The 72,089-nt window shown below is 40.1% G+C and overlaps 3 protein-coding genes and 1 long non-coding RNA gene across 7 annotated transcripts; 2 read left to right on the forward strand and 2 right to left on the reverse strand.

Moving 5' to 3' along the window:
- Nucleotides 1–1,066: 1,066 nt before the first annotated feature.
- On the reverse strand, nt 1,067–4,274 carry LOC308084051. The gene is made up of 4 exons (XR_013933037.1): nt 4,074–4,274; nt 2,918–2,987; nt 2,667–2,821; nt 1,067–1,494 (listed from the first exon to the last, which is right to left on the reverse strand). It is a non-coding gene; the product is annotated as an uncharacterized lncRNA (long non-coding RNA).
- Nucleotides 4,275–5,609: 1,335 nt separating this feature from the next.
- LOC308084360 (nucleoporin SEH1-like) lies at nt 5,610–13,495 on the reverse strand. 2 transcript variants are annotated; one of them, XM_080426979.1, is made up of 10 exons: nt 13,290–13,495; nt 12,737–12,787; nt 12,446–12,592; nt 11,924–12,135; nt 11,057–11,155; nt 10,820–10,960; nt 10,278–10,420; nt 9,518–9,671; nt 7,760–7,871; nt 5,610–5,855 (listed from the first exon to the last, which is right to left on the reverse strand). In XM_080426979.1, exons 1-10 carry the CDS (start codon nt 13,398–13,400, stop codon nt 5,790–5,792), a joined length of 1,236 nt encoding a protein of 411 aa, XP_080283105.1. In that variant the 5' UTR covers nt 13,401–13,495; the 3' UTR covers nt 5,610–5,789. The 2 variants fall into 2 exon arrangements, with proteins under 2 accessions (XP_080283105.1, XP_080283104.1); XM_080426978.1 differs by lacking the exons at nt 5,610–5,855; nt 7,760–7,871 and adding an exon at nt 7,903–8,431.
- A 9,576-nt stretch (nt 13,496–23,071) lies between these two features.
- ptpn2a (protein tyrosine phosphatase non-receptor type 2a) lies at nt 23,072–34,332 on the forward strand. 3 transcript variants are annotated; one of them, XM_080427397.1, is made up of 9 exons: nt 23,072–23,270; nt 26,771–26,861; nt 26,973–27,073; nt 27,566–27,664; nt 29,591–29,728; nt 30,189–30,398; nt 30,920–31,081; nt 31,615–31,832; nt 32,204–34,332. In XM_080427397.1, the coding sequence occupies exons 1-9, from the start codon at nt 23,214–23,216 to the stop codon at nt 32,391–32,393; spliced, it is 1,266 nt and encodes a 421-aa protein (XP_080283523.1). In that variant the 5' UTR covers nt 23,072–23,213; the 3' UTR covers nt 32,394–34,332. The 3 variants fall into 3 exon arrangements, with proteins under 3 accessions (XP_080283523.1, XP_080283524.1, XP_080283525.1); XM_080427398.1 differs by having other exon boundaries at nt 31,618–31,832; XM_080427399.1 differs by having other exon boundaries at nt 31,627–31,832.
- Nucleotides 34,333–36,405: 2,073 nt separating this feature from the next.
- On the forward strand, nt 36,406–48,468 carry cep76 (centrosomal protein 76). The gene is made up of 13 exons (XM_080426490.1): nt 36,406–36,477; nt 38,383–38,538; nt 38,651–38,735; nt 38,834–39,058; nt 39,581–39,766; nt 40,017–40,114; nt 40,691–40,819; nt 41,502–41,687; nt 43,947–44,113; nt 45,312–45,471; nt 46,443–46,616; nt 47,003–47,220; nt 47,606–48,468. Exons 1-13 carry the CDS (start codon nt 36,415–36,417, stop codon nt 47,742–47,744), a joined length of 1,986 nt encoding a protein of 661 aa, XP_080282616.1. The 5' UTR covers nt 36,406–36,414; the 3' UTR covers nt 47,745–48,468.
- The last annotated feature ends 23,621 nt before the right edge of the window (nt 48,469–72,089 follow it).

A 72,089-nucleotide genomic window follows, 5' to 3' on the forward strand; every position in this document is an offset into this window, starting at 1 on the left:
GAATTACTCAAACTACTGTACATGCTGTTATGTGTTCTCTCCTGTATTGTAGAATATGTGACAGAGCTTACAGACCTCCTCTTTAATGAGGTCTTCCCCAACCCTGCACCTTTTGTGGCCAAGATGAAAGAGTTGCCTGTCCCTGGATTCCTGTGCTCACAGTACGAGCATCCTGAAAAGGCTGCTGCAGTTGCTGCCCATCTGTCCCGGTTCATCCGCCCAGAGCCAGAGTCAATAGAGCCAACGCCTGGTGGTGACCCAACGCCTGGTGGTGACCCAACACCCGTCTAATCCCTTCCCCAATCACTTGCCACCATGTAAGTCACCATCTGTACCCTTGTTCCCTTACTCAAAATGTTTGTTTAGAAAAAGCAGTGGCATGATTCTCTTCATTTTTTTTTCAGGGTTGTCCAGATTTCACACCAGTGCAGCTGTCACTTTTACACATTCAATCTTCGCTGTTTTGGCGCAAATAAATCTGTGCTATTGAACACTATTTACGTGTGTGTGTGTGAACCAATGAAAAGTATTAAAAGTGCTTCAGACTAAACCTCCTGAGGATCCATTGGAAACTGTCGGTCAAACCACCCAACTCAGGTTTTTCTCTTTGTCATTCTAATCAATGATGGTCAAAAACCTCCTAACTCCGCTTGAGCTGTATTTGGGTAAAGCGATGATAAATATAAGGACACATGCAAGTATCTGACAATGTATAAAGTCACCATACCAACTTTGAGACAGTATTTGTGTTAAAATGTTTTTTTCATTTCCTGAAATATACATTTTGGACATTAAGTTGGCTTCTGCCCGACAGCAGAGATATTCTGCCTGCTTCTGTGCTCCGGAGCCTTCCTTCCTGCCTCAGTCCATCACTGCTATAGCGCCTCCATTACAAAAGGGTGTGTGCAAAAATGTCATCACAAAAAAAATGATTGTAAGCTGTCCAACACTTCTATGAAATATATTATAGTTGTATGAAATGACAGAATAACTGTACATAACAAACGTCCAGAACATTGTAATGAAAATATTGTTTATTTAACCCATTAAAACTGGGAAAGCATCTGTCATTTTATACTTTAGCTATATATAGCAACATAAGTTTTCTCAGAAAACTTTTAGAACAGTGGTTGTCAAAAATAGATCTACAAGCTCACAGCGTGTCACTTAGAGCCAAGCTGCGAGCTTGTACATCTGCTATTTTTGAATATCTTTGAACATTTTTTCATAAATATTCTCCTCTGAGGGTCCCTGGCACAAAACATTTTCAAATGGGGGATCCGCGGCCAAATACATATCATTTTGGGGTTCTTGTAGCCTCAGGTCTTAATGGATTAAATGGCAGGCCTAAATCCAGTGTATTCCGAATCTTCATCAGGGTATTCTTCGTGTATCCGTAGCACAATACAGGAAGGCAACATTCTCCGGTCCTTCGGTCTCAGGCGTCCCCAGACCCAGGACACAAAAGATCTGTAGGCCAGGTAGCGAGCACGCCTGTAATGACAAAATAACCCAATGAATGCAATGAAATGTGACCTTTTGTGCTGTTTTCTCTCCCTGCCTGAGGGTGGTGCTATTAACCCTGTTTGGTGATTGAACTGGAGAGTCATGGCGCCAACTTCAAAGTGAACATCTGCTAATGCCAGTTTCACCTCTCTTCTTCCTGGTTGTCAATCAGACTGTTGTCCTGCCATTTGATCACCAACTTTAGTGTTAATTTACTAGTCTCTGTTGTTCTTGAGTATATCTTCTGTCACCTATACTGTACTGGTTGCAGGACCATCATCCTCATGGTATCTGCCTCTTGTGCCCCTTTATCAATGATTGCGTTGCTGTGCTCCCCCACAATCGCACAAGTATCCAATCAGTTTAGTCAGTGTAGACTAACTTCATTTTGGCATACAGTCATTCACACTATTAACTCCTTTATGTGCAAGGTAATTATTTCTGCTTACACAATCACATGGAAAAGTATGGAATTTGATTTGATTAATTTCCAGGTCTGGATAAGCATGGAAAAAAGAAAATTTTGAATTTCTAAGGATAGTTTGATTATAGAGACTGTTTTTCATGGTGTTTGGAGCAGGCAACCAATATGTTTACCACTGTGTGAGAGCAGGCCAGAGTGAGCTTGCCTTGATATCGCCAAAAGCATGGCGTGTGACTGAGCGCACACTCCGTCCTATGTAGAGCTGCTTCTATGCCTGTGCCCAAAGTGACTTATAATAACACCTAATGAATGTGTAAGAAAATACTGCAATATCTTTGAATTGCATATGCAGTATATACTGGTCAGACAAGTACACATTTGTACAGAGATAAACACTTGACGATTTTATTGAATCAAATGGTGGTCTGTGGCCTAATGCATATACAAATGGAGGTCCTTGAAATAACAAAGGGGTATATGGATGGAATGGTCAATGCAATGCAATATAAAGCAGGACTGGACAGCATTTTCATTGAATGTCTATGACCATACAGCTAATCCTTGAGTGATACTGTAACATTGTGAATCCTTCCATAGTTTAATCCTTTAATAGTGATTATATATAATATGTGGTTCTTGTCCTAAATCTTACCAGTTTTTGAAGGGCATGTGTGCCATTTGATAAACAAATGCAATTTATGTACATTCCAAATAAAGAAATATTGGTCTAACTTACTGAAATCTCTCCTTCTGCGGCAGTGGGCCATGGTCTGCCTCGTAAATGTTGATGGCATTCTGCAGGGAGTATGGGTTCAGGCAGACAGGCTCAATTCCTGGATGGAGAGTCATGCACTCCAGCTCTTCTGGCTCTTCACTTAATTTATTCAGAACCTGTTGGGAGTATGTACAGTATTGGTGTTTTAGTACTTTACTAGTTGTGAATTTTCACAGTGATGATCATTGTGGAAGATGTTTTTCTTTACATACCACATTAATAGCTTTGCAGCAGATATTGTGTTCCACATTAGGCATTGGCCTGCATTTTCCACAGGTGCACCTGTACGATTACAATTCACAGTGTGACGTATAATTTACAATGTAGGCATTTAGCAGACGCTCTTATCCAGAGTGACTTACAATAAGCAAGGTAATCACATACTGTACATAGAAAGCAGAGAGACAGTGTAGTGCCTAAAGAAACTAGTATCCCATGTAAATCAAGAACCTAGCGTCAGTCAATATGCTATAAAAATAATCTGTACATTGAAAACTACAGGATAACAGGTAAAAAAATTAATAATCTGTCAACATGCAATCTAAGTCACAGTGTTACTAAATATGTTGTCAACCATTGGAATATTAATTATATGAAGTCGTAAAGTTATCTGAACAGCTCAGAGCACAACGTTTTGTTGCAATGTTTTCTGCTAGGCAACAATGCATAGATAGTCTATTTTCAAAAGATTTGTATACATTTGAAAACTTGTGAAAAGGTACATTCTGCATAATTAGTACTTTCTACTTTTACTCAAGTACATTTAGAAATCCGGACTTCCACTTGTAACAGCGTATTTCTACATTGCAGTATTGATACTTTTGTTTCAGTAAAAAAAATGGAATACCATTTCCACCACTGAGAGTAGGATGGTACAACATAACAAAATACGTTTCAACGACACACACACAGATAATGTAAAACCAGTGTCTCTTAGGTGTGAGTTTGTTTGACAGTGACTGCTTATGCATAGACAGAAAGTATAAGTGTTGAAAGAATTTGTGATAACACTTTACACAGCATTATGGTGTCAACCTTGACAAAAAAAAACTCAATGATGTTCGTCATGATTTCACATATTATTCAAGTATATTATGTACCCTGCTGCCTGGGAGACTGACAAACTGAAAGCTAGCTAACAGCTCAAAACAATTGATCTTGCCAAACACACAAAGCAAATTCGTGACGCCCCATAATCAACTCAACTTAGTGAACTAGAGTACAACAATGAGCTACAGACACAAGGGGTTCGGGATTTAAAAAGGCAGCTTGCAAACCTTCAGTAATGATCAAAGACAACGACAACAACATTGCTCCAGTCCACCAATAATAACAACATGTAAAAGTCGTGCGTAGAGTTCAACTCACTCAATCTTAAGAGTTGAGATGGAGGCACGGGACTACGGTTCAGTCATCTTCGATCCAGAGTTTAGCGGCTAATTTAGTTAACGCAGAAAAACCAGACAGTTTGCGTTACTTCTCGTTCATTCTAATGCTGCTACATTCTTTCTTGTCCTTAAAACCGTAGCTTAGTACGCTCGCTACAAACGATGCAACAGTTTAGATGAATCTCACGCAGTGTTCAAGACATCCCTTAGGACAGGAAGCCCGCGCGAGCGTCACTTCACGTAGCCGCCTAGGCGGGACTCTGGTAGCATTACGCTGCCCTGATTGGACAAACGCACTGAAGGGATGGCAGCTATTGGACGGCGTTGCTGTCACTCTGCTGCAGTGTGCCCGCTGGGGTACGCCCTGGACCAATTTGAAAACATTCTTTGATAATCAAAGAGGGACACACGACACACACCACAACACACCACATGAATGGATGGGTGACAGGATAGGGTTTTAAGTAAAGTATAAATGAATTGAACATGCTTTAAAAAAATCGACAACTAAGGTCTAATATTTCTATGATTGCATATCCAGTCATTTTGGGGCATAAACAAGAAGTTGAAGGATAAAATTAAGTCTGATAATGATGTACCATGCATATTCACATCATGTATTGTATACTTTACATTACTTAGGACAATTTTTTATAAGATTTTGTTCTTTAATTGAGTCTGGGGTGTGATGGATGCATGTGTTCTGCTGGGCAGCTGCAAGAATAGCTTGAAGGACTGTCATGCATTTTTAATTTTGCCCAGGAGGTAAAATGAGGGCAATGGGTGGAAGTGGAAATACAAATACAAGTAGCATGATTGTTTATCTTGTTTGAACAAATGTCAATGTAGTTAACTTAAAAGTAATACAAAGAGAAAACCAATGTCCTCCCTAGAGTATGGTGGTTAAATTGAATCAAAATGACCCCTACATATGATTCCATGCATGAAGTATAACTAAGGCTACTGTATTATGTGGTGCTTACTTTCTTCCACCCAGGTAGAAAGCATCTATGGCATTTTGGCTTAAAGCTATCTTCAAATACGTCAGTGTGTGATTCTGAATCAGATGCTATTATTGGACATTGGACAACAGTAGCTGCTTCACATGGTTAGTCACAGTCATTCACAAATGCTTAGTCAGAAGATATCATGTGAGCTTTATTATTAGTTCATTGTTCATGTGCACTGATAATAGTGAGACATGTGGAGTCTCTCCCATTATATAGAACATCTTTCATGACCTCTCTAACCTAGCCAGAATATTGAGATGCATTGTAAAATGTAACTAACATTACACACACACTGACAAATCAACCATCATTTCTGGATATCCAATGATCCTGTCATTTTTTAAATTAAAATGAAACAATCACTGATACACACAGAGCATTGGTATACAAGGCTTTAATATACGGCGCAGTCTGTTCTCTCTCAAGCCTGTATTAAAATACTTTATATAGATATTGTGCATGTAGTGTACATATAAGGGTTCTCCCATCTAAATATTATACATTGTATTTCAATTGCTTGTTTTCCCTGGTGCACCAAACAGCATTCTCTATCAGGGTTGTGCAATAGACAACACAAAATGGAATTGGAATATTCACTAAAACATGAGTTGAATGTCCCCCCCCCCCCCCCCAAGATAAAGTTAAAACATTGGGGAAAAGAAAATGACATCACACAACATCAAGCGTCACTGCCCTTCAGCCTCTGGTAAGGGTAACAATGCTCTAGAATAGAGTTTGTGCAGAGGTGCCTGCTGCTTTTGATTGATTGATGTAGTTTATTTAGAAAGACATGAGAATAGTACATGACAGTACATAACAGTACATGGAAGTACAAATTCACAATACAAGGTCTACTAAACTGGAAACCCTCATTAAGCATTACGCTTGTTTAAGATGAGGACCCCATGCACACAAATCATGATGAAATATAAGAGGCAGGCAGATATACACACTACTATACAGAATGTCATACAATCAGCTTTCAGGTTACTGGTATGACGAGAGAAAAAAAATATATATATATATATACAAAAGAGGAAAATGAAAGAGAGGGGGGGGGGGGTAGGGAGGGGTAGGTTAAGACTTAGACAGGGGCCATTTTCGAATTGCAGCCTCCTGAAGGTGTATCTTTAGGGCAGTTTTGAAAGTGAGTAGGGTTTTACACTCCTTTACTCCTTTTGGTAGGGCATTCCACATTTTTGATGAATAGCATGAGAATGAGTTCATACCCTTAGTTGAGCCAAATCTGGGTTGAACATGATCAGTGGAGCTGCCTCTGGTGTTATGATCATGGACTTCATTAACATTTTTGAAGTATTTTGACAAATACAGGGGGATCCCAATGTTGTGGTGTATCTTGAAGACCAGGCCCATAGCAAGTTGCTGTACTCTGTCCTCAACCCTAAGCCATCCAATCCTAGCAAAATGAGCAGGGGTTAGATGGGTTCTGTGATTGAGGCCAAGAAGTAGCCTTACAAGTTTGTTTTGGGATGTTTGGAGCCTTGTTTTTAAGGCCTTGGAGGTGTTGTGATACCATGAAGTGCATGCATAATCATAATGACCTTGAATGAGGGCCCCTGCAAGAATCTTCAGAGTATTCTTACTGACTAGGCGATCAATCCTCCACAAATAGCGTGTTGTTCGGTTGACATTTTTGATCACTTTTTCGGCGTTTTTGTTACCGGAGAGGTTTGCCTCCAAGATGGAGCCCAGGTAGGTAATTTCATCCTTTCTTTTGATGACATTATCACCCACTTTGATCGTGAAACTCTCTGCCTTGCTAAGGTTAGGACTGGACCCAAAGAGGATGGATTCAGTTTTACCCAGGTGTAATGAAAGTTTGTTGTCAGAGAGCCAGATGCAGATCTTGTTGAGTTCGGAGCTGAGAGTTTTCTCAACCTGCAGCCTGTCCCTGTCCGAGACTAGCAGGGCCGAGTCATCTGCGAACAGGAACAGCTTGCAGTCGCAGGCCGATGACATGTCATTCACATATATCAGGAACAGTAAAGGTCCTAGTATACTTCCTTGTGGGACACCACAAGTCACAGGGAGGGGGGGAGACTGGGTGCCGTTTACTTCCACCACTTGCTCCCTCCCTTCCAGGTAGGATCTCATCCAGTTCACTGACGTATCATCAAAACCTATTGCTTTGAGCTTATTGATCATAATTGGGTGATTGACGGTGTCAAAGGCCTTTTGGAGGTCCAGCATGACCATGCCGCAATATTTGCCCTTGTCGACATCTTGTTTGATAGAGTCGTTCAAATAGAGAAGGCATGTGTCAGTGGAGTGGTTTGTTCTGAAACCAGATTGGAATTTGTAAATTAGATTTTTTTCGGCAAGATACTTATCGACCTGTTCATAGACTATTTTTTCCATGACTTTCGAGATGGAGCTAAGAATAGAAATAGGGCGGTAGTTGCCAGGGTCTAATTTGTTTCCTTTTTTGTACAGAGGGGTCACCCTTGCTTTTTTGAAATCGTTAGGGACCCGTCCCTGTATGATGGAGAGATTTATTATGTGGGTAATGATTGGAGCAATGGAGGCGGCCGAGTCTTTTAGAAATTTGGCGGGGATATTGTCGAGGCCTGTGGCTTTGTGTTGATGAAGAGCACTCAATTTTTTAAACACCTCTTCTGTTTTCACAGGGGAGAGTTTGCTGAGGTTGCATGGGCTCAGTGTCACAGTGCTCTATGAGGGAAGAGGGAGGCAGTAGGTGACCATACCTGGACCCAGCTCTGGGTGGATCCAGTGGTGGAAAGAAATACCTGGAGGTACAGTAACAGCGGGAGGAATGACAAGAAAGAACAAAAACACATGGACAGGGGGAAAAAGCCATCATAGTAATACAGAGGGAAGGTGGAAAACATGTAAAATATAGAATAAATATAGGGGAATTATAAATTGAAAGAGGAGTGTTTTATGATAAATGTATGTTCCAAGAACAGGAAATAAAGACTTGATGCATGTTGAACAGAGAGCAGATAATGTGACATAAGGGAGATTTATTTTCAAAGGGGTCAAGTGGTGTTTATATTAAGAACTGTTACTGTTATCAAATCCAGGGTAATGTAAAGAAAAGTCATAGCTGTAAAGAACAGAACCATGCCGTAATCATGCCAAGATATCCTCTCCTCCCAAAAACAAAGAAATATTCAGGTAGAAATTGTGCATCACCCATGGTCTTGCATTTCTAACGCATGGACACAATGACAAATGGCACATGCTGATACAGAGAAGGCATTAGTAGTAAGATGCAGAATGCTGGTATATCTTCGGAGGTGTCAGGTGTCGCAGGGGAGGGGCATAGGGATTTCTCTTGCCAATCCTGTGTGCATGCAACAAGCAGTAAAATAACACATTATTCCAATCAACACCACTTCACACACATATTATTCAAGAACACCTTTATACAAAGTCATTTTACATTTGTTTTACATTTACAGTACATTTCTTCCAAATGTATATTTAGTTGCAATGTTGATATCAATCAGATAAAGCAATCAATTTAACCTAAACAAAACAAAAAATAAACAATGCCCAGTCCTTAGTTATCCTGCTTAGCAGAGAGCACTCTGTGTAAATTCCAAACAACACAAGCAAGGGAATGTGAGATGCATTCATACTTATTAAGTCACAAGGGTTTTTAGCTTGAATATAAAAACAGCCACCAACTTCAGCTTAATGCTCACTGTCTGAAGGATAAATCCTGTCTACATACCATTATTTTATACAAATTGTGAGCAATCTACAATTTATTTTAACATCTGTCAATTCTCAATTACATTTTCAGACATCAGCACTAATAAGTGACCGTTTATACATTCATAATTTGCGCACTGCATTCATACCCTCCCAGTCTGTTATTGCAGTAGGTTAATAGGATTCCATTTACACTCTTCCACTCGGCAAAGAGTTTGGCAATGGTTGGTTGAGGAGATGCCCATTTACGTTTAGTCAATATGTAAATGAAAGCAAAGTAGTTTATATGTGATGTAAATATTTTACCATTGGCTAGATACTCTAGTAATTTCTATATTCACATCTACAAAAATAATGTTCATCATCCTTACAAGTGTGTTCCATTTTCCAATGGTTATAGAACCAAAATTGATAGTCCTGAACAATGACATTCAAATGACCAAATGGATTGAACCTTACGCTGTAACATGCATTGGTAGAAAAACATAAAAAAGGAGAGTGAGATTAGAGAACATAGGCTCTTGTGGTGACAGCCTGTTTTTGGTGGAAGTCAGAAGCCAAGCTCTTTGCATGAGTGCAGCCGTGGGTCAGTTTGGGCCCAGTAGTTGTCAGTGAGCGGCTGTATCAAGTCCCAGTCAGTGTGAGGCATTGTGAGAGATCAGCTCTGCTGGTAGAGTTGGGCGAGTGGCGTCAGGCGTACCACACCACCTACCTTCCTGCAGACGTCCCATTCAGAACATTCTGGGAGGTCTGAACGGAAGAGCCCAGTACGGTGCTCATGGCGGTTGGCTGACCAGAGGAACCACTCAGGGGACTGCCATCTCCCTTCAGGATGCCTGTGCACTTCCAGTTGTCCATGTAGTTTGCTGCAGAATGAGAGAAGAGACAACAGTGGTAGTCTGAATGGCACAACACCTTAATTAAACATATTGGCCAAATGAAAGTTGACGATTAATTGTCACTCAAGTAATTTCGATTATCGATTTAATTGTGTGTTTGGCATTGAACATTGAAACATATGAAGACTTTTAGGCTTCGTAATCAAAAACTGCACAGGTCAGATACGACAAATAACTGAAATATACAAAGAAATGATTTTCATATTTATTGTCAAAAAACATTTTTTTTATATTTGAAAATGTGTGAAAATCTTTCAACATGGAAATGATTATAATGATTATGCAAAAATAATTATTTCAAATAATTGCGATTATTTCAAATAATTGCGCTTAGACGATTATGTAATAATTGTGACAGGCCTACCTGTCGCTTTGCCCAATAAGTGTGTTGGGCAAAAGTAATAAAAACAATAGCTCTAGGTAATATTACTGTGATCACCTCTACTACCTTTAGTTTGTTTGAATGGGGAAAAGATGCTCTCAATGCTATAGTTGCATAATCCTCACCCATTTTCTTTTTTATATGAAAATAAAAATGAATCATCAGCCACAATGAACAGTGCTAATGCTCACCTTTCCAGAGGCGTACACAGCCGTCATCACCAGAGGAGGCCAATAGGGTGCTGGTGATGTTCCAGCTAACGCGCCACACCTGGGAGTTATGGTTGTCAAACTGAGCCACAATCTGCACCTCAAACTTTGTAGGGCTCTCCTTTCTGTCAGGTGGGTTCAGGAATCGGATATACAAGACAATTAACACAGGAGCATTAAAGTCATATACTGTAAATTAATTGCTTGGCTATAATACACATCACAATTATTTGACACTTACTTACAATGACAGAAAGTTTGACAGTTTAAACTATTATTCAGTTGCTAGCGCTTAAAATGTATCTTCAGAAATGAAGGAAACACAATTAGTTCTTTACATCAGAGCATAGGTTTTTGTTAGATCTTTCCAGGTTGTGAAGCACAACTGCCAATGCCATAGAGCAGTAAGTTTATGACATTTGAGTTTCTAGAGACGGCAGATGGTGGATTTTTAAATCAGGAAGTCAACACACATAACTGATCCCTGGCCACCAGACACAAGTCAGCCAAATGACTAAGCCTACCTCAGAGGCACCAGCTTGAAGATTCTGACATCTTTGGTTGCGATGGCGAGCACGTGAAAAGATCTTCCCAGGTTTGGAGCAAATGCAATGTCATGCACGGCATCAGTAACAGTCACCAGTGTCTCTGCTCTAGCATATTTCCTTTTTAAAGATGGTGGGAGAAAAACAAAACAATAAACAGATTGGTAGTATTTACATCATTGTGCTCAACACTTGTATAACTTGAGTGAAACTCACCTTGTGTTTTCATTGTACTCATAGATTTGAACCTTCCCACCATATGTCACATTGCTGTCATCACTCCCCACTGCAATCATTGGTGCATGGGCACGAGAGCTGTGTGGTGGTGTAATGAAATACAGGAAAAAAACAACATTCATCTAAATTCCCCAGAGCCATCACTCATTGTATTACTTAATACTTAACAGGTCTTCAGGAATAAAGAGTTTAAAATGTCATGGTTCATTGTTTAGTCACTCAGTACACATTACACAATATATACTGCAGATCCATGGTTAGGCTACAGTATTGTATAACAATTAATTCAAGACCTTGCATTCAGTGCAATTAATATGTGATGAGTATAAATGTGCTGCCTGCAAACAATATTTAGTTTGCAGGCAGCTAGAGTCAAAACTACTGCTGGCCAGTGTCCACCATAGTTATTGGACCGAAAATATACCAGTCACTGGTGTGATTTTACCTCACATTGATAGAAAATATAATCCATCCTCTCAATGCTGATTGAACACTAGAACTAGGGCTGGGAAATAGAGAAGAAGCAGGCCTGTTGTGTTTCCATAATGAATCAGCTGCATGTGGAGGAACATTAATCTATGAGTATCACTCAGAAGTAATCACACATTACATTTTTGTTAGACAGGAAGTCAAAGATTTGACTTTTAGGGACTTTTGTAATGAAAATACAGATGGCTTTGGCATCCATATATTGTTAATTATATCTCCATTTTATGCCCAACTTAAGAATATGCTCTAAAAGTCTGAAAATCATATTTTTCAGACTTCAGCTCATCTTTAACATCTCAACACTATCCAATACATGGGTTCTAATACTAAACTGTACGTATATAAAAAAGGGCTAACCTAGAGGGGTTCCAGGAGATGCAGCTGCAGCTCAGTTTGCAGGAGATCTCATGCTGCAGGGACCACTGGCTCAGGTTCATCACATCAGGAGCCTCATAGACCCTCACAACCCCATCTGCAGAGCATGTGGTCAACATGAGGCCCATGTGCTTGGGGGCAAACTTCACATCAGTCACTGATGTTCTACTGTCCACCAATGTGGTCCTTTTTATCTGAAATCAAAAGGGTGTGAGGGTTTTGGATCATACCACGAAAATATGAATGTAAAAGACTATGGCAAATACAATAAGAACATGTTGTACATGGACTCATCATATCAACCCTGATTTTATCAATATGTTATACAGTCATGAGTGTTTGCTGGATGTGAATGACAGTTGAATCTGATCACCTTTTAATTTAGAAACTAACATAGCAAAACATGTAGCAAAACGGAATTCAGTATAATTTTGCTGCTAAGGTAAATGACCTGCTGTGACCAATGCAGCGTTAAGACTAAGAGGCTACAGGAGTCATACTAACCCAGTGGCTCTGTCCTCGTTGTTTGTCATTGGACTCTCCTACTATCTCCTCCCAGACGGCAGCTGTCCTGTCGAAGGAGCAGGATGCCAGCACCTGTCCAAACTCTGGATGTGCCCACGTCACTCTCCACACAGACCCACTATGCGTCTGGATGGAAATATTAAGGACTACTGTCAGTGTCAAATCAGTCAATTCTAAAAGCCTGATCGAGGCAAAGAACAGGGCAAGACATTATGTCTCCAAAACGATACAGACACTTGAGTAATTACAAACTAGCAGCAAGTAGTTTACCTTCCAGCTAGCTGTGCAGTGCCACTCTCCATTCTCACTTTTGTCCCATACCTGGATGTAATCAGATGACAATGTTAAGTTAAAAGTGACTGTCATCCACATCTGACATCTGTGCTCTACTATTACACTGCCAACAAAAACATCTCTAACAGCGCTTCTCTTTCACAAATCGTGTTGAATGAAAACAATGCATGCCATCAGTTAGTGAACAAAAATCATTTTTAATCTAGGTTTTACATAACAAGTCTGTTATTTACTTTATGCCTTTAAATGAATGGGTGAGCTGAATAAGTTGATACCTCGATCTCAAATTTTGTACAGCCTTTTTAGCCTAAGCTTTGATAATTGTATGACCGACCAACAACAACAACAACATGGCTAACTATACATCAGCAGGGTAAAACTGCCCCAGGCAGGCACAGTGAAGGAATAATAACTGTCGGTTGAGAAGAATGATTCTCAGGAAAATCGAATTAACATTGACATGCTAATGTTAACAACACAGTAGTGCTAATAATGCTAACGTTAGCAACTGGTCTATTTTTAATGGTACCTTGACACTTTGGTCACTGGAACAAGTTGCCATTCTCCGGCCATGGAAATCATACGACACATCGTGGATCAGATCTTTATGATCTGCTGCGATACTTCGAGCCACAAACATGTTTGTAGCCGCTATGTAGCATCACCAGATCACTTAGCTTCACTATGGCTTCACTACACTATCTTCACTAGTAGATGGCAACCCTGCTGTCACGTGTCCGCCGTTGCTCGCATTTTGTGGTTGGCGGCGGGTGCATAGATTCCGGTTTGAGCCGTGGGGTGTGCGCATGCGCCAGTGGTGTAAAGTAACTAAGTACATTTACTCAAGTACTGTACTTAAGTACAGTTTTGACTGAGGTATTTTTACTTTACTGGAGTATTTCCAATTGTCAATACTTTTACTTCTACTCCATTACATCTCACAGGCAAATATTGTACTTTCACTCCAATTCAATTATTTGAAAACTTTAGTTACTCTAAACTAAACTATTAACTAATCTATACTTTGTAGATTTTGATTATTACAAAACATACATTAACCATGAATTCTACCGTAAGAATGTTTTGACCTCCTGACCTGATGTCTTTTAAATTATACCCAAGAGCACCACAAATGTATGTGATCAGGTCTTTGTTGACATTGTGGGCACAACTTTCTCATTTGTTGAACGAGTGACGCCATATCAGAGCACAATGTTGCCATCTAGTGGACATAGACGGAAAGTACATCTAACGGAAAGTCTTCATCTAAAAGCCATGATAAAAAAAGCAGTTTTCACCAACAAGACCCCCCATCTTAAAATATGTCGTGCCCAGGGACCTCCATACAATATTTATGTTGTTAAAATGTTTCCAAAATATTCAAAATATTTTACATTTTTCTCAATATTTTTTTTAAATAGCAGCATGTCCCATTTCACGTTTTCAAATGTATAAAAATCTTTTGAAAATAGCAGATCTATGCGACGCATTGTGAGCTTGTAGATCGGCTATTTTATCTTCTGCCTACTGTAGACTTATTCAGTTGGTTCATTTAATGACCTTTTTATAGCTCACGGCATCAAAAAGAAGTGGTGGATCAACTTCTGGCCAATGGATATTACATCAATCATTGCTATGTTTATCGTACAGTAAACAATTATCAAGAACCCACAAAAGGAGAAAATGCTCCCGGTTGTTGTTTACTTTTAACTCTTGCTTTGCCATCACCATGTCCTCAGCCTAAATGGCAGATACTATACCCTGGAAACTGGTCATTGAGGTAATGTGCTACCATGTATAAAAGTGTTAATTTTGTGGTCAGCAGGTTTTTTCATGGTGAGTGGAGTTGTGAGCTCTCCTTATGAGAGTATTTCCATAAACTGCTGCTGGACAACTGTTTTAAGACTGGGAATACATGTGGAGAATAAGTTCATCCAAATGTCACTTACACTTACAATAACCTTTTCACAGTAGCTGGAATCCTCTGAGGACAAAGCAGACAAACTGTGGCAGTGTATTTTGGTAACACTAATAACACTACAGAACTGATAAAACCCCATTTGATTGGTTTAGCTACTGTATGTACCCACTGGATTATATACTATACGTATGTGCAAATGTACCCTTCCGGGTTGAGTTAAATGAACATTCAGGTTTTTTACCATGTAATCAGTTTATTCACTACAGGTAATAGTAAAAAAAAAAAAAAAAAAAAAAGAAGGAATTATTAATACACAATATAATAATAATATATAATACAATACAATAAAACTATTAATAAGCACAGGTAATAACAACAATATATGATACAATGAAATATAATATATACAATAATAATAATTAATTCAGTGTCATTGTTCACAGCCATTGCCAATTCTGCATGTCTCTGCAGTGGTCCACCAACCTGTTCCATGATGAGACATGTCACATGCCAGTATAAGTGCAAAGGTGTATGGGCCTGTTGCAGAGTCTGTTCTGTACAGCAGTCATTTAAGTCCACAACGCCCAAGACCACTCAGGACTTGTCCTAGCCCTGGTCCAGAGCGTTAGTGAGTTATCTCTAACTCACTAGCGCTCTGGACCAGGGCTAGACTTGTCCCAAGCCTCATCCAAATCTCCGGCTGGATCTTTGCATGATGCGCTTGGTCAACCATGTCCACAGCATGCTTCCAGAACGTGTCAGACCTGGAGAGTGCCGCAGCAAGCTCCCTCGCAAGCTGAAAGAGGTCCGAGGCTGTCGTCGGTTGGCTGTCGTCTGGCCTGTGCTGCCGTTAGCTTTCTTTAAAACCCTTCGTATCGCCTCCAAAGCGTCCTTAATCTCTCCTCCTCCCTCCTCGCAGCAAGACAACAAATCCTTAAGCAGGAGTTGGTACTTTGTTATTCTCTGTAACGGCTTGAGGAGGAAGGAGCCGAGAGAACTGGCCACGTCCAGACCATATTTCAGCTGGATGTGGTGAAAGTAGGATCCAGCGTGTTCCTCCGCTACAAGTTCACTGGAAGCAGGCATGTTCATGCAGTAGTTCACATACATGTCAAACTTCTCAGCCCATGTCACAAAGCAACGTCCCACATCCGCTGGAAGCTCACACTCGACCAACTGCTTTAGAAAAACATGTCTATGGAAGTCATAAATGTCCTGCATGTTACCAAAAATGATGGCTTCCTTATTGAGGATGCTGGCAGGTTTCTCCCCCACTGCACTGGTCATCTCCCACAGGTAGATATCCAGGCATTCACGCAGATCCTTGGTGTAGGCTCGCTCTGTCTTCAACAGTTCATCCATGACGAACCCCATCTTCCGGACAGACTTTTGGTCGTCTGTCAGAGGCTGGTGGCCGAGATGAAGTTCATCGAGTTGCTGTTTTGACGGCCGTTTTTGCAACAACGGTCCGTGAAGGGCATGTCTGGGCTCTTCAAACACAGCAACGACGTCCTCTTCTGGCTGTTGGAAGCTCTCAGTATTTAACTTGAAGACTTTATCATCTCCGCCGACCGTTAAGAAATGTAACTCTTCCAGGTCTAACTTGAAGAAAGAATCCTGGTTGAAAAACTCCTCAACGTCTCCAGCGAGCTAGCCATGGTTCACATGACGCTTGTATACAAGCGTCATGGTGCCCTGTCCCCCTGGTCTAAAGTTTTGTTCGATTTTTTCAGATTGCCATCGCTCACATAAACATAAACGTTCAGATTTCAAATATAAAGTGCTTACCACCGAGCCACGGATGTTACAAGGCGATGTGGACCACGATGAGTACCCGTATCTCCCGTATTGTTCAATAAAAAGCATTTTAATCCCATCGCCGTCCATTTTCTCCAAATTGTCTCCTATACTTTCAACCATGCGACACTAATGGTTGGGAGGTGTATTGCACTCTGATACATTACAAAACAAAAAAAAACAAAAAAAGAAAATGGCCGGCGATGGGATTAAAATGCTTTTTATTGAACAATACGGGAGATACGGGTACTCATCGCGGTCCGCATCGCCTTGTAACATCCGTGGCTCGGTGGTAAGCACTTTATATTTGAAATCTGAACGTTTATGTTTATGTGAGAGATGGCAATGTGAAAAAATCGAACACAACTTTAGACCAGGGGGACTCGGCACCATGACTGTCATGGTATGACAGTCATGTTTCAGGGCTACCAGCGAGCATCATCTGAATCTGTGTGTCTTCCATCATCACTATCATCATCAACTGACAACCTGTGGCTGCGAGTGGCGTTTTATAGCCTAGTGTCTGTGACGCAGCATCAAATTCAAAAGATTCATAAAAGAATAACCACGGTAACGCGCCTGTGATTGGCTGAGTGCAGGTCACAGGTTAACTTCAAGTCTCGTGATCGCGTCGTGACCACGCCCACTGTGCGCCCGTCCGACCAGCTGGGCTTTAACGTTCAAACATCAACACTTGTGACGTCAGCGTTTTATATCAGGTACAGTTTAAATGATGCCGTTACTGTATTATTAATATGATGGACATTTATTTAACATTCATTTAACATGTTCTCTAAGGATGTATTGTATTAAAACAACTACATGATTAAGGTGAACATCATTAGCTTAGCTAACGTAACGTTAGCTTAGCTAACGTAGCTAGCTAACGTTAGCTTAGTTAAGTAAATTCCATGCAGGTATTAAACTGCATAGTAAAAGTCCGGTAAAAGTCCGGTAATCAAAATTTACTAGAGTAAAAGTCAATGGTGTAAAGTAACTAAGTACATTTACTCAAGTACTGTACTTAAGTACAATTGTAGGTACTTTTACTTTACTGAAGTATTTCCAATTGTCTATACTTTTACTTCTTCCACTACATCTCGTAGGCAAATGTTGTACTTTTACTCCACTACAATTATTTGAAAACTTTAGTTACTAGTTACTTTGCAGATATGAATAATTACATTTATAAAACATACATTAACCACTTTGCCTTATTTTATATAGCCGATAAGCTCACAACAAGTGAGCTTGTAGATCTGCTATTTTCAAACATTTCGTACTTTTACAGTTGGTACTTTAAGTACATTTTGATACCAATACTTTTGTACTTTTACTTAAGTACATTTTTAATTCCGGACTTTTACTTGTGTGTGAGTATTTCTACGTTGCAGTACTTTTACTTAAGTAAAACAGTACCTTTTCCACCACTGGTAAAAGTACAAAAGTAATTGGCATCAAAATATACTATAAGTACCAAAAGTAGAAAGTACTCATTATGCAGAATGGCCCATTTCACAAGTTCAAATGTATAAAATGTATAAGAATCTTTTGAAAATAGCAGATCTAATGCCTGCATGAGCTTGTAGATCGGCTATTTTCAAATGGCCGAAATATTGGGCTGAACTCCACTGAAGTGGGTATAATGTATGTTTTGCTATATTAATCAAAATCTACAAAGTAACTAGTAACTAAAGTTGTCAAATAATTGTAGTGGAGTACTCCACTACCATTATTTGACAACTTTAGTTGCCTCTGAGATGTGGTGGAGTGGAAGTAAAAGTACTGGAAATTGGAAATACTCGAGTAAAGTACCCCAAAATTGTACAGTACTTGAGTAAATGTAATTAGTTACTTTCCACCACTGGTTATTTGTTACCACTTTAGCGCCTATTTGTCCTGCTAGAGAAAATAGCAGATCTGCAAGATGTGGGCTTGAAGATCTGGTAATTTCTCTATTTTTGAAAAAAGTTTTATTTATAAGGTTTTTGCCCTAAACAAGGGACAGGACTGTGGTTAATCTCGCCATAGGTTTTATCTTCTATTTATTTACACCTAACTGACATTCATGTGATGTGTGATTTGTGATCATCATGACTCGTATACAAAGTAATGTAGTATTAATTTAAACATAGTTTCTTCTGTATATTATTTGTCAAAATATGTAAAAAAAAAGATGCCGTTGGTACATTGGTACGTAATGTACACGCACGATAATTATTTAGTGTTGTGTGTGGCTGATGGCCCTGGTGTGGTGGGGATGACAGTTCATCTATTCTAGAACAGTAGGCTAATGATTTATGTACAGAGGTAGTTTTCAAACTTGTTTAGTTGTGGTATGACAACTAATCCGCATTTAAAATGTGAAATCTGAAGCTGGGTATAGAGGATCATATATGCAAGAGGTGAAAGTGAAAAGGTAAGCTTTTACTACATGTTGGGATATACTGGTGTTTTTATTTTCTGTTTTCATTATTTGATTGTCTAGGTTTTCTCAGTTACTATGTTGATTGTTCTGGTGTTACAGTGTTTGTGTCCCTTTTGTGACCATCTGCACCTACTATCAAGCTGGGAAGTGCAATTTGTTTACCATCTACTTTTTACTTTTTACTTTTCTAAATGTCGTTCACCAAATATATTATTCTCTCTTTCTCCCCCACACCTGTTCCTGTTTCTTTGCTTCTTGCATGTTGTTAGAGTGTTACTACCAACTTTTCCTGAGTTCTTTTTTGTCTTCTCTTTTTAAAGACTGTAACACCAGCACCATTATTTGTCTGCTCAGAATGAGGACCCTGGCTCTCGGTCTGTTCTGCCTGCTGTGCTGTGATGCAGCCTGGCCAGAAAATCGACGCCCCAGACCCGATGTTTCTAGGGCCCAAAATGAGTCCACTATACCAACAAAGTTAGTGGGTATGTAATCTGTTCTGTGTGTGTGTGTGTGTGTGTGTGTGTGTGTGTGTGTGTGTGTGTGTGTGTGTGTGTGTGTGTGTGTGTGTGTGTGTGCCGCCACGTTAATGAGAGATAGCCTGGAGAGGCACTCATAATCTGAACGGTTATGGAGTGATTGATGAATGAATGCATAAACATTTATGGTTGAAGGCTGGTGTGTGTTAGGAGGGTTAAATCTCCGATCTCTCGGTGGCCCAAATAAATCCACAGCATGAAGAATCTGAACCCTGGGCAAAGGTTTGGAGCGTCAGGTTTCTATGCTTAACCCAGGTTGTACATAACTCCATAGAACACGGTACTGTATATAGGTTTGGGAGACCTCATTGTCCATGAAGAGATTACAGCGGCGCCGCGCGCTGTTCCCGACTCCCAAAAACGCTCTCACATAAGCGCTCGTATATTTTGATAATAGCCAATGCAGCCATATCTGCAATCTTATCTGAATGTCTGTTAAAGCAGTGTTTAAGTTTAAATGAGTTTATAGAATGTTGTATTTTCACAGGGATTATTTATTAGTGTGTTAGATATACATTTTGGAGTGGATACATGTGTCCATATGCCTGTCAGACGGTCAGACAATGCTGCTCCGCATGTCTACAATGGAACAAAGTCTACACGCCCTCAGACCTGATGTGAGATCTGAGTGGGCCGTATGCTGAAGTCAAAGTCACGATAGATTGATAAATGGCGAAAATTGGTGATCTCGCCGTACGCCCATTATTTGGTCTACACCACGTAGATGAATGAGGGCCAATGTGTCTATATAAACTGAGATCTGTTGTTCAGTTGAGCTTACTGCCTGCTTTCAAATATGTCGTTGTAAGCACTAAGCATGTCTGTACTCAATAAAAAAGTGTAGATTTCATACATACATCTCTTGAAACTAGACATACAGTAATGGCCTTTTTAAATATTTTCCAAAAGACGCTATAACCAGATACCGTTAATTACCTCTATTTAAAAGGGTAGTCTATTAAAAAGTGATACAATATTGAATGACCATACACAGAGCACAATATATTTGATCACTACCGTCCCTATGATCAATATAGAGAAAAGGTTATAGTTGTTTTCATTTATTACTGTGGCTCATTTTTGCTACCAAGTTCGAGAGTCATTGGGATGACATTGTTTCATGATAGATGTGTTGAGTTGTGTAGGTAATTATGAAGTGAGATTTCTCCAATTTGGTGCAGTAAAATGTTACCATAATATGGTAACATTTTACTGCACCAAATTGGAGAAATCTCAATATGTTTACCAGTGATAGAAGATGACTTGCTCAAATGGTTTGAAACTAAAACGTGAACTAACCGACTTATGAATTTTTGGGGCGAAATATTTTACTTTTACTCCACTACAATTATTTGAAAACTTTAGTTACTAGTTACTTTGTAGTACATTTTGATTATTATTACAAAACATACATTAACCACTTCAGCCCCATTTAAACTTTGGCTATTTGAAAATAGCCGATCTACAAGCTCACAACACATCGCATCTTGTAGATCTGCTATTTTCAAAAGATTTTAATACATTTTATTCACATGATACCTTGTGAAACAGAACATTCTGCATAATAAGTACTTTTACTTTTGGTTCTTTAAGTATATTTTTTATGCCAATACTTTTGTACCTTTACTCAAGTAAATTTTGATTACCGAACTTTGACTTGCAACAGAGTATTTCTACATTGCAGTATTGATACTTTTAGTTAAAAATTTGAGTACTTTTTCCACCACTGTTGGTGTGTAGTGATAGTCACTGATAAATTGGAGTACACAGAGAAGGCAATTTAGGTAGACTGGCTACAAGCTTTGCTGTGGAGGTACAACTGTAGAGGAATATTTAATCTGTTAGAGCAGGGAATCCCAAACTGTGGTGCATGCACCCCTGGGGTGCGCAAGCTGCCTCTAGGACATGTGTGACATTAATAGTGTAATACTGGTGTTATAATTAAAAATATTTTCAACACACACACACACACACACACACACACACACACACACACACACACACACACACCGTATATCTAGGTGTGCCCTGGGATCTTTTGGCTATGCCAGGTGTGCCTTGGCACCAAAAAGGTTGGGAAACACTGCTCTTGAGGATAAGGATAAAATATATTGCTGAGTTTTGTCTGGTGAAGATAAGTTTAACTGACATTCAGTTTATAGATTTTAAGACATCCATCAGTTGATTTTCATTCTGATCATTTATTCTAAAGCTATAGTTTGTGTCTTTTCAAATGCATTTTTGACTACAGAGTGGCGCAACTCACATGTATAACTCTATAAAAAAAAAAATTATGGACAAAATGTGTAACTTCATTACATAATCAGAGAGTGACTTAAACTGCCGTTCTTAAAAGCAAAATAAAAAAAGTTTTGTTGTCGTTAACTCTGCTGACAACAAAACCCAGCCTGGGATGCCAGATTTGATATAAACTCACGCTTAGTTTGTGAAACTATTATAGTTGATTTTGTGTATTTAGCCAACTATCAATACCCTAATTAAAGTATTAAGCTGTTGTTTTTGAATAATTATGACATCAGTAGAAACATTTTGTTGAGTTGAACACTTTAAAAGGTACAGTAGGTGGAGCTATTTGCAGATTGACATACCTGGCACCGTGTTGCCATGTCTGCTCATTATAAGCGACTTTGGGCTTCCTTTTCTGTAAAGTTGCTTGTAAAAATTGGTTGCGGGTTGCGGTTTTCTGGGCTTGTTTCTAACATGTAGGCCTGTACTTGCTTATTTAGGGTTGCAATACATTTTTTGTAATTAGTTTTTTAAACCAGTGCACGGTTCTCAAATATTTTTATATATGTTTTGTGCCCAGGGTGCATTTGTGTTGTTAGAACATTTCAAACATATTCCATATATTCTACATTTTATTTCAAGAGTTTCAAGATCTAAAAGCTCACAACGCGATGCGACGCGACGCGTTGTGAGCTTAGATCGGCTATTTTCAAATAGCCGATTCAAAGTGCTCATGTTTGATTGATTGATTGATGTACTTTATTTAGTAAGATATAAGAACAACAGTACATGGAAGTACAAATTCACAATACAAGGTCTACACACCTTGGTCTACACACATGTAGCTTCTTTTGGGCTTGTTTTACTAGACCTGGTTGCTTATTTCTCTCACAAAATATGGCAACACTGATACCTGGCAACCCAAATCATCGCAATGTGTGTGCACTGTACTGTGTATTCTGCTTGATCAGACAGTCAGACTCCCCGCTGGGAACCTCTGGGGTTAGATAGAGACTACCAGAGAGACTGACTGACTGCTGTTTAGATGGCTGTCAGAGCGGAATAACTCTCTAGTTGTTGCTAATTTGGGCTTTTTTCCCCTAATGTTGTTTAAACCAGTGGTTCTCAAACATTTTCATGTCAAGGAACCCCACATTATTTGTAGACCCAACCTTCTGAAAATATTTTGTGCCAGAGACCCACATACAAAGAGCATGTGAATTTGAACTTTTCCCCCAAGATTCTTCTTTGAAAATAGCAGATCTAGATCGGCTATTTTCCAAATAGCCAATGTAGTAGGTTAGAGTGTGGCTTCTTTTGGGCTCGTTTTCATGGACCTAGTTGCTTAATTTCTCTCACAAAACCTGGCAACACTGGACCAGACTCCCCGCTGGGAACCTCTGGGGTTTAGAATAGAGAGACTGCTGTGTTTAGATGGCTGTCAGAGCGGAATAACTCTGCTAACGGCTTTGCAAACAACTTGAGGATTATCTAGCGGGTGTCCAGCGGCGCCGAGACGGTAACATGGAGCGAGAATTCGAAGACATAGATTCGTCAGGACGATGGCAAAACCTCTACAATGTAAGTCAGTCGCGATCACACGGCGGGGCCTCTCATGTGTTTCTATGGCGATTGCTGCTTGGTTGGTTGGTTGCTAGCTTAGCTTGTTAACTAGCTAGCAGTGGTGTAAAGTAACGAAGTACATTTACTCAAGTACAATTTTGAGTGTTTTATTTTATTTTTTTACTTTACTGGAGTATTTCCAGTTTTCTGTACTTTTACTTCTACTCCACTTACATCAGAGGATAATATTGTACTTTTTTTTTACTCCACTACATTTATTTGAAAACTTAAGTTAATTTGTGGACTTTGATTATTCTTGAATTGGTTATTCCTACAAAACATACAGCTCTATTTACATTTTGGCCATTTGAAAATAGCAGATCTACAAGCTCACAATGCGTTGCGATGCATTGTGAGCTTGTAAATCTGCTCTTTTCAAATGATTTTTTATACATTTGAAAACTTGTGGAATGGGGACATTCTGCATAACGAGTACTTTCTACTTTTGGTACTTTGAGTACATTTTTGATACCAATACCTTTTTACTTTTACTCTAGTACATTTTTAATTCCGGACTTTACTTGTAACGGAGTACTTTCTACATTGCAGTATTGATACTTTTACTTAAGTAAAAAATTTCCGTACTTTTTCCACCACTGCTAGCTAGCCAGCTAACGTTATGCAGCTAGTGGCGAGCTTTGCCAAGGAAGCGCTCACCTTTATTATTATTATTATTATTATTATTATTATTATTATAGCCTGTTAGGGAAGTCACTTATTTGGTTGGGTGGTCGACTTGAACGCATTGTGTCTGACTGATAATAACATGATTCCGGTGGCACTTTTAACGAGAAGCTAGACCACGTTAAGCTACCCCGACTTCCGTAGCTAATGAGCTAAAACGTGCACTAACTAAACACACCGCTGCTAACGTTAGCTTTCTGGGAAATAAAGATATACGCCGAGGATAAGATCATGACGTAATCGGTGTTGCCATGTACGCTTATTATAAGCGATTTAAAGGGCATATTTTTCTGTGAAGTTGCTTGTAACTATTGATGGTTGCGGTTTTTGGGGTTTGTTCCTAAAGTGTAGTTGCTTATTTGGGCTTGTTTACTAATGTTGTTTAAACCAGTGGTTCTCAAGTCAAGGACCCCCAAATTAATATGTCTGTGTGTGTCCCCATCTGAAAACATTTTGTGCTATATTGGGACCCCCGTACCAGATTTGTGGTCAAATTATTAAAAATGTTTAGCTTTTCCCCCAAGATTTATTTGAAAATAGCAGATCTACAAGCTCATGCGATGTATATAGGTTTAAAGTGTTAGTCGCTTCTTTTGGACTTGTTTTCATAGACCTAGCTGCTTATTTCTCTCACTCAATCTGGCAATGCTGTGCGTAATAAACTATCGGAAGTGTTGTATAGTCAAAAGTAGTCGATCTACAAACTCAAAATTGTTGCAGCACGAGTGACCTTGTAGATCTGCTATATTCCTGTAAAAAGGAAAATCAACTTAAATGCCTCATGGTGTCCTGCTGCCATCGGTGCTTATACTTCTCTCCACTGTGGCTCCATAAAAATGACGTAATTTAAAATAATATAATTATATTTCACTTGAAAATACGTCATTTTTAAAGAGCTGAAGGCGCGGTTCTTTCCGCTAATGTTTAGTTGTGACGTCACAGGCGAATCCCAGGTTGTATGCACCGTCAGCTGAACTGCAGCTTCTGAGAAGTCATCAAGACTTCCCAGAGAAAAGCCTACCGTATGTTTTACCAGCAGATTATGCTGCTCTGCTGTTAAGTAAAAGTATCATCAATACCACAATGTAGAAATACCCTGTTACAATTAAAAGTCCGGAACATTTACTTGAGTAAGAGTACAAAAGTATTGACATCCAAACGTACTTAAAGTGCCAAAAGTACTCAATTGTATAAAATGTACAAAAATCTTTTGAAAATAGCAGAGCTTGTAGATTGTTGTCAAATGGCCGAAATGTATATAGGGCTGAAGTGGGTAATGTATGTTTTGTAATAATAATCAAAATCTACAAAATAACTAAAGTTTTCAAATAATTGTAGTGGAGTAAAAGTACAATATCTGCCTCTGAGATGTAGTGGATTAGAAGTAAAGGTACAGAAAATTGGAAATACTACAGTAAAGTAAAACATACCTCAAAATTCTACTTAAGTATAGTACTTAAAGGGATACTTCACTTTCGGGCCGGGGACACATTTAAAAAAAATATTAAAAATAAATGAAAAAAGTTATGGAAAATTCATGGCCCCCTCACACATTAGTAGGACACTCTAATGCGTGAGGGGGCCATGAATTTTCCATAACTTTTTTCATTTTTTTTTAATATTTTTTTTAAATGTGTCGGCGGCCCGGAAGTGAAGTATCCCTTTAAGTAAATGTACTTAGTTACTTTTCACCACTGCATCCAAGTTTCTCCAGCCCTATTACTGTTGGACCTGACCCTGCCATAATAGACTTTAGTTAGTGATGTTAAAGTAACTTCAAATGTTCTGTACTTTTACTTCTACTCCACTACATCTCAGAGGCAAATATTGTAATTTTACTCCACTACAATTATTTGAAAACTTTAATTTCTAGTTACATTGTGGATTTATATTATTTTTACAGAACATGCATTAACCACTTCATCCCTATAAACCTAGGCAATCTGAAAATAGCTGATCTACAAGCTCACAATTGGAGATCTGCTATTTTCAAAAGATTTTGAACACTTGGGACCTTCTGATGAGTACTTTTACTTTTGGTACTTTAAGTACATATTGATGCCAAGCCCAATACCTTTATACTTTTACTCAAGTACATTTTGCACACAGGACTTTTTCCTGTAACATTGTATTTCTACATTGTGGTATTGATACTTTTACTTAAGTAAACATTTTTAGTACTTCTTCCATCACTGGTTTTAGTTAGACTGTTCGCTCATCAGTCAGAGAAATGGTCAGCCTAACTTCAGCAGCTGCTGCTGTCTACGTTTGTGTTATTACACAATCAGTTGATGGATTTTAGGTGATTAAAGATCCGCCAGAACAGCCTTCTCCCATTATTAGACGAGACATATTTAAACCGTTGAAAGAGAAATTTGTGTTTTTGTAGCTGGTACAGTGCATGCAGCATCATCATCATTACTACTACTGTCACAAGCTTTCTCCTGATAGTTCCTGACCTGATGTGCATTAACATAGTTGAAATGTGATATGTTCCCTACAGTTTGTTATCCAAATAGATTATATGCTTTAGAAATGCAGTGTTGTGTTTACTCATTTCAGCAGTCATTAGAAACAAATGTCATGATTTTAATCTGAAACAATACAAAATGTGATCTCCTGCCATGAGTTGTGTTGATGTCATATGTGAGGAATTAGTCTTGCTCTTCATAATGCTGCTTAGATATATTATCTTAAAGGGTGGTGTAGTTAAACCATGCATGAATGTATGTATCACCACTGTCATAACACTATGTGATCATATTTTGCTTTAGGAAATCCGAAACCAAGCTGGTGAATATCCCTACAGAGTGGCGAAACTTCCACAGAATCGGAATTTGAACCGATACAGAGATGTCAGCCCGTGTAAGTGCGAAGTCAAATACTTTATTTGTTGTCGTTTTTATTTTTTAAATTTATTTTGAATGCAAAACAAATGTGTGTTATAACAATTATTTTCTATGCCTCTGGTTTCAGATGATCACAGTCGGGTGAAACTTGAAAACTGTGAAAATGACTACATAAATGCATGTAAAGTCATGGTAGAGGAAGCTCAAAGAGCTTACATTCTATCTCAGGTAATGTATTATGTTATGTATATATTGGTGAGACGCTGGCTATTGGGAACAGCAAGAGCTTGAAGGGAGCTGTCATACACTCATAACTCTGATGCAATTACTTTATTTATAGGCTGGCGTTTCAGCAGAAAAGCTGCAGTATCATGAAGAAGGCAGCTTGTCTGCTGTAATGTCAGTCTACAAATAAAGTAATCACATCACTGTTATGAGAGTGTGGCGTGGCGTCTCCCTTCAAGCTCTTAGCAAGCAATTTAATCATCATGAGTTAATCAATTGACCAGACAGGGTGGAATTTCCCGAACCCCCCAAATATGATGTAAGAGCAAAATGCCCACTGACTGTCTGTATATGGTTAATGAGGTCACGTTTGTTCATACAATTCTATGTAGGAAAAACTTGTGTGTGCATTAATTAATTAATTAAAGTCACATTGATATGGCACTTGATTATTTACTGGTGGAGGGGAATAACCTTTTTGTTTTGGTTCCGCAGGGCCCTTTGAGGAACACATGTGGCCACTTCTGGCTAATGATCTGGGAGCAATGTTCCAAAGCAGTTATAATGCTCAATAGAGTCATTGAAAAAGGATCTGTGAGTACTATTTCCTTTTTTTCTTCTCCCCAAAAAGTACTCAAAAAGTTATTTTTTTTCATTTCCTAAAATTGCAGATTTACATGCTCACAACGCGTTGTGAGCTTGTAGAACGGTTATTTTTGCGATTAGTCTTACAGCAAAGTATATAGGGCTTAAGTGGATAAATATCCTGGATCTCGATGTGTTCCCATAATTATACACACACACACACACACACACATACACACACACACACACACACACACACACACACACACACACAGTTTGTACAGATCTAGAATCAGTTTTGCCCTTGTGGTGTTGATTTGGTCATCACTTGCCTGAGAGGTCCATTTGGATTTAATGCTACAATGCAATATCATTCTGGCGGTTTGCTGATTCAAAACGTTTTCACAGTGTCCCATTTAGACCTGGAACATATACGTTGTTATACTGGGAACACCTCTGTGTGTAGTTGTTGCTATATACAGTATATAGCAACATATATATACAGTTAATAGCAACATAATAAAAAAAAATAGTTTTGAATACAAATGTAAAGTTTTTGAGAAAACTTAGGTCAGGAATTAGAAGGCGTTTTTAGAATCATCCTCAGGTTTTAAATGGGTTAATTAGGGGCAGTTCATATAAATTGAATAGACCTATCATCGTCCTTGATGTGAGGGATTAACGTTGTCCATATTTCCGTTCTCATCCATGCTTTTTGTGTAAACACACACATATTCCCAGGATAATCTGACAATTTAATGTGAGAAAATAGCTGAATTGTGTTATCTTTGAGAATAAAAGGCAAGTTATCCTCCTTCACCACAACTAACTTAAAATATACTGATTGTACAGGGGGCATTTTTGGCACAGAGAAAGGTTTTCCATTGCCTTTGACACCAGATGGATAATAGAGCCCCAAAATAGGATGCCACAAGGGACAGCATTTCCTGTCTGGACCTCTCTGGGCAACACAAGAACCTCTCAAACTGACTCACACAGTAAGGGTTAGGGGAAAATAACAGCCATCATGCTCTGTAGGTGTTTTGGGGAACTGATAACCCCAGAGTCGTTGTAAATGGCACACCTCCATAGAAGATCACTCAAAAAATGTATGTGTTTTCTTTTATTGAATGTCACCTTCTTTAGCTTTTTACAGCTTGGGCATAAATAATGTCCCAGAGCCTTCTAAGCATGGCTCTTACTTGACCGACCAACTTGATCCAGGCTTGGGAAAAAGCTTGAAAGTTACCTTGTTTAAGTCATTTACTGTGTGTGACATGCATCGATGGCGATGCTGTGCTCAGTAGTGTGTAAGGTGTCCCCTAGGAGAGTAGCCTTATTCTACGAGGTACACGCTGTGTATTGTAGGAAACATTGTGCTACGTTTTGGCAGTGGAGAGTATTATTCTCCCCGGGCTATACTGGGCATGTAATGATCCGCTTCGTTCGTGGAGTGGCTGCTGCTACCGTACGCTGCAACTATTAATCAATGGAACCGGCTACACCGAGCCTGAGAACGACACGTATGTCACATGGAGTCTTGGTCAGAAGCTCTCCTCAAAGTAGGATCTCTTACCAGGGGGAGGGGAGGGGTTATGGGTACATCACATGGCATGACGAGTACATGAGCATACTATACAGTACAAGTACTGAAACATGCAGAGTTGGGTACTTTGAAATGTAGTCCGTTACTTGAAAATGACATGCAACAGTCCCATGAACATCTAATCGAGGACACATTCTTACGTATGTGCTGCTAATTGGTCTTGGTCCAAGCATCCATCCATCCTTTTTTTTTGTACATTTTTGGATGTCTGATTCAAACCTTGGCGCTCACTTGTAGCATATGGTCTGTGCATAACTAGTTGAGCCCCCATGCCCCCCCATTTGTCTTCTAAGGAGATTGAATGAACTCATGTATTTTCTCTGTAACAGGAAAAGTGTGCCCAGTATTGGCCCACCACAGAAGAGCAACAGATGCCATTCACAGACACAGGGTTTGTTGTGAGGCTAGTTTCAGAGGAGGACATGTCCTATTACACTATACGAGTGCTAGAACTGCAAAACTCAAAGGTGAGCACTTGATCAGTGACCACATAGAATGTCATTTTTGATATCCCAGTGGTCAGGTATAGAATGTCATTTTTGATATCCCAGTGGTCAGGTATAAAGACTGTATTTTGTGGGAAAGTACACGCAGTAAAATCTTGAGAGTGTTTAAGAGGTTCTATTTGTACACTCTTAAGATTTAAATTAACACTCAAGGTTTTACGCTGTAGTTGTGTAGCACTCTCAAACACAATGCAGCACATTATAGAATTTAGTCTTTCCATTGACTTGACAAATTACTTGATTAGCTTTGCGTAACAGTGATTGCATGACTGCATTTTGTGCTCTATAATTTATCCTCACTAATGTTCTTTAGAACTGAATACAGTTATACAGAATACAGAACGGAATACAGTTGGTATGCAAAGATATTCTTGTTCTCCTTATCATCACTTCCACTTTCTCACTGTGTCACCTGTTCCAGACAGGGGAGTCCAGGGAGATCTACCACTTTCATTATACCACATGGCCTGACTTTGGCGTCCCAGAATCCCCTGCCTCTTTCCTCAACTTCCTCTTCAAGGTGCGGGAGTCGGGTTCCTTAGGTCCAGAACACGGGCCCTCTGTGGTGCACTGCAGTGCTGGGATAGGACGCTCAGGGACCTTCTCATTGGTGGACACCTGTCTGGTTCTGGTGAGGAGGATTATCATTGAAAGTTATGGCCAGAGGACAGCAACAGAATGGGAATTGTCATGTAATGATTTAGGACAGGAAGGGTTTCCAGAGTGTGTTAACCTTTAACAATAAGTCTACCTATTGCCAACCATTGCTAATTTTAGTCTTGCAACCTTTGTGTTTATCACATGGGGACTATGCTGGGATAAACATAACAGTGGCAAGGGTTATCTGTAAATTAACTAAATAAATGTAATTACGTTTTGCTTACATATTTACTTACCTTGTCTGTCACATAATTTCTATGTAGATATCAGAAAAGGGTAAACTTTCACTCAATCCTTTGGATTTGTTCCTTTGGTCATCATTGTATTGTTGGGTTTGCCTTTGATACAGAAAGGAAAAAATGAACGCTCCTGTTTGACTTATCCATACAAGTAGCTTATGTGTGCCACAGCACTATTTTGTCAAAACATAGGCTTTGTTAAACATTCTTCTCAGCTTCATTGTAAACATCCTCTTCCTTATCCGTTGTGCAGATGGACAAGAGGAAGGACCCATCGACAGTTGACATCCAGAGAGTCCTATTGGACATGAGGGAGTATCGCATGGGCCTGATCCAGACCCCAGACCAGCTCCGCTTCTCCTATATGGCTGTCATAGAGGGGGCCAAGTCTATCCTGAAAGACATCTCAACAGAGGTAGATTCATTGGTTACTTGGAACTGAGATCATAAAATGGGTAGATGTTCAGTCTGCATTCACAGCTGCTGTGACTCACTTACTTTTGACAATGTTTAAGAATAAGGTCAGCATAATTTTGTTTTCTTCTTATTGTCAACATCGCCTATGAAAAGACCAAAACCTGCAGTGCATTTTTTCGATTCGAATGTAAACAAGGCAGTGTGGATGGAGATGGAGATCGAAGAAGCAATGTTCAATGGCCGTGTTCATCGCAATGATAATTTATGTCGCAGTTCAGCTTATTTGTTTTAAGTAAAAGGTGACTGGTCACTGAGAGATACATTTTGAGTAAATTCTGGACTGTCAAAATCTACAGAGGTGTCAAACTATTTCACCATGCTCTGGTCATGTTCTAGTAAACGGTATTAACTTCTTCTGTCAACAGATTGTCTTTGTTCAACACTCCCCTGAGATGTTCTCTCTCTCTCAGTCACGTGTGGTAAGAATATGCTCATCTTTGTGTATCCTGCCTTTGTCTCCGTTCTCTGTAGCAGAGCGAGCAGAGAGTGATGTCCAAAGACAACGTCAAGCCAGATCTACCCCCTCCACCACCACCACCACCCAGGCCTTACTTGGATGACGGGCCCTACATAGACAACAGGCCCAACGGTCAGCCAGGGCCCTGTCTGGAGCACGGGCCTCCCTCTGGAGATGACGGATCAGCTGGGGAGCAGCCCGACACACTCAGCCAAGACAACAGCTCTGGGATGTAAGTACATACACACTTTTAGGTGTTGGTGGGAGAGTGAGTTACCTATTTAAGCCCTATTTTATACTTTGTAGTGCATGTCATGCTGCAAAACAATTATAAATGTTTTGCCTATAATGACACGCCCCAAATAGGAACGCCAGGTTGAAAGTGGTTACGTTTTGCCTGCAAGGAACCAAACTCCATTTCAACTCTCCTTTTGTTAATGTCTCATTAGAAACTTGAGGGTAATAAAACTCTGACATACCACAGTATGTCAGAGCACAGCAATGCTGCGGGGGGGGGGGCAGGGCAAAATCATACTGTAAATGATGGTCAGGCGTTTCAAGTATTATCATTTGCCTAATAGTTTTCCTTTCTTAATGTTTCAGCGTGCGAAAGAGACACCGTGAGGAGAGGATTGCAAGCACCGCACAGAAGGTCCAGCAGATGAAACAGAGACTGACCGACTCAGAGAAACAAAAAGAAGATTGGCTATACTGGAAGCCAATTCTATTTAATGTAGGCGCTGGGGTCGCCGTGGCTGTTGGCCTGTTGGTGTGCTGGATCTACTCCCAGTGAACTGTCTTGGTCACTTAGAACGGACTCTTATTTTGCACCAGTACCTGGGATTAGGTGCTTTTCTTCAAGTAGAATTACATGGTAATATGTGCATAACTGGGGTTATTTATTTCTTAAGGTCAAAATGCCAGAGCGCTGGATCAAATGAGTGTGTATATTTTTCACGTAAGATCTTCTAAAAAAATTGTAACATCTCAGGATCTTGGTGCCAGCACGATGATTAAAAAAAATAATTGTCACTATTGATGAATGTACTGTATCATAACAAAACGCTTTGGAACAAAACTTACTAAAGGCGCAGTACAAAAAAAGAGAATATTCTGACAGTTTTATTTTTGCATTCTTTATTTGTAAAGGTCAGATGTTTATTGTTCATCTGTGGACATGTTTTACATTTTGCATTTCAAATGGTGTGTGCTGACTTTCCATCCTACCATAGACCCTTAGGAAGTTGAAACTCCAGAGACTAGACATCAGCTACAACAGAGCTTTTTCTTTTTCTTTTTTTTTCCTAAAATGAAAATTGTTCTGTTTCTCATGCATGCATTTAGACGTTTTTCAGTGCACCTCTTGTTCTTCCATTTGTGTCAGCAGGGCATGCCAATATGGCCAGATATATTTTTTGTGTGACCAGATACTTCTGGGCAGTTGCCTAGCTGATGTTTCAAACTCTTATAGAATATTAATCTGTTCATTTATTTTCTATGATATGAACAAACTTTCATAGGTTTTACTTCTCAAATGAATCAAACAAGCTGTCAAGTCTCTTTCTGTGTGTAGATTAGCCCACTGGTTGGGTTAATGTGTGTATTTTCAGGTTATCCCACTATTGTCCTTAGGGAAAACAGAGTTACTCTTATCAGTAAAGGATTCCATGTGGCAAAGTGTTGATGTCCTGAGCTATGGTAGAATCTTAAAGTTGTGCTCCCATCATATAGAATGTATTTTCTGTTGGGTCTGTGAGAACTGATGCCCACATTAGACAGTAATAGTCACAATGTTCTTTTTTTTAATGGTTTTTACTGTTGTTGCTCTCTAAGAATTGCAGCATGGAATGCATTTTGCAGTGCGACTATTCATTTGAATTATAACCACATGAGCCCTAGCCTCACTATTCTGGGGTTAACATTCAGCAAAAATACTCTGATCTACAAGCTCAATGTGTTGCAACGCTTTGTAAGCTTGTAGTTTGACTATTTTTGATGGAGAGATTTGGTGCAAGTATGTAGGGTTTAAGTTGGTTATGCTGTTCAAAAGGTTGACCAGATGGGTATTAGATTCACTGGGACCGACCAATATAAAGGAATGTTTCATAGTGCAATTTAAACGTTTGACCAGAGCACCTTCTATTCAAATTCTGTTGTGAGATGCTTAAGATGAGAAATTAGGTGACACAAACATAAATTAGTCTATTTATTCATTTGCTGGGATGGATACTTATTTAATGTGCCTTGAAGTGAGTCAAATGGTTCGATAGGAAAAGTGAGTGATGCAAGATTTCCTACCATGACCAATACAGCAAAATTGGCTACACACAGTACCGTGAGCTGACATTTCCCAGGCTAGAGAGAGTAGCATGTTTGCACTGCATTGAAGAATGTGCAGTAAGTGAAATCGATACAAGGAGACGTGTATCAAAATAATAGCGCACCAAATGTGTTGTTAGCATGTATTATATACAGTGAGATGGAGTGATCAATTGTACACTGGATATTTACCCCTATGGATGTGGTTTGTACACATATCTTACTTGCCCCAGGATATAATTTTTGACCATAACATTCCATTTGTTTTTGTTTTTTTTTGTTTTTTTCCACCTAAGATTCAGGGGAGTTTTGTACACTGTTGAGCTGCAGTGAGAACATGACGGATGGTGTTTTGAAAATCAAACAAAACATGGACTACTTCTTGAATAAAATGTTCCTCTTTTATAACAAAATCTGTTTGGAGGATTCTTCCTTTCAAATAATGTTGCTGCAGATTCAGGTTCAATTATCAACACAGCTCCCACGGACCCACCATCAAGCCGCTGCTGTGCTACAGTAGTTATAATTTCATTTTGACTATGCTTTGAATCAATGCAAGCAAAATTGGATGCCCCCTCAATGTGGATTCCAGGAACTGATTCAATATAGCAAAAAGAGGCTCTTGCTCATATTGACTACTGTGGTAATTACATTTCCCCTTGGCCTGGGGGTTGGACTGGAGAGTGTGGAGGAGGATAAAAAAATGTTCTATCATCAAGCACAACACACACACACATGCAAATTAAATATCTGTCTTTTTAATATATATATATATATATATATATATATATAGAGAGAGAGAGAGAGAGAGAGAGAGAGAGAGAGAGAGAGAGAGAGAGAGAGAGAGAGAGAGAGAGAGAGAGAGATGTAGATGTAGATGTAGATGTAGATGTATAGATATAGATATTGCATGAAATTCGATTGGTGTGAAACTGATAGTGCAATTACAAGCCCTACAATCAATGTAACACACCAAACCTAATAGTAATAAACCTAATTGAAGTAATTTTCCACAAAGTAAACTACAATTAGTTATAAAAGAACTACAATCAATTTTCAAAAAGCCAAGGTCCTTTGTCGATTGTCGCAGATTGCTGACGACATAAAATGAAAACGTTGTAAATAAGTTTAAACGAAAAAGACGAAAATTAAACGTTTTCGTTTTATTTCTAACTCGTATTATACTCTATGATATGTAGCACTGACTTGTTTTGTGATGAAATTAGAAATCGGAGGAGATTTTCAGGCGCTTATGCAGATACATTCGCGCCAGTGTTGCCATGTCGGCTTATTATAAGCGACGTTGGGCTTCTTTTTCTGCAAAGTTGCTTGTAAAAACTGGTAGTTGCGGGTTCTGGGTTTTTTGGGCTGGTTTCTAAACTGAACTTGCTAATTAAGGCTTGCTTCCAAATGTTTTAATTATTATTTAAACGAGTGGTTCTCAAATATTTTCATGAAAATGTTTTGTGCCACAGGGAGCATTTGTGTTGTTAGAATGTTTAAAAAAATATATATCTGTATATTGCAAGAGTTTTTTGAAAATTGCAGATATACAAGCTCACAACGCGTCGCATTGTAGATTGGCTATTTCCAAATATCCGATAAATAGGTTTAAGGTGCTCATGGGCATAGTTGCTTCTTTTGGGCTTGTTTTCCTAGACCTGGTTGCTTGTTTCTCTCACAAAACCTGGCAACGCTGCTTCGCGCTTCCTTTTCCGCCAGTTTAAATTGACAGTTGTTTTGTTGTCAAAGACCGTAGTCAGAAACATTAGAGTTATAATATACACTCAGAAATATAGAACGAAGCACGTTCACGTCTATATTTGACAGTTTATAGTTCACGTACACACACCGTTTGTCATTAGTTCTCATAATATTGCAGGTTTCATAATATTTAGCCATGGTTCACATGACGCTTGTATACAAGCGTCATGGTGCCCTGTCCCCCTGGTCTAAAGTTTTGTTCGATTTTTTCAGATTGCCATCGCTCACATAAACATAAACGTTCAGATTTCAAATATAAAGTGCTTACCACCGAGCCACGGATGTTACAAGGCGATGTGGACCACGATGAGTACCCGTATCTCCCGTATTGTTCAATAAAAAGCATTTTAATCCCATCGCCGTCCATTTTCTCCAAATTGTCTCCTATACTTTCAACCATGCGACACTAATGGTTGGGAGGTGTATTGCACTCTGATACATTACAAAACAAAAAAAAACAAAAAAAGAAAATGGCCGGCGATGGGATTAAAATGCTTTTTATTGAACAATACGGGAGATACGGGTACTCATCGCGGTCCGCATCGCCTTGTAACATCCGTGGCTCGGTGGTAAGCACTTTATATTTGAAATCTGAACGTTTATGTTTATGTGAGAGATGGCAATGTGAAAAAATCGAACACAACTTTAGACCAGGGGGACTCGGCACCATGACTGTCATGGTATGACAGTCATGTTTCAGGGCTACATAATATTTGGCTCAAACAGTCATAATGTCTCTACCCCCAGAGAAAGCCTCTGAACTGAAACAAATCATTCACAACCATTTGATCAAGGTAAGTAAGTGAAACAAGCCCCTGATGACGGCTGTGAACACTGATGTACTTCGTTAGTTAGCCTTGATACAAGACTGTCATATATTATTATGACCGATGACCGTCTTTCTTGACTTCCAAGGCTATGATGTACTATACCTGTTTGATTACAACGATTATGTTATTGTTTAGTTTTTTGGTAGGCTACATGCTGTACCTCTTAAATATTGAGTGGTGATCTGTGTTGTATTGTTAGCAAGCTGGAATGATATTCCATACAATTCACATATTCCAAATAAATACAGTTTATGCAGCTGTGTAATTTATAGAATACATGAAATACATGAAATGTAGATCACAGACATTCTAGGGCTAGGGTTGTGTATATAGGCCTATGTATAACCTTAGCCATGGTTCACATGACGCTTGTATACAAGCGTCATGGTGCCCTGTCCCCCTGGTCTAAAGTTTTGTTCGATTTTTTCAGATTGCCATCGCTCACATAAACATAAACGTTCAGATTTCAAATATAAAGTGCTTACCACCGAGCCACGGATGTTACAAGGCGATGTGGACCACGATGAGTACCCGTATCTCCCGTATTGTTCAATAAAAAGCATTTTAATCCCATCGCCGTCCATTTTCTCCAAATTGTCTCCTATACTTTCAACCATGCGACACTAATGGTTGGGAGGTGTATTGCACTCTGATACATTACAAAACAAAAAAAAACAAAAAAAGAAAATGGCCGGCGATGGGATTAAAATGCTTTTTATTGAACAATACGGGAGATACGGGTACTCATCGCGGTCCGCATCGCCTTGTAACATCCGTGGCTCGGTGGTAAGCACTTTATATTTGAAATCTGAACGTTTATGTTTATGTGAGAGATGGCAATGTGAAAAAATCGAACACAACTTTAGACCAGGGGGACTCGGCACCATGACTGTCATGGTATGACAGTCATGTTTCAGGGCTAGTATAACCTATAACCTGGCGTGCAGCTGGTCACGTCAACAGTTTGCAAAAAAAAGCACAGAGGTACAGATTTATACAAAAGGATAACCCAAAAAAGCCTATGGCTTATTTCCATTGAGGTCCTGTGTTCTCCACTGTAATGTTGTCAGTGGTCACAGCACCAGAACATATAAACCTGATACTGGTCAATGAAATGATTTCTGATTTCTGACCATTTGTATAATTATGCTATTGTTAACTTATGGCTCAAAACTGACAAAGAATCAGCTTTAAGCATCAGCTTTACTTAGTTGTGTGAGGCTGGCTCACACAATTCATTTGATGTTAAGTCGGTTATGTCGCACTGTTTGCAATGGTACAATTAACATAATTGTATAAGAGCTTTAACACACCTACTAGATTCACACACCTACACAGTTTAAAAGCAGGTGCGTAGGCTAAAAGCAGTGGGCGACATCAGAGAAGAAAGGAACCTGCACACTGCCAGCTTGCATGATGTCGCCTACAATTAACATAATAAAAATATATGGTAAATTTAAGCATAGGATATGCACATCCCCTGTGCAGTTCTTTGAAAACGGTGCCGCCGTGCTGGACCAAAAATATTCAAGTGAAAAGGGAATTTCCGCACAAGATAAATATATTGCTGCTCTCCCATATTTAATTTAACCACCACCACATACAAGGGCTTCAACTGATGAAGACCTTGCATGGGTGAAACGTTGTTCGTGTTGATTAAATAAAATATGTGTGAGCAGCAATTTATCGTGTCCGAATATTCCCTTCATTTCAATTCCCATGGTAAACATAAAAAAAATACTACAGACTAGAGACAATTGGAGCCTCTAACTCAGTATACTGGTGACCAATTATCATTGTGTGTGGAAGGAGGTGGAAAGGGTATTTACCGTTCACAAATGTTATTCTTTTTTACCCTCTCTTTTTTAGATGAACATCCATGGCAAGATCCGAGACGTTCTGGCTGAGACTGTGAGGGATGACCTCGGCACTGGACGTCATGCACTCTCTGAGGCGGATTTTCTTTATGCTCTGCAACGTAGAGGCATTGTAGACGATGTCATGAAGGACCTACATTTCACCAAGGTTGCACACCACTCGGCAGGCAATTTGCACATTTACACGCACAGATACGTTATCCTTAAATCGCTTCACAGTCCTCCTCTAACCTCTCTGTTTTGTCTGCCGTTTGAATAAGGAATCTCCACTAGAAACTGACAAAGGATCGCCTTCAAAGCCTGCTACTCACTTTGTTGACAAAGACCTGACTCAATCAAAGAAAAGTAAGGAGATAATGGGGAAAGTGCTGTCAATTTGAGGGTCCCTTCTTTTTGGACAGCATAGTTATTAGTGTATGTGGTTTTCCTCCCTGTTGTCTCAGCTAACATTGACCCAACACGGCGGTACCTTTATCTACAAGTGGTTGGTGGTAAGGCCTTTCTGGAGCACCTCCAGGAACCAGAGCCCTTACCTGGCCAGGTGTGTTCTACCTTTACACTCTACCTGCATTTCCGCAACCAGAGGTTCCGCTCAAAGCCGGTGCCCTGTGCCTGTGAACCGGACCTGCAAGAGGGCTTCCTCCTAGAAATCCATAAAGATGGCATGGGTAACGCCACTTCCTGTTTAACCACTTCTAAACATGGCATCCCTATTTTGGGCAAGTCATTATATGCGAACATTTTCAAAAAAATTAAAAAGAATAGCAGATCTACTGATCTCTAACTCGTCAGCTATTTTTGCATAACACCATTGTACAACAAAGTAAAAAATAGGGCATAACCACTTAAACCCTCACCACCGTAAACCCTCTATACTTAGTAAAATGGACCTGAGTTCCAACTACGCTTGGTACACTCTTTTTTCACTCTACACCAAATCTTTTTGCCAGAAATACCTGATCTACAAACAAGCTCACAATGGGTCACAAGGCGTTGAGTTATGAGCTTGTACATCTGCTATTTTTGCCGAATGTTTCTCCCAGAATAGGGGACGTTGGGGTTCAAGTGGTTGAGTGGTTAAAGGCAACAAAGGGGAAAAAAGATTAAACTTACCCATAGAAATAAAAGCATAACTGTTTTATATTGTTACTGTTTATTCTATCCATGCTCATTATTTCTATGCCTTGCAGGAGAAGGCGGTAAGATGGCCGATGCCACCGCCATGCTGTCTATCTGTGACCCAGTCCACTTGGTACTGATCAGGACAGATACGTCCAGCGAGACCACTCTGGTCTCCTCCTACTTCCTGGACTGGAGGACCGTCCTCAGCTCGCCCAATGGGAAGACCTGCATTGCTGTGGAATTACTGGGGGTTGGTGAGTGAAATGCTCAACCCACTGTATGTTCAAATGGACAAACAATTGAATCACTTATAAAAAAATAAAATAAATTTACATCTACAAACTCACGACATATTGCATAATGATGCGTTGTGAGGTTGTAGATTGGTAATTTTCACAGTTTTTGAATATCTTTTGCATTCTGAAAATGTTACTGCCCATGTACATGCCCAAAATAGGGATGCCAGGGTTAATGCGGTTAATTTGATGTGTGTGTGTTCTTCAGGAAGTGAGTGTAAGGTACCAGCTGGTGTGCTGAATGTCAGCCTTGAACTCTACCCTCCTCTGACTGGAACTCTGAGTGCTGAGATAATCACCACACAGGTAAACCCTAATTTATAAACTGTAGTATTACAGTGTTGCTCACCAAAAAAAATGATCTACAAACAGCTGACAATGCATCGCATTATGACACGTTGTTAGCCTTCAAATTAGTTATTTTGCAAGTAACACCCTCGCACAATGGAGTATCTTCTCTCTCTGCATTGATTTGTTTAATTATTCATTCATGAATTGACTCACTCAGAAAGTCATTACCGGTACTTAAACTTTGCATTAAATCGGCATGACACTTTAGATTCAAACTCAGTTACCTCAGTTAATTGGTTTCTTTGTCCAATGTGTTCATTTGGTTATTTTATTAAACAATTCATTATTCATCATTAAATAATTTCATAAATACTTTATGTGAAAAGCAAATAAAACATTGGCTACTTATTGAATAAAACGTTTCTCTTTTATAACCAAATCTGTTATATACTTGTATATCTGCTTATTCCATTAAGTTACGATATTTTGAACATGCTGACATGCCCAAAATAGGGCTACCAGGTTGAAAGTGGTTAATCAGATCACATACATTGGTCATTTTTTTGTCTCATTCATTAATTTCCCATGCAGCAATCACTGGAACGCCAGAAGACTGCCGAGAAGGAGAGACTGTTCTTGGTTTATGCCAAACAGTGGTGGAGGGAGTTTCTTGAGATCCGTCCATCTCACCAATCCAAACTAGTCAAGATCTTTGCACAGGTTGGAGCTTGTTCTCATATCTGATGCTTTGTATCTGCTGTGAAAACACACCAGTTGTATCATGCATGGTTCCGAACCTTTTTTATGTAATACAATTCTTCTGTGCTTTTTTTTTTTTTCTTCCATCCCAATCACATTCTTTTGCCATGTACGTACAATTACATGTATCAGAAAACTGACATGTTTTTAGGTCTAGGTAGGATATTTTATAATTGTGTACCGGTACTTATTATATTGTATACTTCTATACAAACAAAACACTGTATGGACATAATTGTATGACCCATAAAACGGTTGTATGACAGAATATTTTAACACAAATAATTTGAATAATGAGGCAAACCACAGGTGTGCATAGTTGATCTACTGAACTCTCTGGTGGACAAACTTGTAGACAGATTTACAGCCGCAGGCTTTTACAACACGACCGACGTCGGTCTGGTGCGTTGCCTTTACACAGACAGACAACCTCATTACAATAGTGTTGCACCCATGGAGGTATGGGTCGCACCACAGCAGCTCAACTAATATCTACTGTTTTGGTGCCTTGGAAAGAGTGGTTAGAGTTAGGGTCAGGGTCTTTAAAACCCACAAAGCATCTACTTGTTCACAGTTTGACTCAAGTTTAACTCAACTTTGTCCCTTTACCCCTTGTCTGGGTGTTCATGTGTGTTCGGTGCAGGATGAGAATGGTGTCAACAGGCCAGTGTGCTCTTATGTGCGTGTTCTCCGTGCTGGTCGCCTGCTGGAGAGCCCACGGCAGGCAGCACGCTTTGTCAGCCTGCTGGCTCACGAGAAGGCACCTGTGGTTGGAGGAGGCAAGCAGGAACAGTGGTGCACTCTACTGGCATTTCTCTGTAGAGGCAAGGTGAGGAAATGGTTAACGGTTTTAACCAGATTGTGTGAAGCTATTGCGGTTCAATGTTGTCAGGCATCAGTGGCAAAAGCAATTTTGACTTAAAAGCTTTAATAATAGCTGATCAATCAACTGCTCAATCAACTGATCAGTTACTTGCAGAATGTTGAGCGACGTGGTCATATGACGATACAAAAATGTGGCTTATAGTAAAATCTAAGTGTTGCTCTCCCCCTGGCTCTTAAAAACATAATTCTATGTAGTTATTATACTATTGCCCAGAGGCTAGTATAAGCCCTGTGTGTGACCTCACCCATCACTGTAGCTTGGGAGCTTTCTGTTACATAGCGTCATCATTTGGATTTGGAGTGGGGGGGGGAATAAAGGTATTTCTGGCCTATTTTCCGCTGTTGTACTGCAAGTTTGAAGGTATTGACATGTTCCTATGGACGTCTGTAGTAAAAATTGGGGTGGTAAAATTATATTCTGCTGTAAAAGAACTGTTTAAGGGCACGCTCCCACCGCACTTTTATTTTACCTCTGGGGCGGAATCTGCCAATCTGCCAATGCTTTGTCAATGCAAATGCGTGGATTCATGGTCTTGTGGATTTCTTCCAAGAATCCATGCATTTGCATTGGCAGATTCCGCCCCAGAGGTAAAATAAAAGTGCGGTGGGAGCGTGCCCTAAATGTGTGTTTTTTTTGACAGCCTGTGCAGAATTCGACACTGATAAAAATCATTATTCACCCAGCCCCCTCAATTCTGGGTAATAATAACACTATGTGACCGAGTCCGGAGCTACGGCAATGCGTGATGTCACAGATTGGGCTATTATAAACTACTTGATTTGCAATATAGAGTGAAGGCAAGACATCTATTCTTTGTCTACAGTATGTTTACCCTGCAGTTGCTGCCTTTTGGTTTTCAGAGTACTGTGGTATTGATGCTAATGTTGTACAATATGGTGGTATTATTGTTAGTAACATGATAATTATATTTGGTCAAACCTTCCAAAGCCAATCTATTGTTACATTATTGATTGATTTATATTAAAAGTGCTGCTGCTACTACTGTTGTTAAAATATAACCGCAATAAAAAGTGAAAGTAGTATTGCTCCCACTTTTAAGTCGGTAGCATTGATTGTGTCATCCTAAGAAACAAAGTCTTGAAGTTTGCAGAGTTGACTGATGGGTTTTCATGTCAGACTAGATATTAGGGAATTTCCCTGGACCACCACAGAATAAAATCTTCTGCCTCCTTGTCTCTCCGCATGGCTGGCAGACACAACACACCTCTCACAAAGTGGCCCTTGTCAGCTTTGATTTATTGCTTTCATTCCAGGGGAAATTAATTTACCCCCGTCAGTCCCCGGCCTGTTCCGAAGCTGCCGTCCATATTATCACGTCTGGGAATCATCTATCATTCTGACTTCCCCACAGCCTAAGCCAAGCATACAGCAGTAACACAAGCCCCCCATCTAATCCCCGGCCTCTTACTGGAAAAGTTGTACAACTGAAATAAGAGTTGCTTAGTGTCATGGGCAATTTCATAACCGAAACTATTGCATTTACAGTTGACTCTTATTTTACGCCTTCATAATTTCTCATGCCTCAAATATACTTGGTTGCGCATGATGTCACATGCTAACAATTGCCAATCTACTAGCTCACAACACGTTGTAACTTGTTGTTAGCTTGTAGATCGGCCAATTCTGCTGTGCGACACCAGCGCGCAACTAAGTATCCATCATGATTCAGAATGCCTGCTGGTGTCAAGAGAACAAGGCTGGTTAAACAGAGCAGTGTAGCCTATATACAGTACATGGTGACTTCAGAATAAAACGTCACCAGCTCATCAGGCTCTAATTGATATCTTATGGAACAGACAGTAATGATATGACGATAGGAAGATGCACAACGGTCACCAACATTTTATTTATATATTTATTTTTAAGAGGGAAAGCTAATATGACACCATGACATGAACCCTTTGCCATGATAGTGTAGTAGGGCAAAATGACCCATTGCCCAGACATGATTTCATTCAGTCATCCACTGTGGGCTCTCTGAGCGTCATTTCTGCTTTATGGCACAATGCAGTGGGCAATATAGAAGAAACATTGAATTGGAGAGTAGGCAGATAACGTTTAACAAATGCTATTGGCTGAATTTGAAACTACAACATTGCACCAAAAACTTGGCTTATGTTGAATCACTTTGGATTACCAAAGACTTAAATATTTTGTGTGGGTTATGTTCTTTTTCCCCAGGGTGACTGTGAGGATCATGCCACCCTGCTGTGTTGTCTCCTACTAGGCTTTGGCTTGGATGCCTTTGTGTGTGTGGGCACCAAGGCCAAGGTTGGTCCACACACCTGGGTCATGACCCGCGGAACTGATGGCAGCATCACCTTCTGGGAGAGTCTGACTGCACACAGGTTTGATTTGTAGTGTTTCTGTTTACAGCTACATGTGTTGGTATACTGTACATCCTACTATAAAATGAAGAAAACTCCTGTCAGTTCGTCTGGCCTCATCTGTTTTTCTCCTCGGCGGTTTGATCAATCGATCTGAACTTGCACAAGGGCATTGATCTTTGGCGTATGCAGGGAGTGGGGAAATCGATTTTGAACATTTCCCAAATTTATGTTCTAGATTAGCATTTGTGACACGGAATCTATATTCGTTGTTGCAGTCCAAATAGCTTGGGCGGTGGGTGAAAATGCAGGTATGGAGAAGTTATTGATGTACGTGTGTTGTAAGGGATGATAACTGTCATAGTGGTAGTAATGCAGTAATATGTTGAGCAAAATTATAGGCTGCTGTAAAACTGTAAAGTGACCACTTGCACACACAGTATATTTGTTAGCTTGTTGATCAGTTGAACACTACAGTTCGTAGTCCTAAAACCTGGAAGTGAGTTCACAATGGATTCCCTCACCATGTTCTCAATGCTTTTATTTACCATAGGGATTTGGTTAAATGCAGAAATCAAGGTCTGTAATTATTAACATAAGCTTAACCACTATTTGAGGGCATTATAAGCAAAACAATTAGGAGTTCAAAAACTTTACAAAATGTGTTGATTTGTGTAGGTTATCTTGTTGGAAGGAAATGTATGAATATCATCACTTCATAAGCCTTCTTTTACTACAGAGCTTATTTTTTTAATTAGTCCCAAACCCAATGCAAAAAATCCATTGGAAGTCTGCCATATAGGAACCCATGGCAGAGGTAACTTCCTGTTTGGCCTACAAAAATACATCATCTCTGTAGGACCTATTTTTATATTGTCTTCCATCGTGTCTGTCTGTACTGTAAAGCAACTTGAGCTACACATAACGTATCAAAGGTGCTATAAAATAAAATACATTTAGAAGTCCATTATAGGGCTGTTTCTTTATATGCATAGTCCACCTTAAAAATAAATGTCCAATGCACTTTTGTAAGTAAAGGACTATTTTTGCATCTCGATGTTCATTTTCAGTGTGCAAGCATTTTTGTTGTTTATGGACTTCCAATAAAAGGCACTTTTATAGAATTGGTGTGTTGGTTGTAAAAAAAAAAAAAAAGAATTGTATCATTCCTTGATCCTGAAGGCATTGACTCTGCTTGTTTTCTTGTATGTGTCCCCAGGTACTTGCATCAGGCAATAGACCCAGATGCACCACCTCTGGCACCTCAACCCAAGCCCACGTCCCCATACCGCACCGTGGGCTGTGTCTTCAACCATCAGATCTTTTTAGCCAACTGCCAGCCCTCTGATGCTGTGGAGCTCTGTGTTTTTGACTTACAGGTGAGAGGGGGTAATACACTTCTATGAGTTGCCATCCTGCTTTACAAGAATTATAATTTAATGTATTATTATTTTAGTACACTAAGGTGTGGAGATAATGTTGTGTTATGTTTAATGATGAATTAAATCTTAAGCTAGAACCTCTAGGTTAATGTATAGAGATAGCCAACTGCAGACAGAATAGATTAATCAGGGTCATACTAGGTTTGGGTCCTCGGTCACATATACGTCACATACATTTAAGAAATAACTAATTCAAAGAACTCAACTGGCTTCTAGGCTCATGCCTCGTTTCCACATAGTTGATGTCTGTATTTCTGTTTAATAGATGCAATATTCCCTCTAGTGTTCAACGCAAGGAAATGCATTTATTTTAGTGATGAATTGAAACAATAATTTTGAATTCATATAAAGTGCATTTGAGTGCCCTGAATAGCGCTCTAAAATAAAACGTATTATTATTAACATAGCCAAGCAAGTGAATTGAATGAAATAGCGTATTCTGCCGTTTCCAGGGCTCTCCATAATTCATTGCAAAAGTTCAACAAATCCGTATGGCACAATAACAGAAGGAGGAGTTTTGCAAATACATCGTGTATCACTGAGGTTCCCATAGAAATGAAAGGACTTGGGGTTGTCTCACATACGTTCCCAGAGCTATATGGAAACGAGCTGTTACTCGGTCCAGACTGCTGCCAACCTCTTCGTCACATTGCTGGCGTTTCCAGCATAGCGTAAAAACGCAGCGCTCCCATTGAAAACAATTCAAAGGAACAGAAAATGCCTCGGTGGACACAACCCCTAAAGGACCATATCAGTGGTTGACCATTTTTCAGATGATTGTTTGATTTTCAAGGAAGAGACAGACTGATGTTTGGTGAAAAAGTCTAATGGTCCTGATAGCAATGATTAAGTTTGCTTAGGCAGGAGCGCCTCTGCTAATTGTCCTCTTGGGTTTTTTTTACGCTCAGAACCCGTCCCGATGGAAGCCCATGAGTGAGGAGGCCCTGAGGTCAGTTTGTGCCCCAGGATCCACTACGTCTCTGCCCCCTCTGCCTCCTCTGTCTGCTCCTTCTCTGGAACCGGCTGCCACCAGCAACCAACTGGAGCTAGAGATGCGCTACCTCATATCTGAACACAGGAAGGTAAAACGCTGCCTGAAGCTTACTGTTTGTATTGTGGCGACCTACCAGACATAAGCATGGTTCCTAATTTGAATCGTGTTACATTGTTTTAAAGTCATACTGTGTAACCTTTTCAATTAAACAAAAGTATATCTTTTTTTAAACAGACAACAGAGCTACCATAGGTGTCGGCAAAAAGACTACTAAAATGGATGTTGCACAGTGGGACTTTAAGATGACTGATATGCAGGTAGCACTAGTTGATCAGTTGACCACGCAATTAGAACGTCCCAGTTCCATTCCATCTGGTACACCTGTGTTGGACTGCACTTAGTTTCCTCGTCTTATAAAGTCTTATAAAACCATCACTAATCAACAGTAAATAAATGAATAATTTCCACTTCCAGGACCTGGAACTGGCGACTGTTTGGGACGACCATCTGTCCTACCTGCTGTCCTCTGCCCTGTCAGCCTATGAGCTGGAGCGCTGCACCGGCGTCTCCTGTGGCAACGAGGAGTTCCAGGACGCAGTGAGGAGGGCGGTGCCAGACGGACACACCTTCAAAGGCTTCCCCATCCACTTCCTGCATCACAACGCTCGCAGGGCCTTCGCCACCTGCCTCAGGTGAAGTCATGTAACGGTACTGCTCTCGCTCTGCGATTGTTAATGCGTTCATTTTAAATGGGTGAAACATGATTTTAACCACTTGAACCCCAGTATGCCTATTTTGGGGGGAACATTCGCCAAAAATTGCCATATTTCTGGCGAAGAGATTTGGTGTAGACGGAAAAACTGCAGTCTGACTACTATTGTAACTCAAGTATGGTTAACTAAGACTAGAGGGTTTAAGTGGTTAAGTAAACAGGAAAGTGGGTTTGAATTACATGCCTTAATTTGGCTATTTTCCGTCTTTAATATATTTCTTGTTTTACATACATTTGCTCTAAGCGGATTGGCTTTCGATGTACCAAGTATAGTAACACGACTGTTACTGTTGTTGCTTGTGTAGGTCTTCCTTCTGCGAGGAGATTGTGTGTTGTCGTGGAGACCATGTGCGGCTGGCGGTCCGTGTTCGGGTGTTTGTCTACCCCGACAACGCCTGCGCTGTCTGGCTCATGTTTGCCTGCAAGTACCGCTCTGTCCTCTGACTGACAGACAGTTTACCCTCCACAGTGATGTCAAACACTCTTCTCTTATTGCACGTTTGCTTTCATAAACAGTGCTTTAGATTGTGTGTCGGTAAACTATGGGTCATGTCGACAATTGATTAATCCTCTGTTGTGGTCCTAAGAGCTTTTCTCAGTTAAGAGTGATGACTGGTCCCGCAGTTGAGTTACTCCTCTGTTAAGCAACCAGCGGGCCTGGAGAACAAGGTGACACAAGGCGGTATCACACGGCATGTTCCTAAGTTTATTAAGCACATACAGAGGTCACATGCAGTACACATGGCCAGAAGATATGAGTCATGACTGATAAAGCTAAGCTAGCCCATCTTGGACCTGAGGCCGATTCCGAAATGCCTCCTAATCCTAACCAAACTTTTTGGAAAATCGTAAAAACACTTAATGTGACACAAATGCTGTCCCGGATTGAAAGGCATAACAACGTATAGGTTTTTAACAGGTCTAAATGGGCTAGACTAGGCAGGACAGTGACAGACTGCAGAATCAGAATAAACGTTATTGTCACATCACTGGTTTACAGATAGAAGTAGGTGAAAAGCTCCCTCATTTTGTTGTTTTCCAGAAACTAAGGAGAAGAAAAAGGAGGTGGAGAGGTAGAGCAGGGAGAAAACAATCTAACATTAAATAATCATGTCAAAGAGAACATAAAAAAGATCACGATATCTACATAATAATAATAATAATAATGCATTTTATTTATAACGCACTTTACATTATTGTGAATGTGACACAAATGCTGTCCCGGATTGAAAGGTATAACAACGTATAGGTTTTTAATGGGTCTAAATGGGCTAGACTAGGCAGGACAGTGACAGACTGCAGAATCAGAATAAACTTTATTGTCACATCACTGGTTTACAGATAGAAGTAGGTGAAAAGCTCCCTCATTTTGTTGTTTTCCAGAAACTAAGGAGAAGAAAAAGGAGGTGGAGAGATAGAGCAGGGAGAAAACAATCTAACATTAAATAATCATGTCAAAGAGAACATAAAAAAGATCACGATATCTACATAATAATAATAATAATAATAATAATGCATTTTATTTATAACGCACTTTACATTATTGTGAATCTCAAAGTGCTAAAACATACACACACATACTGTACATACTGTAAGGTGCAAAAGAACACTCGCATGCTGGGCACACAGTCACGTGATAAAGTGTGTAAGGCTCAAGGGGTTAATCGTTATAGTTCGATAGAGATACTGAGGTGCAGTAGCCTGGCTCCAGCCCCTGAAACGAGAGCCTCGCATTCAGGGTCTGGTGACGCTGTAGAAAGGCATGGTTTTCTCGGTTGAAAATCTAACCGGCCCGATCGGGACAATCCAGTATGAACCAAGATCGCCAACGAGTCCCACTTTGGCCACGCCCCCATCTCAGAAAACTGCTGCACTGAGAGGGCTCTCAGACTGAATAATGGAGTGAAACTAAATGAAAATTCAGGCTAGGGTTGTAGGTCAAACCTATATATTACAACAGGTCAGGATCCAGAATGGACCATAAGCCTATTTGTAATTGATTTTCACATGGCGGGAGTGCTTTTCCGAAATAAGCCATGGTCTCATTATGTGACTGAGTTTAGTCAAGTGTGGCCTCCTGAGCTGAACAGTTCAAGAACCACTGATTTTATAACAGCTGAACAGCTGTCCTAACCGGGTCCCCCGCACAAGCGCTAAATGTTTGCTGTTGAGCTACAATGTATTAACATACTCTTAATATGTAGATTTTCTAAATTAACGTTTTCTCTAAAAAAGTTATGGATTGCAATTTTAAGCGCCTTGCTCCCATTCTACTGTAAATGTTTCCAGTGTTGTGCATAATATTTTCTTCTTTGACACTTTTGTACTGAGCTGATTATTTGTACAGACACCATGTTTACACTCTAAGATTGTATTTATGTATCTATTTTTTCTAAATAAATGAAACTTTGTACGTGCAAGTAAGTCTGAATACGTGCCACTGGAATGGCACATGAACATAAACAGTGAAGCACATTTATGGTTTGCAGTCTGAATTAATAATTTCATTGTTGATATCTAGTGGTATAGTGTATTTCACAATCTTTCTTTGCAGTCAGTCAGGGTTGTGATATATTTGTAATACACTCTTTTAACACTAGATGGTGTGTTAAGCTAAACATTGGCATGCTGAAAGCAGCTTTTGCCCACAATGCATCCAACATTGATATTATATTACTGTATATCCATATTATTAAGGATCTAGAGCCTGTAACCTGTTCCAACAAAACACACACACACACACACGCTGAAATTTGGCATGTTTTGTTGGATTTTATTTTATTGTATCTTTATCTTCCATTCAAATTTCAGGCATAAATGAAAAGGACACACGATACCGTATGCAATGTAGAACCCCAACTACCCATGAATTCAGGGTTGGCAATTGGTGCCACACAATTAATGAGGTGAAGCGATTAGACACTACTTCTCATCTGTCATGTATAGACTAGTATAGTTTACCACCAGTGGAAAATGCCTTTCTACAAAATAATAGAATCAAAAGCCATTTAACCACAGTGAATGAAGTCACTGTTCCTGGCTTTGAAAGGCAATGTTGAGCATTGACTTGTAAATGGAGATTAATTGTGAAATTGCAGGAAGGGTGACGTGTGACAGCTGCTCCGTTGAGTGAGTTGTGTTGTGTGGTTGGTAAAAGTCAACTCAGAAAGTTTTGCCACTAATTGAAGAGCTCTATTAATTGACACAGTTTTGAGGCGGTGCCGTGTTCTGTTCCTTTGTTTTCCTTTTCCTCTGCACATTGCGGTGCTGTTTAGAGTACTGGGGAATCGTTGACACATCAGCCCAAACTTTGACGAGAAGCCTGTGAGGACAGCCAATTAATTCAATTTTTCCGGGAGCTAATTTGCAATTCTGCGTTTGCCCCGGAGTTGTTGAACACGAGGATCAGGGGGGAGGCTGAGAGAAAGAAAGAGAGACTAATGAATTATTCTACCCTTTTTCTGAAAGGCACTCTCTCCCACACACTCGCAGCCAATGACACACACAACACACACCTCCCCTCTGCTCATTATTACAGTATACCACAGGAAGAATGTACAATGGAGGAAGTGTTTGATGCTGGGAACTCAGGTATTTTTATTCAGCCCATATTAAATTGCAGCACTCAGGTGTAATTGACTAATAGGTCCTGTGGGATAGGTGCTATTGTATGAAACGGGAAGAGAAAGAGGATGCTGGTGCCAAAGAGTAACAAAAACATCACTCACACCTTTCCTGTCTTTTACTCCCCTCCGACTTTACTTAACTCTCACCCCAAATTGTGGTGCTGACGTTATCTGTTTGCATTCAGGTGTGACAGTGAAACGTATAACAAAAAAGACTTGTCATTAATACCATCATAATTTATCACCAGTTGCATTTAGTGTGTAGCAGAAAATTGGATTGAAACTTTTCTTACGAATTAATGATGATGAAAAAGATTAGTTTCACAGTACAGACGGTCATTTAAAAAACTTTTTTTGTAATTCGCTATTTTTATGCAGTGAAAATTGTTTAGTAATAAACCAGCAGGAATATAGAATGAACCCTTATGTGAAAATTGTGTTTAAATTCATTTGTATTTGTGGATTACCATGCACACACCTGGCTCATAATCAGCCTCCTCATGTGAAGTGGCAGAACCTGATAATGAGTACTTTCCAATCTTAGATAATTCACTGGCAATTTACAAGTATTATAACTGCATTATCAATTATTATTATGGTGTTGATTGGGGGAAATATATTATAGCTTGGAGTCTTGTTAGGCATATAAGTGGCTCTTATTTGTTTTATAATGCCTTGTTGTCAAATCAGTCTTTAAACTATTGTGACATATCACTGACAAAAATAAATAAATGTAAAAGAAAAATAAGTTTCCCTTAAGAATAATTGTGACAAATTATTAGGAATTAGTTTCTTAAGATTAGAGCCAAAATAGATTCAGACAGTGGATTGTTGATTTGTGTTGGGGATGAAGTCTAAATAAATTGTTAATTTTCCACAGATAGGGGGGTGTGTGTGTGTGTGTGCGCGCGCGCGTGTGTGTGTGTGCGCGTGTGTGTGTGTGTGTGTGTGTTTTATCCCTATGCACTGGTCACTTCACACAGGAATACATATTACCTGCACTGGTAACAAAGCGGACCTCAGCCTCGGATAGTTGATATTTTAATTAAATTTGATTGGCAATTATCTAACAGTTATCACAGCATATTTACACATCACACTTTTTATAGATACAGATCTGTTGCATTTGCAACTCCCTATCCTTTGCCTGAAGCTCACTTTATGCGATGCATTGTTAGCTTGAAGATCTGTTTTTGTAAGCTAATGACACGTAATTTTGCGGAAATGGAAATAACTTTGGATGCTGTGTATAGTTAATACTATAATATCATTTTTATCCATGTGAGTGCATGAGCAGCACTGAGCATCCAAACTGTGACTGTCGTACAGACCAGAAAAAAGGACACTGGTATACTGTCATGGCTGATTTATCTAAACACGGTGAGAAATCCATCCTAAAAGTCTGTTCTATGCACAAGGTAGTACAAAAACATCTGAAGTAGCTGATTGAATGCTGATTGATTGAAGGAAATCGGTTTCTCGTATAGGCTACTAGCAAAATTAATTGTGGTTCAAAGACTAACAGCTGTGCTACTTCCTCATTTTATTGATGTCATTGTCTGGACCTTACTCAGAATACAGGCCTTGGGCTCTGTAAGATTTGTCAGGTAAATGAGAAGACTAATGGTGCATCTCCTTATCAGCAGTGTTTTTCTATTGTGGTAATATATCTACTGACAGACTATGATATATCAACTAATTAACATTCGCTATTAAAAGAATGGAATTTAGATGGATTTCTCTGTGATTCACGCTGTGTGTTTCAATCTGCTGTCACTTGCAGCAGAGTAAATACACAAAAAGTTTATGGATTTAAAACATTTAACAATTCATTAAAATGGTGAGAATTACACATTCCTTGTTTTGTTCCCGCGGGACTCACTGGTAACAGACATAGTGATGCTGTATCACAGGGACATTTAATTACATGATGTAAGCTATTTAACACACACACACACACACACACACACACACACACACACACACACACACACACACACACACACACACACACACACACACACACACACACACACACACACACGGAAGTTCATGTTTGAAATTATGACTGTCTCGGAAGGTTTGAAGCTGATTGTGTAAAGTAGTCATTAGGGTATACCTATAACTGGATATCTGTTAATTTATTATAGATCATTATATTGTATATTCTCTCGCTCTCTCTCCCAATCTATCTTTCTGTTTTTGAAATGTAAAAAATCCTGCAGGGTGTAAAGAGAGAGAGAGAGAGAGAGAGAGGAGCATTGGGCATTGGAGTGAAATGTGTTGCATGGCCCGGAGCCTAACGGGTAATAAAGTCATTAATTCAGCTGATTAAGTTGGCCTTTGGGTTAAAGAAAAAATCATATCCGTCTCCCTTTGAGATGTGACTGGGGAAGCACAGAAGAGGGAGAAACAGCTAATTAGTGTGGTGAAAAAAAAACATGGAGGGGGTGTGGGAGATGGAGAGAGAGAGAGAGGAAGAAAAACTGAGAGAAAGAGAGAAGCGAGGGTGGAGACCGAAAGGTGGTTTGAGTGAACTATTAATGAGGCATGTTTGGGGTGAGGGAGTGACGAGCTCATCAAAACGCCTGCTTTCCAGGCCAGACATTTCTCTCAAATACTTCGCCCAACTACCTTTTGAGCATCACGCTGCTGCTTAATGATGTGGAATGAGTGAGGGAGAGAGAGAACTGAGGGTGAAATGTCAGTTTACTTGCAGTTTAATGAGCTTGTTGTTGAGATGCAAGGGAAGAAAAGGAAACTGCAAAGAGAGCAACAGGAGAGACGGGCACAGTTTCTCACCCCCTTCCTTCCCTTGAGCAACAACTCCCCCGATGGTTTCATCAACTTCTTATCTATAGGCGTGTTATTGCTGTTTTATTCACTCAACTTTGATTATTTATGCTATTATTTATGCATAAAGGGAGATACTGTTTTCATATGAAGTGAAGACGGAGGAACGCGCACACACGTACTGTACACAAGCGCACACACACGCATGTACACACGCATGTACACCGATTATCCTTTTATGGATACATTTTATCCTGAGCAGAACAAGGCTAAAACTCAGTACATTAGGCGAGATTTCCACTGCAGTTTTTTTCTGTGGTGCAATATCTCTATTATGTAAAGGCCAATCTTCATTCTACGTACACAGACCTGCTGGTCAGAGAGAGAGAGGGAACAAGCCAGAGAACATTTATACTCCTCTCACGAGGGAACCACTGACCCCTGCATGACTTCAATTCTGGCTCTGTATTGTTTTCTATTGTCCGTGTCAAACGGCAGGGATTTAGGGGTGCACTGGGTGCTGGTGGTAGGAATCAAGACAGATAATATGTGAGAACTGAAGGAGAAAAATTACCATAAAACTCATGATGATGATGCCGGCATATCTTCTACACTGAGTTAGACTTTACAAACATTTCTGTGCACTGGGTAGGTTGTTATCAATAATAGAGTTTATGCATGGAAAACAAAAGAATGCATGGAGGGATGGGCCAAAAGATGAATGTACAACATTTCCTGATATCGGAAATCACAGCTACAATGACAGTTTTTTAAAAGTGTTTTTTTTTTTTTACTGTGGCTACACAACAAAATCGTCAAACTCTTCATGTGATATGGTATGATTGATGTTACAATTGGAGCTGCTAACTACCACACACTCAGTCATCAGCCCAAGCACTTTAATGGGGTCACCGCCCTCCCTGTGATGTCTCTCTTTCTGGTCAGGGAACAATATTTACTGTCCTAAAACAGGAGGAAGACACACAAGATATTCCGGATTTTCCAGTGCAGGGGCTTCCAGGGGCTGGCACGTTGCGTCTACTGGCCTGGTACATCTGGTCCCATGGCACACAGAGAGATTCTTTTGTCAGTGTGCACAAAGACAAGAGGAGGAGATGAGAGGAAAGTGAGAGAGACTCTGTTGGCCTCTTTTTAAACCAATTCAAAGGAGGCCTCTCGTCTGGAGTCTATTAGAATCGCTGAGTGTCTTCTTCAATCGCAAAGAGGGACAAACAAATGTGCTCTGTGGGGGCTTCCAAAAAAACCTTGGCTCCTGCCACTGAACGCAAGGTCAGTCCAATGAAGGGGAAAAAGGTTGGCGAGAACTGAAAGCATCCATGCATTTACGGAAAAGAGGAAGGGAAGGAGAAAGGGATACGGGTGAAAAGGACAGAAAGGGAAAGGGGCCGGAGTGTGAAAATTAAAATGAGAAATAGCAAGGAAATGATAGAAGAGAGAGGCAGGTTGCAATTAAAGACTTGAGAAACTTGAGAATGGAGTGAGATGTTGGAGAAGTGGAAGCGGGTTCTCAACAGGTGATGGTGTGGATCAGTGGTTCCCAAACTTTTTCGCTCAAGACCCAAAAGAGAAATTAGACGTTTGCCCGGGACCCAAACTAGTGAAAATAGAAGATCACAACATGTTGCTTCGTGCTGTGTTGTGAGCTTGTAGATCTGCTATTTTCACTACTACTTCAACCTATTTTTTTTCTGTGTGGAGTTTGCATGTTCTCCCCGTGTCCCCTAGGGTAGGTTCACAAGAGACATTTAGTAATCCTGGTCTCTATACTGCCTCCCCCTGGTCAGCCGGGGCGCCTGATGGAGGGGAAAGGAACTGGTTGGAATAACGTGTTCCTGCCACTCGCTACGTCCTACCGGGGAAAGTCCCTCCTGTCAGGTGGTAAGAAGCGGCCTGCTCACTCCTCATGCATTGAAGGAAGCATGAGCTCAGTTCGGGGCTCTCCCCAGGCTGGCAGAGGGAGAGTAGCGTCCAGGATTACAAGCTTAGGCATTGGCACTGGGTGAAAAATGGGTTACAAAATCGTGGGAAAAAAACTAAAAGTAAATGTATTTATGGAAATAATTCGTTTTTCATTTTATTTATGCAATACTTTTGAATAATGTTGGAATCGTTTTTAACTGATGAAGTTGTGATTTTTTTGTTTAAACTTTTTAAAATCTTTTGAAATAATATATATATATATATCATTTTTTTAATGTAGAGATATTTACTCACGACCCATAAAAATTGTTTCGCAACCCAAAGATGTGTGGATGACGGACCAGACGGCCAGACTACAGACCAAGACCACAGGGACAGAGCAAGCCCCTATGGTGCTGCCTGCACTGCTGAGTGAGTGAGTGAGTAAGGGAGAGAGAGAGGAAGACTTGTCCCAACACAGGAGTATCTCCAATGGGCACTGCCATTATATATTAGTGGTCTATGCAAAGCGTACAGCCTGAAAAGAAGAAGGCAGGCTGAAGTGTGTGTGTGTGTGTGTGTGTGTGTGTGTGTGTGTGTGTGTGTGTGTGTGTGTGTGTGTGTGTGTGTGTGTGTGTGTGTGTGTGTGTGTGTGTGTGTGTGTGTGTGTGTGTGTGTGTGTGTGTGTGTGTGTGTGTGTGTGTGTGTGCAAGCAACCCAGTAACGGAGAGCAAAATATAAAGATGCTGTCCGGAAACTAATGTAAAAAAAAGGAAGAAAAGAAGATGGTACTACCATCCACCATCCATGCACTCGTTTGTCTCCCCTCCCTGTGGCAGAGAGGGAGCAATGGAATCCCGTTAACGGATGAAAGCTTTCAAATGAACCTGTTACAGTAAAGTTGTTTTTGCGCTGCCCGGTTTATATCCTCTTCAACATCCCTATAACAGTTTACTACGCCAATTAGGGATTTATATTTTCAGGGGAGGTTTAATGCCATTTCAAAGGAAGAATTAATTAAGAGTCAGCTTTTGCTTTTTTGCACCAATTTCACACACCTTCAGTGACAGTAATTGCTTCGGGGTTATTTGAAAAATGTTCAAAGTACAATATCTTGTCACATAATTAAAAAGAAATATCTTCTGGTTTTCCGGTATGCAAATACTGTTGTGCCAGTCGTTGTTTGTGTGTGGGTGTGTAGAAGTGCGCGTGTGTGTGGGTGTGTTTTATGTGTGCATGTTGTTCATGTCAATAGAGCAGACAGAGACAAAAACAGAGAAGAGGCAGCACACCTTTCAAAGAATGATTCTTTTTTTTTTACCCCTGCACCTGCACTGTAACAATAGTACGATAGTGAATCAAATGCCCTGAGGGCATTTGGCTTATCGTACCCAAATATTCTCAAATTTCACTATCATTAATCTTAGAAAAGTCAAGCCTTTAGCTATCTATCTGCTGATCATCTTTCTTTCTGTCAGTCCTGTTGTTTTGAAACAAAGAGACAGGACTTAATAGGACATTTTTTTGTGATCTTCCCAGAAGAATCCAATTACAGGGCTGTTTGGAGATCAGTGAGATTACAGTGTACTATCTAACAAAAACAATCAAAGCCTATCTGATTCCAAGGTTTAGCAGGAGACACATCCCCATAATGAAGTCCCTCTCCCCTCTATCCTCTTTCTCCCCATCCATTTCTCTCTAACTCCTGTCTCCCATCTTTCCTCCTCCTTGCTCCTCTCATGTCTTTCCCTTTAACTCCAACTCTGTCTCTGTCTGTCTGTCTGTCTGTCTGTCTGTCTGTCTGTCTGTCTGTCTGTCTGTCTGTCTGTCTGTCTGTCTGTCTGTCTGTCTGTCTGTCTGTCTGTGTGTGTGTCTCTCTCTCTCCCTCATAGCCAATGCACAGCAGACCCACGCAGGCAAACATCCCCCATTTCCCCCCCACCTTTCCCACCAGTATAATCTTGCCATCAGGGACTATTGCGGCAGACAGACCTGAAGGTGGTGCACGCACACAGAGAGCCTGGTGGCAGAGCGGTGTTTTCACCTCCGTAATGAAAAGATCACAGGAGACCCGGTGGTGGCGATGACCTTTCGAGAGCACTGCATTTTCGCCTCGCTTGCTCGCTCTTTCGTAAAATGCCCGGCCACGCGTCTCTCCCCCCCTGGGCGATGTGGCTCAGCAACTGCAACGTATTGAGTGCTTGTAGATCTATACTCTGTGTAAATAATTTATCACTCCCGACTGAAAGGGAAAGGGGGGTTCAATGCTCTACGGAGGGCGGTGGCGGTGGCGGCGGAAGGGTGGAAAAGTCTGAAAGACAGAGAGGGAGAGATGGAGAGAGTGCAAAACAAAAGGCAAGGAAGGAGAGGAAACATTATACATATTGGATAAGGGAGAGTTTTCCAATACCGTCTATGCAAATGACAAAACTGGAATGTCTCACATCAGAAGATGCAGCGCAGGCATGTGGCATGCATCATAATAAAAGACTGTTCATTATTGCCTTTACTTCCCCCCTGACTGCTGGTCCATAAATGGTGAACAGATGAATGCATTATTGGCACCATTATGTTGAAATGTCACCATGTCTTTGTGCCATGCAACACATACAGTGCTGTCAGTTATAGTGCAGATAATGAATTGTCTCTTTCACATCAGATATGTCACAGCGGTGACATGCAATATATGGACACCTGTGTGTGTGTGTGTGTGTGTGTGTGTGTGTGTGTGTGTGTGTGTGTGTGTGTGTGTGTGTGTGTGTGTGTGTGTGGGGGTGTGTGTGTGTGTGTGTGTGTGTGTGTGTGCGCGCGCGCATGTGCATGTGTCTTGCCTCTCTGTCTGGTTATCATTTCAACTGTCTGTATATCAGTATTTTCCTGATTATTTATCTTTATCCATTTTCTCTGAGCAGATTTGATCTGTTGTGTAAACAGATAGGTGTATCTTGTCAGTGTGACCTATTTTGAGCTCTATGATGAAGTGACCTACAGGGCTGAGACAGTTGCTGTCAAAATGTGTTCTTATAGATTGTTATAGATTTATTACCCGGTTAAAATGGCCGCCGGCCACAAACCCCTTCATTACTCAAACCCAGTGACAATTATTCTTCCATCTGCTTTTGAGAAACTTTGCCATCCTAATTTCATAGAAGGGTGAAGGTAAACAGACATTTAATTTGAATTTGCAAACTGCAACTAAAGTTGTATCATCTGCAACTACTGTATCAAGATTATTAAATTTAGTTTGTGGCCATATTCAAAGATGTGATGTCCCTTTTCTCCTTAAATCACTGAATTTCTGAATAATTTATACTCATGCTTTCGCATATCATTGTTTTGGTAACTGTAATGGAATAAATCCACCACTCTTTGGTAATCGGTTTACTGCAATCTTGTTACAAGTAATTTGTTACTTTCCAACCCTGATGACCTATGGTGATTGATATTGATGCTTGGCTCTTCCTCCACTCGTCAATGTGTGGTAATGTTGATCAATAGGGTCCATCGCCGTGAAAGGTCAGGGCGGAGGATACCACCATCAATGAGACCTCATACGCCTTTTTGATTACCACCATCAGTGAGACCTACATCCTTTTAGATACCACCGTTAGTGAGACCATCATACACCCTTTTAGAAACTTAAGTGGTGTGCTCTATTCCAATCAGTGAGTAGATACATCACAAAGGTGAACAATAATTTTCTTTGCAAGTATAGTATGTACTGTATATACTGTGTGTGTGTGTGTGTGTGTGTGTGTGTGTGTGTGTGTGTGTGTGTGTGTGTGTGTGTGTGTGTGTGTGTGTGTGTGTGTGTGTGTGTGTGTGTGTGTGTGTGTGTGAGAGATTGATTGATTGAATATTTTATTAGACAGAAATGTACGAGTACAGTCATACACTTGGTCTAAAAGGATAACACCAAAAAGTCCTTGCGGTCGTCTTGTTTCCATTCTGGTCCTATGTATTCAATTCATCAACATATAGAAATAACAAAAAAAAATCAATATCATCACAAATATAAAACTATAGGACAAAAAAGGGGATTCAAGTGAAGACAATGACACAGGCATAGTATATGGAAATTAAAGTGATGTTGCAGAAGAAACCATATATATATATATATATATATATATATATATATATATATATATATATATATATGTACATATAATTTCTTCTGCAACATTACAACATTACTAATTTCCATACTATGCCTGTGTCATTGTCTTGAATCCCATCCCAGATTGTCTAAAACATATTGTCTGGTCGGGGAGTATCCCTTGGTGGTTATCCTCCATTACTATGTAATGATATTCATGAGCTGGGTACACCATAAGGTTGTGTGTGTGTTTCCTACTATGGATCCAGCGTGCAGCTACCCGTTCCTGTGAGCCATTTGGCTATGGCCTAATGACCGAGAGACCCAGGCACATCCCCTGGAGGGACAGGCTGCAGTCTCCTTTGTGGGGAAGAGTCTGTGATGAGGTCTTTGAAGGAATGTCACATTTGTGCCTAACTGTATGTTGCCTCTGGCTCATACGCCCCCCTGCCCTGCAGGCAGAGACACACACACACACACACACACACACACACACACACACACACACACACACACACACACACACACACACACACACACACACACACACACACACACACTTATGTTGATGAACATGGCCTTTTGTGATTCCCTGTACACATACTGTACACACACACATGCGCGGTGGGGCCCTCGCAGTAGGTTCCGCAGTAATAGGCCCCCTGCCATCTGGAGACCCTGTCCAGGGGGCCGCAAACAATAGAGCCTGCTCAATATGGCAGGGGACGTCACCGGATCTGCCCCACCTAAACCAATGTTTTCTCACACCCTGCATCCACCCTGGGGCTGTTAGGTGTATTGTTAAGCTTAGTGGGCCACTGGGCACATACTGTATACATTTTGAATAATGTAAGAACGTGCTTTATTTGCAACATCAAAGGTGGACATTATGTGTGCCGGCATTGGTATCTTACACCTGCCTGCGTGCGTGTGTGCATGCATGTGTCCGTGCGGGCCGGCATGTGTGTGTGTGTGTGTGTGTGTGTGTGTGTGTGTGTGTGTGTGTGTGTGTGTGTGTGTGTGTGTGTGTGTGTGTGTGTGTGTGTGTGTGTGTGTGTGTGTGTGTGTGTGTGTGCGTGCACGTGCGCGTGCACGTGCACAAGTTGAGGATATTTGTACCTAGGTGAGATATGAGAAGCAACAATCATTTTAAATCTACAATTTGTTAAAGGTTTGACCCGGACTTCTATTGTTTTTAATTAACAAACACCCAAGAAATAAACTCATACTGTATCCTCTATAATTTATTTATTTCTTCTCTCCTTCTATAATTATGATGTGTTTTCTTTTTCTTTTCTTTTTATCTTTGGTGTTGTTTGGTGGCCTCTGGCTGTGGCAAAATAAATGTACAAAACAAAACATTCTGCACGTACAAATGCAACCAGCATGAAACATCACCCTGTCACTGATACTCTACAATGTGTTTAGAGTTAGACTAATGTCTTAATGTGTTGTGTTGTATCATCTCTTTAATTAAAGCATTTTTATATTTTGCACGCTATGCAAGCTCAGGATTGTCTCCTTTTTAAAATAAAAGTACATTTTACAGCCGGATCATGTACTGTATCTTTGCACTTATGCAGTCACAACTATTATCCTCCGTGGCGTGACATTGTCCTGAGCATCTTTTGAACTCACTGTCTCTCTTTGAAATTTTAAAATCAAACTGGAATATTTTGCAGATTTTCCTAAGGTGCAGAATACTAATAACCATTTATCCTTTGTCCCTGTTCCATATATGAAAAATAATTGTCATAACGAAGCCCACCCCCCTTCTCCTGTTCCCCCGAGCCTTTTATGAAAATCAGATCTAGGGAGCGCCTAATTAGGCGTGATTCACTGTAAAGGAAAGGAAAGAGAGGAATGTGAATAAATTGAGAGCAGGAGGAGAGAGAAAGGAGCGACAGACTGGTGATTAATGTGAAGGCTATGATGCACGTCGATGGAGGACGAATGAAAGGATGGAGAGAGATTTCCTTTAAAAAGAAAAGGAGGGACACAATCCAATGCAGTCTTGGCCTTGATTCTATGTAACACTTGCAATTATCAAAAAATAATCAAGTCAACATTTCGCAGATATATTTTTCATATTCTTTGGTTTTCTTTGGGGGGTTTCTGCATAGTTTATTATATGAGGGTATTTTCTATGAAGTGTATAATAGTGGCCTTCTTCTAAATAATTACAATGCACCCAATTAATTTACTGAATGACACAGTCGAATTCATCTCACTTACACAAAGTAGTGTTTCACATTTTTCTGTATCCTGCATCAAGAATCACACCAACACAAAAATAAATGAACCAATCATGCAGGAACATGCTGATCTGTGCTACTGTCTGCCCCGCTGGGCCATGCATTCAGTTGAATTCATTTAAATCAGGTTTTATTTTACAGAAGGAATATCCTGAGGAGGCAGACATGGCTATCTATGTAGAAATGAGTGTGAACGCCTACTGTACACCAGAGTGGACAGCAGGTGTCTGTCTGTCTGTCTGTCTGTCTGTCTGTCTGTCTGTCTGTCTGTCTGTCTGTCTGTCTGTCTGTCTGTCTGTCTGACTGACTGACTGACTGACAGGCTGACCTGGTATCTGGAAGGTTTCCGGTCTGGCCCACTGGCGTGGTGTCTAATGGACAGACTAGCCTGTTGGCAAGCATGTTGGCTGCCTCGCCGATAATTGTTAACAGCAGGATTACGTTCCTGCCAGGGTCCAGCTCCCAGGGTGTGCTGAATTTGTTTGATTTCCAAAACAGGATGTTTTTTGATCGGTCTTTATTGATCCATTGGGACATGCTGCCTGGAGCAAAGAACAGCCACTCTGTATAGCATTAAATCTGTCTAGTTTCAGGGGCACCCTGGTAGTTCACCTGGTAGAGTGCATACCATACCCGAGGCTCTTTGCTGTATGTCACCCCCCGCCCTCTCTCTCCTACCTTTCCTGTCTATCTCTATGTCACTATCGAAGTGAAGCAGAAAATACCCAGCAAAAATAAATAAATAATTAAATTAATCTTAAAAAGAAAGAAAACCTCTGTAGTCCATTGAATGACTTGCTAGCTGGTTTATTGACTGATTTGCAGGCTGTCTGCCTGGCTGGTTTGCTGGCTACTGGCTCCTTCAGTAATCAGCACTCGTCTGGTTTGGCAGCAGCACTAATTGACGAGGGGAACGCAGGAGAGCTCTCCCCCACCACTAATGGAAGTCTCCCCTCTCCCCCGTCTGATTTTCATTCACCTCATTATGAAACACAGAACGGGGGAAGGTCAGGGGAAATGGACATGTTTCACATTGGTACCTATTTGATCCTGTCTTCTCCGCATTATATTAAGATGAGGAAAAATAAAGTTTTTTTTGCATGCTGCTTAGTAGTTTTAATTTCAATGTTTGAGATGACTGAATTGCGTCAGTATTAGCCTAAATGACACTTTCTGATCTAGCTATCTATCTATCTGTCTATCTGTCTATCTGTCTATCTGTCTGTCTGTCTGTCTGTCTGTCTGTCTGTCTGTCTGTCTGTCTGTCTGTCTGTCTGTCTAACTGTCTATCTATGTCTTTTATTTATTATATTTTTATTTGACCTTTATTTAACCAGGAGTAAAATCTCCCCAAGGGAGCCCTGGGACACAACAGACAGCAGTGCACAATTAAAAAAAGCAACACAGTAAAACTACAAACAAATATAACAAAATCAAAACTTAGCAGATAGAAATAAAACTATATTTCGATTGCATTTTATGTAGACAGATGCCAGGTCATTGTTGACCTGGCATCCTATAGTGTGTGTAGTTTAGTACAGATTATTGATTTTTTTTACCCGGATATTCTACTGGATATTCTGACTGATGATAGGTGCTTGGTTTACTTATGATCCTAGATTACCGTACTATTTATATGCATGATGTATTGCCTTGTGTTGTCCTTGCTTACTGTAAATCACTCTGGATTAAGAGTGTCTGCTAAATGCCTAAATTGTAAATTGCAATAGCCTAACAACTAAAACATTTACAGTTTTACAGTTTAGTGTGTGTGTGTGTGTGTGTGTGTGTGTGTGTGTGTGTGTGTGTGTGTGTGTGTGTGTGTACACAGTACACACTGTATACTGTATGTCAGTATTTCACCCGCTCCTTTAGAGCCTGGTGTGTGAACTAGTGATGTGACAATACACTTGAAGACGAAGTTGTAGTTGAAGTTGAGCTACAACATCCATTACTTAGCTAAAGCCCTATTTTCCAAAACTGCTAATTTTCGTCGTTAAAAAATAAATAAATTGCCTATAATGACATGCCAAATTCTTCTACAGGCTCACAACATGTCACATTGTGATGCTTTGTGAGCTTGTAGTTTGGCTATTTTCACTTTTATTTATTTATAAAGTTATGCCCACAATATGTATGCCAGGGTTAAAGTGGTTAATCCGTGTTGTAATACTATAACCTACAGTATTTCTGCCCCAGCAGGTGTTGGTGATGGTGAGTAGTCGACTACATTACCTTGAAAAAACAGGAAGTCCCCCTTCTTCTCATTGGTGACTCAGCTTTCCTGTAATATACAACCTAAGCCAGTGTCATTTTCAGAGTATTGTATTTTGTTACCCATTCATATTGTAGTGTTTAACACCAAACAAATGTATTAAGTGTAGATCTGACTAAATTGATACATTTTCCAAATGCTGAGACAGTCAGCTCTAATAGTTAATTATATTTTGTCCTACCAATTTTACAAATATTTACTCTCTCAAGATCGAATCACTATATTGCAAACACAAAAAACAACAACTATGGGACAGCCCTTGCTGTATTTAATTTTTGGGATTCCTTCAACCACAGTGACACTAACAACATGCGTTGTAGGAGGTCACATTCTATGACGCTTTCACCACATAATACTCACAATATAGTGTTTTTTTCCCTTCCCTTTCCTGATCAGCAGGAAACTTCAGCCGCCTGTGTTAGTTAGGAGTTGGGCTTTTCTGCTTGTCACTCCGGGGAGTGATCAGTGTTCCTTTTCTAGGTCACTGGTTATGTGATGTGCAGAGCCACTGGGAGCCGCTCATATTCGTACCCTCCCTCTGCAGGAGACGCCAGCCATGTCTCCAATTAAGGCACCGTTCACCAGCTACCCCTCCACCATAGGATCTGGAGCATCTCACATTCAGACGTCTTCCTCATGCTCTTGTACCCTCGGTCCCTGAAGATGCCAGGGAGAGACAAGGAAAGATTGTTTCCTGATTGTCGGCAGGAGGAAAGAGGGGGCAACGTTTTTGAAATATTTAAGGGGAAACGGTCTCGTCGGAATGAGGAGGGTTTTGTTTTGTTTTATATTTGATGTTGGTAAACTTCTGCGGTACACGGGTCTTCCATTAAATTACAGAGATGTCACAGTCGATAAGACGTCACCGTGGCTTCACTCATTACTTTTTCAAAGCTATAATGACTTAGGAATCATGGCACCTGATCATGAGGGAGAGAAGTGTAGTTCATGCAAGGAACTGCTTTTTTTATTCAAATGAAACAGAACGTCCTCTCTTTAACTATCAATGCACAATGCTACTTCTATCCTGCATCTACTGTCAATATATACATCTGCAGTATGTGCCTCTGGATATAGTAATATGATGGCAAAATAATTCTTCACAAAAGTAGCAGGGTTGGCATGGCAAAAGAGAATAAGCTCTTAAGCTGTTTCATGATCATGGTTGGACTTTCTCAAACCAATCTGTAAGCTGCCATGAGCTACCATTTAATAATTACATGGTGAACTTGTTGTTCTTACACTTCAATCATTTTATCAAAAGCATCCTCCATGATAGGGCACAGGGGGAGGTGTAAGATGTTCCAGAATGTAGCAAACTACGTACATACAGTATGGATACGGTTCATTCAGAGTTCCTGTTTGAGCTCCACGGCTAAACTCACCAGTGACTCTAAAAAAGCCCTCCATTATTTGCTCAACTTTGTTTCAGTCAAAGTACGTAAAGAACAATGAAAATACCCAGCCTTAAGACACTACACTTATTTATTATGATCCTGTCTACCTATTCATATTATATGGAAACCGTGGCAGCTGGCCTTCACAAACCTTGTGGGTGATTTCTAGCCACAGCACAACATCAGTAATACAGCCTCAACTGCCATTGGTGCTTAGGGATAACATACAGACAGGAATGCTGAATAACAGGTGAATTGGCTGTAAGTGTAAGCTGAGTGAATACAGCAACATTCACCTTTCATAGAACAGTAGAATGCAGTATGTTATATACCCATGCTGCAAACAGCCAGCCTCTATCTCCCAGTCCCTTATTAGTGAGGCTGCACACAGCCAAGAGGGGCCGTCAGGGGAATTCCTTCCACCCCTACAGAAACACAGTATACACACTGCAGCGCAGGGAAGGGTGGTAATACCAGCCTCAGAGGCCAGAGACAAAGTATTTAATCTAAATATTAATAATGCACCGCTCTGGCAGAAAAATAAGGGACACAAAAAGGTAGCAGGGGAGAACCTAATTAAAATCCGGCTAATAACTTTGGCATTCTGTTATCGCTCCAGAAATTCACAAGTGCCCCTTATCGAAAAACTGAAAAGGGCACAATCGAGCCCAAGCATTCAATTATGAGTATTTAATTGTAAGGATTAAAAAAATCATATCAAACAATGATTTGTTTGGGATGTGAGGAAAAAACATTATTTTTTAGGCCTACCTACTTGAGTAATTGCTTGTAGCCTACTTGCCAGTGTGTGTGTGTGTGTGTGTGTGTGTGTGTGTGTGTGTGTGTGTGTGTGTGTGTGTGTGTGTGTGTGTGTGTGTGTGTGTGTGTGTGTGTGTGTGTGTGTGTGTGTGTGCGCGCGCGTGCGTGCTCGTGCGTGTGTGCGTGTGTGTGTGTAGTACTGCCTAGTATGAACATACTGTAACTGAAAAAAGAGCCGGGTCAGAAACAGGTGGATGATGAAATAACTGAACTGCTCTGCTTTGAAGAATGATTTCACTGACAATAAGGCTTAGCAAGTTACATGAACGAAATCCACACTGTACAACTGTCTTTTGAAATGGACATATCAATGAATGGAAAGACACTGTTAGAGACCCAGAGGAGATCTAACTCACAGCAGAATCATCGCCTGCAGATCTAGTGATTGGTGAGTGAATTAGGCCTATTCTATAGCCTACTCACCCTGCATGACTCATCTCTCTGTATTCTAACCACTTCACATCCAAGGACGTGTTATTCAAATATGCAGACAACACCACAATAGAGAGCCTCATGTCGGGCTATAATGAAACCCAATATCGTCATTTGGTGCTTGAACTATGACCTCCTCAATTCAGCATTAAAAAGCAGTCACATACAAAATAAACTACAGCAGCCTGTCAACAAACCATCCAAAATCCTAATCCTAAACCTCCCTTCAGTTTAATTCCTGACTACATCCAATGGACCATCAACTAAAAAGATTACAGCTCACCTGTTTGAAGAACAGCCTTTCCCCCACTGCCATCAGAACTTTGGACTCATGTGAGTACATCAGGGTTATTATAGTCTTATAGTTTTTATTATAGGCTATTCATTAATAATATATTTTAGACTTTTTGTTTTCAATTTCAGTTTAAGTTTCAGTTTTAATATGCTTTTAAATAGCTTTGCTTTGTTTAATTTTTGTTTTTGGAAATGCTTCGTTTTAGTTATAGGGCCTATCTATTTTATGTCTTTATTATTTTATTTTCATGTGCGGTCTGTCCAATCAGATTATAGCTGGTGTTTGTGGCGTACATTTTCAAACAACATGATGCTGGAGCGGCCAGTGAGCGCCCAAAAAGATTAGACCTACAACACCTACAGTAACAGTATCCGCAATGCACTGTGGGCTTGTAGATCTGCTGTTTTCGGCTCTCACCTGAACACCTAAACCTGGCTTCAGTCAAGTTGTTGTTTGATGCAGACTCAGAGACATGACGCAGTTCTTGCTGTACTACTTAAATGAAAGGGGGAAATATCATGGAAGTGAAGAAGAAGAGGTGAATTTCGTTTAAAAAGATTCCTTTTCATTTCAACATTTTCTTAAAAAAACACTGGGAATCTATGGAGACAAAACTCAACTCAATTCTATGTCACTGACTTGAGCTACGTGTTGACTTGTGGATGTGTTCTTTTCGGGGAGCAACAGTTGTAGGGACTATCAAATTATGAAATTACAGTGGTGGAAAAAGTACTGAAAATGTTTACTCAAGTAAAAGTATCAATCCCATTTCACAAGTTGCCGCAACATTTTACTTAAGTACAGTACTTGAGTAAATGTACTTAGTTACTTTCCACCACTGTTTAAGAAGATACATCTGAGTCATTGGGCTTCAGACATCGTGTGAAACTGCTGAACTTGTATGAAGTATTGGACAATCATGGATCATGGTACAAGGAAGAAGACAGCAAAGGTAAGAAATGGAACATATTACTTTTCTATGCTGGTTTTGCTTATTGGATTTACGTAATACCCCTTTTTGAAGGCAGGCAGCAAATACTGACATAAAATAACCAGGTGAACACAGATGTTACCAATTATACTAATTAACAATAGCAGCGCAGCAGTGGACTCTGTTCTGATGTGAAAGCAAATCATTATTTTCATTAACACTGTAGCTAGCTACTGTTCACAACTTTTTAATTTCAACTACCCCACAACTCTCTGACAGTTTACAAATGGAACCAAGGGTCCATTTGGTTCCATGTGTTGTGTTGTGTTGTGTTGTGTTGTGTTGTGTTGTGTTGTGTTGTGTTGTGTTGTGTTGTGTACTGTTGTGTAGTGTTGTACACTCTCAGAGTTACAGACCTGTAAAGGGTCCATGGACCCCACTTTGAGAACCACTGTTTTAAAACTGCTGCCATGTAAATTTTAAAACGTTTATTACCTGGTGGTCTGACACAGTTCTATAGATTGATTGTGTGTTTGTTTTGGCACAGGCTGGCTGTGCCTTTTAGTTATGGTGATGCATTGTCTATTATAATATCATATAGACATTATGGTGACTCATTGTCTATATTTAATATAACATTAACATAACATATGACATTAGGTGACACTGACTTTTTTGTGGAACGCTGTAGGCTACCTGTTGTATTGTGTCTATTGGTAACTAGCAGTGGTGCTGAATTGGTTTGTCTATGTGTTGTGTTGATTGACAATGTATTCCAAAACAGGCCTAGTTATCCTGTTTGTTGCATATGAGAAAAAAAAAAGAAGAAAACAGTTCAGGGGACAAATTGTACACCATAAAAGCAAAACTCTGAACATTTAGCATGAAAAAAGGGTCTATTCATTCCTGTGAACAATATGTTTGTGCTCTGTTATCAAAAAGATAAACATCTTTAAACCATTAAAACCGGGAAAGCAACTGTGCCATTTTAGATTCTTGCATTGGCTATTACAAAATAGCAGATATACAAGCTCACAGCGCGTCACTTTGTGCCGCGCTGCGAGCTTGTACATCTGCTATTTTTGAACATTTTTGAAAAATCGTGAAAGTGTGAGAACTACTGATTTAGAAGGCATTTGTAGAATGGGTGTGTGATGTTGCCCCTGCACTGTGACACTGACCGGTCCTGAGAGGGTTTTAGAAGAAGAATGGCTTTGTAATGATTGTGAACACAACTAACTCAAGAATTAAACCTTGTGTTCTATTGTCATTTTCCTACAGTATATCATGATACATTTTTTAATTCAACAGGTGAAACTACATTTGATTTGGTTAGCCTAATCGATGCAGATTGATTGACTTAAATGGCTCTTAGGATACAATTTGTGCGTGCGTGCGTGCGTGCGTGCGTGCGTGCGTGCGTGCGTGCGTGCGTGGGTGGGTGGGTGGGTGCGTGAGTGTGAATGAATGCACAGATATCACACATCAAGAAAATGTTGATTGTATGACCTACGGTTCAAGAGTTAACGTTGAGTGGCTTGTTATAGCGCCACCATGATTTAAAAAAATTGGGGGTGGAGGTTCTTCCAAGGCCTACTGGGAGTGTATGTGCAAAGGTTCACACCTATCGGTCCAGTGGTGCCAGAGATATAGCTGTTCGCATTCACACAGACAGACACACAAACAGACAGACAGACAACAGTCCACAAGATGCAGCCTTATTTCTGCTACAGAGGTGAGATGCAGCCATGCAGGTAATGTGTTGCGTAAAATTCAAAATAGACACACATGAACAATATTAAACAAATTCATGAGCCACCACACAAAAATATCTTGGGAGCCAGGAACCTCACGGTACGAACATGCATTGCTGCCATTTCAGGAAAAAATAGTATATTCTGGAGATACGTATCAAATGATTACATGATATGTACCTCTTTAAAACCACAATTATTGTTTTTGTCCTGACTTGGCAGCAATAGAGCTCAGTCATCAAAATATGAAACATCTCAAAAACTCAATAACTTACGCCATCTCAAAATTAACTAATCAATAAGTGAATTGGACTGCCCAACACTAGATGCAGCTCAAAGGCAAATCATTACAGTTGATTAACGATGATTTGGACAATTAAAGTGCACGTTTGCACCTGGAAGTACACTGAGAGCCAGACAGCTGGCAATATACTGCTCCAACTCAGCTGGAAGCTGAGTGCTTGCTTTTATATGTTAAGCTTGCATAGCCTTGTGTCCAACATTGTAAACAAAAATACATTAAAAAATAAAGCTTTATAAATATTTCAGCTGTTTCAAATACTAGCTTTTCAAGATTGTGTGTGTTTGTGTGGGTGAGTGACACAGATGAGTGTACTTCAGTCAAGCAACAATTTCTTGTTGATCTTGAGGAAAACACGTTGCTCCCGAGATGATGTTGTTTTTCCGACCAGATGGCAGCAGTCTATACACAGAGAAGATGCACTCCACAAAGGCTTATAAGGCAATGGCATGAGATCCAATGCCACTGGGGCAAGCTTTGGATTAGCTCCAATCGGAACCTCACCCTCCGCTGTATAGAGCGTGCCAACGTGTCGTCACCACAGGGGGGGGGGCGTGGCATTGGGCGTGGCATTGGGCAATGTTAAGTCAACCTGGTTTTTACCCCTCAAATATGTCCGCCGCTACCAAAAGACACTTGTTGACGCCCCCTTCAGGATTTTTGGCACGCTCTATAAGCTCCGAGATGAGGTTCCTCGTTTGTCGGTGCCGTTTCTTACCCCTTTCTGCACATCGTATCCAAAAAGTAAAGGTTTTCTGAAATGCTCTCAGATGTTTGAAATTTTAACGTACAATAAAATCTATCCAACGAGTTGAAAAAAGCGTTTAAATCGCTTCTCTCCTCAGCCGGTTCCATAATATTATGCATTAGAAGATGCAATTCCACATTTGACCAGTAGGGTAATCAGTAATGTTATCTCTACGGGCGCAACTCTTGCGCAATGTCTTAAAAACATGTAACCGGCTGAGGAGAGAGGCGAATTAAACGCTTTTTTCAAGTCGTTGGATAGATTTTATGGTACGTTAAAATTTCAAACATCTGAGAGCATTTCAGAAAACCTTTACTTTTTGGATACGATGTGCAGAAAGGGGTAAGAAACATGTAAAGTGGAAAATGTGCGGAAAGTTTTCACCCAAACGGCACCGGGCCACGTAGGACCTCATCTCGGAGCTACATAGCGGAGGGAGAGGTTCTAAATGGGGCTAGCTTTGGATATACAGCCTCTCTTATCTCTATCTCCAGAACTACAGTGGAGTCTCATTAAACACACCCTGTTTGACGTCGTTGACATACTTCTTGATTTCGGTCAACAGACTATCGATTACATTAGGCTAATTTGGGGATGACATGTTGAACTCTATACGAGGTGCAAGGAAGCAGTATTTCTTAATGAGGCACTTCACCGATATTGCACCCAAATACACCCCGATAATAATACTTAAACTCTCTGACACTTTACAGTAACATCAAACTGCATGCACGTTAAAATGTCGATAGTTGGTTGCTGTAGCTTAGCTTTTAAACATTAGTCTTCTTCAGAGATTTTTAAATCCCCCGCCCTAGTGGCGATGGCGAGTCACACATATGTAACACGTTATTAAAATGTCACCCCTGTCCTGGAAGGCTGTCCCTTTTACACTGTCCCTTTATTTTTACGGCGCAACATTCCTGCCTTGAATAGGCTGTGTAAACGGTGCTGTGTGCTTGTATTGATGGTTTTGATATAGATTAATAATGATTGTTGGGATTACCTATCTCAAGCAAGTTTAGTGTCTTTCAAGTTTCAAGTGATTTTCATACTGTACCAAATTTTATCGAATAGTCCATCTATACATTTTTAGCAAAACTGTGTATTCCAGACAATACTGTAAGTACTTATTATCAATTGTGTTTAT

This window comes from Gymnoscopelus braueri (genome assembly GCF_963280865.1).
Source record: "Gymnoscopelus braueri genome assembly, chromosome: 4".
Classification (NCBI taxonomy): Eukaryota; Metazoa; Chordata; class Actinopteri; order Myctophiformes; family Myctophidae; genus Gymnoscopelus; species Gymnoscopelus braueri.

Coding starts and splice junctions, on each gene's coding strand:
- LOC308084360 (XM_080426979.1), bottom strand. CDS start 13,400: ATGTTTGTGGCTCGAAGTATCGCAGCAGATCATAAAGATCTGATCCAC. Junction 10,961..11,056: donor GAGTACAATGAAAACACAAG/GTGAGTTTCACT, acceptor ATCTTTAAAAAG/GAAATATGCTAGAGCAGAGA. Junction 9,672..10,277: donor CTGTGTACGCCTCTGGAAAG/GTGAGCATTAGC, acceptor CTCATTCTGCAG/CAAACTACATGGACAACTGG.
- ptpn2a (XM_080427397.1), top strand. CDS start 23,214: ATGGAGCGAGAATTCGAAGACATAGATTCGTCAGGACGATGGCAAAAC. Junction 27,665..29,590: donor GAGTCATTGAAAAAGGATCT/GTGAGTACTATT, acceptor TCTCTGTAACAG/GAAAAGTGTGCCCAGTATTG. Junction 31,082..31,614: donor TGAAAGACATCTCAACAGAG/GTAGATTCATTG, acceptor CGTTCTCTGTAG/CAGAGCGAGCAGAGAGTGAT.
- cep76 (XM_080426490.1), top strand. CDS start 36,415: ATGTCTCTACCCCCAGAGAAAGCCTCTGAACTGAAACAAATCATTCAC. Junction 39,059..39,580: donor AATCCATAAAGATGGCATGG/GTAACGCCACTT, acceptor TATGCCTTGCAG/GAGAAGGCGGTAAGATGGCC. Junction 40,820..41,501: donor TAGTCAAGATCTTTGCACAG/GTTGGAGCTTGT, acceptor TGTTCGGTGCAG/GATGAGAATGGTGTCAACAG.